Raw genomic sequence first — 72,089 nt, 5'->3', positions numbered from 1 at the left:
GGATCCCTGGGCTGAATTTGAGGGTACTCGCTCAGATAGTGTTTTGGCTCCTCAGATATGGGTTCAGATGCCAGTTGATCAGATTGACTTTGGGTTTCAGATGTTTGTGATCAGGGTTCAAGCCGAAGCTCCGACCCTGTGCCTTGAGATGCAAAGCCTGACCAGTCATGTTTGCATCATTTGCATCATAGCATGTTTATTTTCCAAAAAAAAATAATATAAAAATGCATGAAAAAACAGAAAAAGTTAACTCGCATACGCATATCCTTTATCAGGATCATTCATGACAAAATAATACCCATATCATGCATATCATGCACATAGCATCCTTGCATTACAGACATGCTTGGGAGAGACTTCTCACTTTGGGTTTTGACTGAGACAGGATTGTTGATCACCGTCCGCACCACGACCAGACTCAATCATCAGAAGAAGTATGGATCAGGTTCAGACTGAGTTGGCTGAGATGAGGGAGAACATGGCCCAGTTCATAACGATGATGCAAGGAGTTGCGCAAGGACAAGAAGAACTCCGAGCTCTGGTTCAGAGACAAGAAGCTGCACTTCCTCCACCCAATTCACCTCTGCCAGAGGGAGGCCCGACCAATGATAATCCTACTGCTGCTGTGCCCGTCAACAACTATGCTGTGGGTGAAGAGTTGAGGGGTATTCGAATCAATGGTCAACCGATTGCTCCAGACGCTGCTAATGCCAGGGTAGTCCGTGCTCCGGCCCGTAATCAAGCTCCGATTGTTGACAGACAAGAGGACATGTTTACTCTCCTCAGTGAGGACGATGACGTGGTGAAAACCGAAGAGAGGGATAGAAAGTGGATGATCTTGCTGAGAAAATCCGAGTCATGGAATGTCAGAACTCCCTTAGGTTTGATGTGACCGACATGGGTCTGGTGGAAGGGTTGAAGATCCCGTACAAGTTCAAGGCACCCTCATTCGAAAAGTACAACGGTACCTCCTGTCCTCGCACCCATGTGCAAGCTTACTTCAGGAAGATATCTGCTTACACTGATGACGAAAAGATGTGGATGTACTTTTTCCAAGATAGTCTATCTGGGGCATCTTTGGACTGGTACATGGAGTTGAAGAGAGAATCAGTCAGAAGCTGGAAAGATTTGGGTGAAGCCTTTCTGAGGCAGTACAAGCACAACATGGACATGGCGCCGAGCCGAACCCAATTGCAGAGCTTGTATCAGAAAGATAAGGAAAGCTTCAAAGAGTATGCCCAGAGGTGGCGTGAGCTAGCCGCAAGAGTGCAACCTCCGATGCTGGAGAGAGAGCTGACTGACATGTTCATTGGAACCCTGCAAGGTGTGTTCATGGACCGCTTGGGAAGTTGCCCGTTCAGCAGCTTTTCTGATGTTGTTGTCTGTGGAGAAAGAACTGAGAGTCTTATCAAAGCAGGAAGGATACAAGACCCTGGCTCTTCAGGTTATTCGAGTGCTAAGAAGCCATCCTCTAGGGCACCCAAAAGGGGAGAGGGTGAAACAAATGTTGTGCACCGTCGGAGAAGTATGAATAGAGGACAGTATCGGCAAGTTGCTGCTGTGACTATTCCAGTAACTCAAACTCAACAACAGCCGAGAAGACCAACTCAGCAGTATCAGACTCCACAACGTCATCCTCAACAGCAGGCTTACCAGCCTCCCATTGATAATCAAGCTGGTACAAGTAATGAGAGGAAGAAGATCATTTTTGATCCAATCCCCATGTCCTACGCCGAACTGTATCCCTCTCTGTTAGAGCGGAACTTGATTACTCCCAGAGACCCGCCGCCCATACCCGTCAACCCTCGGTGGTGGTATAGGCCTGAACAGCATTGTGTGTATCATTCGGGTGCTCCTGGTCATGATGTGGATAGTTGTTTCCAGCTGAAGATGAAGGTTCAAGACCTTGTGAGGTCAGGTATTCTGATCTTGGAGGATTTAGGTCCCCGTGTTAATCAAGCCTAAAGATAACAAGTCCTGGGCTGGCGCCGACTTTTTCTTCAGAAGGGTTGTTCAGAAAACAGAAGCTGCTGATGCAAGAGATACTGACAGTTGTCATCCCTGGAGGGATCTATCACAATTGGGTCACTGTGGGCTTTCCTACAGTTGTTCATAAGTCAGAGCAATAATCACTTTGTTTAAAAACCCTTCTCCCATGCCAAAAGGAGAAGTGATGACATTGTTGGCAACATTTTGTGCAATGATATTTTCATTCAAATAAATTCATGATTGAACATTTGTTTTTCCATTTGTTTTCCCTTTTCGCTTTTTGCATGAAATTGGTGATCACAAAAAACCCTAAAAACAAGAATAAAAGCAATCTTTTCATCTGCATAACGATTGTCTTGTTTGATTTTCAAAGTGCTTTTTATACTCAAAATCTTTATGCAGGTTGTTTCTCAAACCCATTGAACATAATGATCGGACGTCATCTCCCAATTTTGAATTCCCTGTATTCGAAGCGGAAGAAGATGATGTTGAAGGGATTCCTGACGAGATTTCCCGACTTCTTGAGCAAGAAAAGAAGATCACTCAACTGCATCTCGAGAATCAGCAGAACAGCCAACTGGGGCATTAAAAAAATCAAAAAAAAAAAAGGAAAGAAAAAAAAGAAAGGAAAAAAAAGAAAGAGGAGGGTGCAAAATCAAAAGAAATCAAAAGAAATCAAATCAAAAGAAAGAAAAAGAAAGAAAGAAACAAAAGAAAAATAGCACCCTCAAAGTCCCAAGTTGACTGATGCTGAATTCAATCGAAAGGAAGAGATCAACTGCCATGTGTCATGGTCAGTTACATCAGCAGAGAGTGATGAAAGCATTCGACAAGAAGGTCAAGTCTCGAGTTCTGAGAAAAGGACCGTGTGCTCAAGAAAGTTTTGTCTTTCGTGCCCGATTCAAGGGGCAAGTGGACTCCAAGCTGTGAATGTCCATATGTGGTCAAGAAAGCCTTTTCAGGAGGTGCTCTGACATTTATAACAATGGATGGAGAAGTTCACTCGCCCTGTGAATCCTGGTGCAGTCAAGAAATACTTCGCCTAAGAAAAAAAAAGGAAAAAAAGCAAAACAGCTCGCTGAGTCGAACACCCCAAAGGGCGACTTAGGCAAAAAGGAGCGTCTCGATGGATCGAAAACCCGAAAGGGCAATCCAGGCAAAAGTTAGAGACATTGAAAAAAGAATTTGCATCCCGCTAGATTGATCACCTCACACTGGGGCAATCTAGGCAAAAATTAGGGATTTGGCAAGTAACTGCATCTTGACAAGACTGTGCTCTATATCTGTCATCCGTCAGGGATTCTCGATTCATCATCGACTGAAGCTCCGAATACATCGAAAATTCGGAATGGTAGAGGAAAGGTCATTATGTTCAATGTAGCCCTCTCCAATATATATCACCGATTTCAAACTTGTACAGATCTATGGAGTCTCGCCCTTTGCAGACTACCATTCCATCACATCAATTTGAGCTTTTATCCAATTATTTGCACTCTTATTTGTTTCGACTCAACAAATGTTTTGCATGTTTTTTTAATTGATAAAGTATCATTGTTTTCAAAATAAACAAATTTTTCAAAAAAAAATTGTTCTTAAACAAAGTGAACATTCACGATGATGGAAGGATACTTAGGAGATCCGCAGTGCTCTCCCGAGGGTGGTATGATTACCAACAGGTAAGACATTTGTTCGTATCTCGAGCATAACTGTATCTTTTCCTGTCGAACCTCTTTTGGTTTCTCCTCAGCCAGGTTGCTCAGTGCAGTGCTGGTTGAAGTTGTTTATCTTCATGTTCCCGGCAGTACAACATTCTTCCTCCAAGTCCCTGTTAGCACCTATGGTGGGGCATCCCCAGTAGAGTGCTGTTTGAGCCCTATTGTGGGGCATCCCTAGCAAGTTTGCTGTTTCGGACATTATTGTGGGGCAGTTCCCCAAGCAGAGTGTTTACTGAAGACTTCAACTTTCGTCTCTCCAGCAGAGCAGTCTTCTCCTCTCCCCAGCATGGGTGCTCTTCTTTGAAGATCCAGTATTTGGTGGATTGACATCCCAGTACTCCATCTTGTCCCTCAGATAGATTCCTCAACGGAGTTGTTGGCATGATGAGCTTTCTCTATGCCTACGCATCCTCATCAGAGATCTGGTTTCTTATTGGTATCTCTAGCACAAGTTGTTGTGGCGCGTCCACCTGTATGTTGAATTATGTTCTCCGGTTATGACTGACGATCCCTCCGGAAGCCTCTTGTGGCTCTTCCTCCCCTGCAGGATGATGACTTTGGTTTTCTCTCCGGATGGTTGATTCCTGGACCTATGTGATGAGCATGTCCGTTTGTCAACATTCATCATACATTTTAGGTATAAAGCATACATGCATAATCATAACATTCAGGTACTAATGTTGCAGCTGTTGCAGTGTATCCGTTGATGTTTGCCTTCTGCTATTTGGTGATACAGATCTCTCCAGTAGATTTTTCCTTAAACAGATATGGCTGTGTCTGATCTCTCCATGTAGAGCCAACCCCTTAAGCAGAAAGTGTCTATCCTTTCTTGCCATTTCCCCACTGAGATACATCCTCGTGGATGACGGTTGTTTCCGTTCCCTCCCTACACGGGATGGGTTTTCCCTATTGAGTTATTTCCTCATTAGGATGAGTCTTGTTTCAGTCTGCCTTTTTGGATCAATCCTAAATTGGCTTTCTGTTGTCTCCTATGCTTCCCTGGGGCATAAATGAATAGTCGCTCACTAACCGACACTCATTCATCTTATCCTCAGTGGAATTTGTTGGCCTCTACCTACGAACCGGTAGCTGTAAGTCCTTTCTTTACGGTTTTCTACCTACTAGCTGGTAGTTGTAAAATCCCACTTCATCCCCTAACAGAGGTAACCTTTGTGGTTCATTCTGATTATTGGCGGATTTTTCGGTCTTCTACCCACTACCCGGTAGTTGTAAATCCTTTTTTCTCACTCTGTCTCTCAGTAGATTCGTTTGTTGGCTTCTACCTACAAACCGGTAGCTGTAAGTCCTACCTTTGTGGTTTTCTGCCTACTAGATGGTAGTTGTAAAATCCCACTTTCATCCCCTTGTTGGAGTTAACCCTTTGTGCTCATCCTATCGATGACTGGTTACTTTTCCGTGGTTTTCTGCCTACTAACCGGTAGATGTAATCCCCTCTTTGCAGTTATCAGTATCCGGTTTGCGGTATTGATACTCTTTCCCCTTTGGATACTTGCTTTGATCAAGCAGTATTGTCCCCATTGGGTCTCCCCCTTCTTTTGGGATATTTGCTCCGAATTAGCAACTTTATCCTCTTTTGATTGGTCATCTTTTGCATACCTAGTCCTGGTACCCTGATGCCTTTCTTTTCGGTCGTTTATCCATCTAACAACCTACAACCCGGTTATGGATAATCTTCCATGCGAGGTTATTATCTACGTTCTGACGGCTATAGATAATATATCTCATGCACTCTTTGGTCAATCTTTCGATTGTTATCTCCAGCAGAGTAAGATTCGTATTCCTTGTGGAATCGAATGTTCATCCTTTAACAAGTTTGCCTTCGCTCTCTTCAGGATGATGTCGGTCGATTATTCATTTAACAACCTACAACCCGGTTATGGATAATCTTCCATGCGAGTTTATTATCTACGTTTTGACGGCTATAGATAATATATCTCATGCACTCTTTGGTCAATCTTTCGATTGTTATCTCCAGCAGAGTAAGATTCGTATTCCTTGTGGAATCGAATGTTCATCCTTTAACAAGTTTGCCTTCCCTCTCTTCAGGATGATGTCGGTCGATTATTCATTTAACAACCTACAACCCGGTTATGGATAATCTTCCATGCGAGGTTATTATCTACGTTCTGACGGCTATAGATAATATATCTCATGCACTCTTTGGTCAATCTTTCGATTGTTATCTCCAGCAGAGTAAGATTCGTATTCCTTGTGGAATCGAATGTTCATCCTTTAACAAGTTTGCCTTCGCTCTCTTCAGGATGATGTCGGTCGATTATTCATTTAACAACCTACAACCCGGTTATGGATAATCTTCCATGCGAGTTTATTATCTACGTTTTTACGGCTATAGATAATATATCTCATGCACTCTTTGGTCAATCTTTCGATTGTTATCTCCAGCAGAGTAAGATTCGTATTCCTTGTGGAATCGAATGTTCATCCTTTAACAAGTTTGCCTTCGCTCTCTTCAGGATGATGTCGGTCGATTATTCATTTAACAACCTACAACCCGGTTATGGATAATCTTCCATGCGAGTTTATTATCTACGTTCTGACGGCTATAGATAATATATCTCATGCACTCTTTGGTCAATCTTTTGATTGTTATCTCCAGCAGAGTAAGATTCGTATTCCTTGTGGAATCGAATGTTCATCCTTTAACAAGTTTGCCTTCGCTCTCTTCAGGATGATGTCGGTCGATTATTCATTTAACAACCTACAACCCGGTTATGGATAATCTTCCATGCGAGTTTATTATCTACGTTCTGACGGCTATAGATAATATATCTCATGCACTCTTTGGTCAATCTTTCGATTGTTATCTCCAGCAGAGTAAGATTCGTATTCCTTGTGGAATCGAATGTTCATCCTTTAACAAGTTTGCCTTCGCTCTCTTCAGGATGATGTCGGTCGATTATTCATTTAACAACCTACAACTCGGTTATGGATAATCTTCCATGCGAGTTTATTATCTACGTTCTGACGGCTATAGATAATATATCTCATGCACTCTTTGGTCAATCTTTCGATTGTTATCTCCAGCAGAGTAAGATTCGTATTCCTTGTGGAATCGAATGTTCATCCTTTAACAAGTTTGCCTTCGCTCTCTTCAGGATGATGTCGGTCGATTATTCATTTAACAACCTACAACCCGGTTATGGATAATCTTCCATGCGAGGTTATTATCTATGTTTTGACGGCTATAGATAATATATCTCATGCACTCTTTGGTCAATCTTTCGATTGTTATCTCCAGCAGAGTAAGATTCGTATTCCTTGTGGAATCGAATGTTCATCCTTTAACAAGTTTGCCTTCGCTCTCTTCAGGATGATGTCGGTCGATTATTCATTTAACAACCTACAACCCGGTTATGGATAATCTTTCATGCGAGTTTATTATCTACATTTTGACGGCTATAGATAATATATCTCATGCACTCTTTGGTCAATCTTTCGATTGTTATCTCCAGCAGAGTAAGATTCGTATTCCTTGTGGAATCGAATGTTCATCCTTTAACAAGTTTGCCTTCGCTCTCTTCAGGATGATGTCGGTCGATTATTCATTTAACAACCTACAACCCGGTTATGGATAATCTTCCATGCGAGTTTATTATCTACGTTCTGACGGCTATAGATAATATATCTCATGCACTCTTTGGTCAATCTTTCGATTGTTATCTCCAGCAGAGTAAGATTCGTATTCCTTGTGGAATCGAATGTTCATCCTTTAACAAGTTTGCCTTCGCTCTCTTCAGGATGATGTCGGTCGATTATTCATTTAACAACCTACAACCCGGTTATGGATAATCTTCCATGCGAGTTTATTATCTACGTTCTAACGGCTATAGATAATATATCTCATGCACTCTTTGGTCAATCTTTCGATTGTTATCTCCAGCAGAGTAAGATTCGTATTCCTTGTGGAATCGAATGGTCATCCTTTAACAAGTTTGCCTTCGCTCTCTTCAGGATGATGTCGGTCGATTATTCATTTAACAACCTACAACCCGGTTATGGATAATCTTTCATGCGAGTTTATTATCTACGTTTTGACGGCAATAGATAATATGTCTCATGCGCTCTTGGGTCGAAGTCGTCATCCCCAGTCGAGTAGGATTCGTATTCCTGGTGGAATCGAATGTCCATCCTTTAACAAGACTGCTTTTCTAGCCCTCTTCAGGATGTTGAGTGTTTTGGAACACAAACCAATTCACGCTTTGGCACTCAGGCCAATTTTTCCGGTATTCAGACCGAAGAAGTTTCCGACGATCAGGTCGATGTACTTATGTTTTTTCCGGTATTCAGACCGAAGAAGTTTCCGACGATCAGGTCGATGTACTTATGTTTTTTCCGGTATTCAGACCGAAGTGGCGTTCAGGCCAATTTCCGATGTTTCAGATCAACATCAAATCTCTCATATTCCGATGCTCAGTATTCAGACTGACGAGCGGCGCTCAAGCCATGGTTATCCCTGTGTTACCATTTATTTTGGTATCCAGGTCGACGTTTTTTGTTTCGGTATTCAGGCCGATCTTCTTTTCTCCATTCCAGACGGATTTTTCTTTGCCAATCCTGACAGGCATTGTTTTTATTTTCCCAGCAGAGTGCAAATTTCTACGGTTCTTAGTATTCAATCCCTGTTTACCCTGAAAGTCTGACAGCCGTTGCTATCATCCGTTCGGGTTCCCAGCTGATTGAATAGGGGCAGCTGTAGCACCTCAAATTTGCACCTATCATTGTACATACATTCTCATATTAGGTCATAACATTAACATGGTCCACTGCATAACATTGCATTGTCCCTTTTGCCCAAGTGCAAGCCATTCAGAAGAATTAGGTCAAACTGGTCAGGAGATCAGTCAGTCAATCAAGCAAGCACAATTTCCATTGAGCCAAGGCCATAGGGTTGGTCCAACATGTTCACATGACTTGGGGATCCATTTGAAGTGTTTTGGTCAAGGATTGGATGTTCAGAAGTCATCAGTCAACGCACAGTCTACCAGAAACCCTAAAAAGTCAACCTTGGTCAACTGGGCCTGATTTTATGGTTTTGATGGTGGGATTTGGTTTGAGAGAGCTTATTCATGTCCAAATAGGCCTCATATATCATGTCAAACACCATCATGGAAGAATTTGAAGCCAGACAAGAAATTTCCAAAAATAGAAACTTGACCTGTAACTGAAACTTGCCAAAAATGGAAACTTCTTAATCCCAAACTTACATCATGATACAAGCTTCAAATGAATTTTTGCCCAACATGAAAGTTGAAGATCTTGTTCTCCCATTTCCAAAAAGTCCAAGAACACTCAATTCCCATGTATGGTTGGCAAGTTATGATCAATTCATTTCCAGAAATTTTTGAACTTCAAAAGGCCATATCTCTCAAACCATTTGGCCAATTTGGGTGGGGTTTTTTGCAACAAGTTACATTTGACCTCCTCTTTCCAAAAATGTAACCATCATGCACCAAAACATTACAAATCAAAATGGCCTTTTTGCACTTACATGATTTATTTTCAAGTGAGGGTGAAAAGTGAATTTTCCAAATAACCATTTTTAATCCATTTTGCCATTTGAATAAGGTCTGAAATGATATTTGAGACTTGTTACAAGCCCATTTCGTGCAGACCTACACCCCATTACCAACTTGGTTGAAAATTAGCAAAAACACAAAAATTACAAATTGCCAATTACCAAGTTAATGAATCATGCTTAGCACCTAAAACAGAAGTACATAAGCTCATTTCTCTGCCAAATGAAGCCCTAGCAGCCGCACTCAAGACATGTTTTCTCACTTTCTCTCAATTTCATTTTCTTCCATTTGTGAAAACTCTGTCAACAAACCTCAAGAACTCGACCTGGCCCTTGCTTGTTACATCATCTACTCACCATTTTGAGCACCTTTCAAGCTTGAAAAACCAACTGTAACAAACATTCCATGACTGTTTCATCCGAGCTCCCTCACATGGCAGATTTGGTTTGCATCCATTCCATGCTTTCCTGAGCCAAACTCTCTTCATCATTCATCATTGGAAGCTTGTTGGAGCAACTGTTTCGAGCTAAAACATCCAAACAACAACTGTTTCTCCAATTTCTTCAAAATCAAGTAAGAACTCGACCTCCTTATTTCTATAAATCGTGCTATGCATTAGGTAGGTCTCCTTGCCCTGGTCACAATGAACTTTGAATGGTTGAAAATGGTTGAGTAGTTTAGGAGAAATCTAAGTTTCAAGTTTGATGATGCATGTGTTTTTGCTCGATTTGTGTTACTCAGCTTGATTCATTGAAAATGAGTGATGGATTTGTGTTGTACAATGCTTGCTGGTCATGTTGGTATATTTAATTCCAATTTCTGGGCATTTTGATTTTTCACGAATTTGGGAAGAGATGAAGATGTCTACTGTAGCTGCGAAACCCTAAATGTCCATTTTCCAGATTTTTTCACGTGTTTGCATGCTCTGTTTACTGTTCTATTGGCATGAGCCAATCAGAACATTTCATTTTTGCTTCGCCAAAACGCAGCGTCTGATTAAGTGGTTCACTTATTTACAACAATGCCATTCCGTTCCAATTATTTTAATAAATCATGTTTAATTCATTTTTCTTTTTAATATTTATTTCATTTGATGCTCCAACTTGTAAAAATCATAAGTTCATCATGCTTGATCCAATTTTAATGGGATTTTTTGCATTTGATTCATCATGATCTCTACTTATTTGTCATAATTTTTCCTGATTTTTTTGATGAGTGGATTTTATTTGGTATTAGGGTTTTGAACATGTGACAATATTTTGTACCTTTTACCAAATCCTTTGTGAAATAATGACACTTTATCCTATGGCTTTGAATTTTTTTTGTGCTTAAACTAGACACATTCATGGTGATTTTGGTTTAGAGTTTGTGAATTTATCTTATCTGGATTGTGAGTTATGATTTTTTGAATTAGGGTGTGACAATTTGTGTCACACCATTGATGTGCAACTTCATGATTTTTGATACCATGCTTCTTGAACTCCAATTGATGTGAATGTTTGCATGATTTCACTTGAGTATGTCTAGTTTACATGTGATTTTTTGTGGATTTGTTTATGGCATTTTCCAATTGATTGAGATTTTTCTCCCCTGTTTGGTCTTATGTTGACTTTTTGTGACACTTGTTCCCATTTGTTTTGTGAAATGCTCATACTTTATTAGATGGACATGAAATGTGATATGTGATTACTAGACATCTTAAGCTTTGCCATGGTTTTAGTCCCATTCATTTCTCATATGCTATCACTGATTTATGATTTTTTCAAGTTGATGTATGTTTGGTTGACTTCTTTGAGCATGTTCAAAATTGCCTTGCCTTTCTGATTTTCATTGACTGCCTTCTACTTGTCCAAATGAGATGAAATTTGACATGCTTACCATGCTGTGGGGTGTGATTGATCATGATTTATTTGATGATTTTTGGAAATGTTTGAGATTGCTTTTGAGTTAAGTCTTTCTGTTGACTTCTATAAGCTTCTAAATGCCATGCTTTGACCTAACTTGTTCATGAAATGATGATGATGATTGATATGAATGTGAAACCAATTGGTTTTGTTTCTTGATTGTTTGAACATGATTTTGGATGCTTGCTACTTGCTGTTTTAATTTTTTCATTCTCTTTTGACCCTAGGCTTGTCCTAGTGGTCCTGTTACTCACATTTGAGTTCATGTTTTCAGGTTGACCAACAATTATCCAATGAGACCAATACAAATTGGTTTTGTTTGCTTGTTTATCATGACTAATACATTTGATTTTGTAGGTGCTTGGCTCACATGCCTTGAGTCTTGTGCCTTGCACAATCACTTGCTTGAGTTGACTGTTGACTTCTGTTTCCTTTTGCTTTAATTTTGACTTGTATACTAATGTTGTCTGACTGGTTTCATGTACCTTTAGTTGCTTATAGTTCTTTGTGAACTTTGCTTTGCTTTGCTTAAATAGCAATTTGCATTGAGGTATAATTTCTTCACTTCATGTAGTCTGGAAGACCTGGCCTGTTACTTGGCCAGGCACCTGTCTGAAGTCCTCCTTAAGAGGCAATGTTTGTGACTGTTTACAATTTGTCCTTGTATAGAGTTAAAGACCTCCTAAGTGAAGAGGCAATTGGCAGAACCCAAGGGATATGCAATCTATCCCCTGCTATTCTGTGTGTCATCTGCTTTGCTCACACCACCGTGTTGATGCATTGCAGATACAAACCCAAGATCTTGTACAATTGTACAGTTGAGTCAGTATCAAATGTGTAGAAGGGTTCCTACCTTCTGAACCCACACATTCTTGTCTTAAGCTCTCCCAGGCCAGGGATAAGAGCTGTGAAGTCTTATCTTCACTCACTTTTCATCTGCTTCACCTTAGCCCCTCAATGGCAAGGTTAAGAGCTAACACTACCCAGTTCCAGTGGTTTGTTTGTTGAGGTTGATATGACCCCTCGACTAAAACCTAGCCTTGATGTTTGAGCCCCTTGTTGGTGTGTTTATTTCATGCTGTATGTGCTTGTGTGGTGTGATTGTATCCCCTAGGTTTGTTAGACTCCGTGTAGTCTCGTTTGCATGTCAATTAAGGTAGCACGGTTCCTTCGTATAGGACTTCCTTTCTTGCTTGAGCTTTCCTAAAACACAAACAAACATTATCCCCTCTTAAGGATACGTTAACTCCTTCTACTACAGGTGAGTAAGTCTCCAAAGGTCGAGCATCAGGTAGATTGCGTAGTGACGTTGTCCACTTAAGAAACACAAACCAACGGGAATAGTCTAGCCGAACTACGGCAACTCTGATTCTCATGTCCAGATGAGATACGTAGGCACGAGATGCGATGTCTTGTCGAGTTTGACTAACAACTAACACTAATTTTTTTCTCTCGCCCTCGTTGCGATTGAGACCTCCCCTTTCTCTTGCCCTAGTTGCAATCGAGACCCTTCTTGCTTCCTGTGCAAGTTAGGTTTGGTGTGGCTTGCTTCCTGTGCAAGTCATGTTTAGGATAGGCTGGCTCCCTGTGTCAGTTAGCTAGAAACCTTAACTTAGGGATGATTTTTGCATGACAACATCTAGGCTCGAGTCGTAGTCTCCCTAGTGTTGTGTCTCCCTCTGTTATCTGGTTAGGCTATTCCTTTTTCCCTGCGTAGGGGAACTACGTCGCCCTGATCCTCATACCAGATGAGGTACGTAGGCAGGAGATGAGCTGATCTCTCCGGGCGCCCTTTTTTCTTTTTCAACCTTTTTGTCTTCAACCCCTCTGTGTGTGTTGTTGTGTGCTTGGAAGCTGATGTAAGTCCATCGAGTGGCATTCGGGTTCCAGTGTGGGTGTGTTTTGGTTCGGATGCTGATGTAAGTCCAGTGATTGGCATTCGGGCTCCATGTTTGCCTTTGTTTGTCTTGTTTTGACTGTGTGTGTGTCAGCCGAGCTACGAATGCTCTGATTCTCCTTCGTCCAAGAAGATACGTATGCATAGGATGCGATATCCTAGCGAGCATGTGTCGTTTCCCCAGTCCGAACTACTTCGACTCTGATGTCTATGCCTGATAGACTAAGTAGGCCCAGGATGCGGTATCCTGCCGAGTCAGTCTTGTTTGTTTTCTTGTGTCTCTTTCAGCCAGTGTGTGTGTGTGTTTGAGCAGTGTTGTAGCAACCATTTTCCTTCCTTTAGTGCGTGGATCCCGTCGAGTACGACGGATGCGTAGGGGTGCTAATACCTTCCCTTCACATAACCGACTCCCGATCCCATTCTCTTTGGTCGCGAGACCATGTCTTTCCCAGGTTTACTTCGAGCGTTTCCTTTCCCTCTTTTGGGATAAATAACGCACGGTGGCGGCTCTGTTGTTCTTGTTTTCCCGCCGGTTTTTCGCGTAATGCGACAATTATCAACATGCTTCTTATAAGCATTTCTTTCTGCCTTAGGTGCAGAACTAGGAGGTTCCTCTTCAGGAACAGGTTTCTCCAAGACATACAGCTTTCTATCATGTTTGAGGACAATCCTCAGATTTCGGTGTCAATCCAAAAAAATTGTCCCAGACAATTTTTCCTTGTCAAGGATTGATCGCAAAATGTTGTTAGAGGTGTTTGTTGTCATGGTAATCTACATGAAAATAATGAAAATATAAGTATCAATAACATATTTAATTAGGCCTTTAATTAAATATTCTCCCACTATTTTACTCAAAACAAATGACCCTCATCATTTGATTCGGAAAATCCCGTTGGAAGATTTTCTAGTGGGTCGAGATCCACATTTCACTTTGTTTTAAGTCCGCGTAGGAGGATTACACAAAACTAGGTTATTTAGGTAGGAACTCCTTCCAATTGTATCTAATACAACTCTTGAATATTTTAGTTGGGTGAATAACTCCTTATTCCAATCCATCACATGGATCATTTCCAACTCTTGCTTCTAAACATATATAATCTTATTATAATTTGTTTAGTTAAGTTTGACCCATTGTTTTAGCAATTCGATAGTACAATTATCCCATCGCACCTTACTAATATAGAACATGCACCTCGCGTAGGCGAAACCTACATTATCCGATACTAGTCTTGATGAGTGCTAAAACTTGGAAAGCATAAACTTAATATTTAATTTGAGGGAATTTACAATTATTCTGATCTCACTGGCTTATTTATCATATAAATCGTCTCTCACATGCACCAACATACATAATGAAACAGTTATGGCCCCTAGCGCAATTGTTCTGCCAAGCCAATGAGAGAACCTAAGCAAACCTAATAACGGTCTAAGCTTCTCCAAGCAAGATCTTCAAGGTTGTCCTCCTTTGATATTGAATTCTTCTCTTTCTTCATAACATTACATTACATAAAAGAAACTCGTTTTACATACGAGGGAGTGAGATGACAAAAGAAGTTACATTAAGAGATTAAAAGAGAGGCACGACACGCAGGTCGTATTTTAAAAACCCAAAACAAAATAAAGGAAAACTAAGGCCATAATTGATCACCATAAGACAATAATAATAAACACATTATTATTATTAATTTTAATTCTTTTAATTAATTAAAACCGAATTAAATTTCGGCGACCGATCACACTACACAGAGTTAGCCGGGGGTCCGCTGCCCGGTCAGTGGGATGGGGGGTTCCGCTGCCCGGGCAGTGCCCCTGGCCGAAATTTTTAATGAACAATTCATTTGAAATTAACGTCGTTTTTCGCATCAATACTTGATACTTTAAAGCACATCTCTTGCGCAGTCATAACCCTAATCGCATAACTCTTTGACAACACAACCTTTGTGCCGTCATTAACCCTAATGCATCAATTTTAGACCTTCAAACACATCTCGATTGTTGATTCAGTATAATTGATCAATAAGTCATTGCTTCACCATACTAATGTTGGATCAAGAAGAAAACGACCATTGATCGCTCAAAGGAAAACAACCATTGATCGCTCAAAGGAAAACAACCATTAAGTGTTTGAATGAACGAAACAGAAACAATATATCATATATACCGTATTTTGCATCAGGATTACTTATATCATATATATAACTTGATCGATCTCAATTGCATAACCTATGGACGATCGATGTATCGCTACTTCACCATACTAATGTCGGATTCTGAAGCATAGTCAACATCAATCATCCAAATCGTACACACATGATGCCAACTTTAATTACTCATTTATTCTTTGATTAATTCTATCTTTTAGTCCTATGAATACAGAAAATACAGAAAATAAACAACTATCTGATGCATGGTTTCGTAAGTGGCTCTGATACCACTGAAGGAGAAGAGCGATCCAAAACGTTGCAACATTTAAATTTCTCCTTTAATGATCCTTACGAATGGGCATGATCAGTGATAGAATCGTTACCTCTTGTGGCGATTGTAACCTTTGATGCAGATCTACAGAGCGATCACGAACGTTGGACGATGACAACGCCTCTACTCAGTCCACACGAACGGATTCCTTCAATCTCAGTGCTAGCTGCTACGAATGAAGGCTTTGAGTGAGAGAGAGAAAGAGAGAGAGAGAGAGAGAGAAACGAAATTGCAACTGCACAAATGCTTCTACTCAAGGGTTCTATTTATAGAACCACTTGTGTGGGCTGCAAGCTAAAAAGTCCACTCAAGTGTATGTGGCCCATATCTTATAATATGCCAAAATCACTTAAGCGCGTGGTACCTTACCATATTTCGTATTCTACTTAAGTACGCCGTACCTTACGATGTTCTACAATTCACTTAAGTGCACCGTACATTACGATATTCCTTAGTTACTCTATCTCTCATCAATCCGTCCTTTTGTGTGTGACCTTGTAGGTTTTCGCGGCATTGGCAATTTTATTAAATCACGTATTTAGCATAATAAACAGCGAGTGGTATCTAGCAATACATCACTGCTACCCAAGACACGAAAATGTCATGTGATATGACAAATCCTTTTGTGATAATACTTGTGTATATAATTACCCTTTTGCCCTTATGTCTATATTGAACACAAGGCATAAACCGTGTCATCCTTGTCTAGTTCAATATTGGGCCCATAGACATTTATCCTGTTACACAGGATGGGAAAATTCCATCTAGGTCACTCATGTCCCTTAGCACGCTTCGTGGAGTACCCATCAACAATAAGCCACTCGACTCTACATCTAGGGTCCATAGTGGTTTCAGGTTGAAGGGTGCTATACACCATTATCACCATGAGAATACCTTATGACACTTTGCATAACATTCTATATAGTATTCTCATAGCGGGTCAATCCAGTATAAATATTACTCTTAATATTCATACCTATGTTTAAGACTTGATAACTCCTTATCCATGATCCATGAGATGTGATCATTAGTCTATATACATAATAGTCTTAATTATTTAATGTTATCCCACTTCACAATAAAGCTCGACTACGTATACTTTAAGAATAATGTCCTTATGTTTAATGTGATCTCATGATTAAGTCACACTTGATACATTAAACGGACTAGCCATTCTAGGTACTTTATTAGACAAACATAATAAAGAAAAAGCCTTTTATTATTAATAAATAATTCGATACAAGTACCAAAAGTATTGGCCTCTAGGGCTTACACCAACAGTATTACCAAGAGAACAGTTGATTCCAGTAATATCCTTCTGCTAAACTACCTTTTCCATATTACTCTTGGGGCATTACATCAAGAAGAAGAGGCGTCCGAGCATAAATGTGTTCGAAGATTAAGAACATCGAACAAACTACAACCTCAAGTCTCCCGACGAGTCTAGTAGTTTCCACCAGAGCCAAAGCTCAGGCGAGGTGGTTTGTAAGTAACATCCTCCAAGTACCATCACTCTCCCCGGAGTAGTCGACCGTAAAATCTTCATGGTCAGATGTTGAAATCACTTTAGATGGGGTAAGTATTTTTGTATTGTCTCCACATGGATTGGTGCAATATCAATGTCGTTCCACAATTAATTTTGTTGTAAGGATAGGTTTAAAAGGGTTTTCAATTGTGAAAAGAAACAAATGCTATAAAATGTAACAATGATAAATGATTCAAAAATTAATGGATAAAGAAACATGTTAGGATTAGATTTCATTAATCTAGTGTATGAACATCATTATCAATCACTATAATCATGTATCACTCTTCAATACCACTTATGTCTAACCGGTATTGTGGAATTTACCGTATTGTTTAATCGATGATCTCTCAACCGATTAAGCAATAAAATAACATTAATATTTGATACTTGTGAATATCAAACCCAAATCTATGTCCAGACTTTGGTTTTTTATAGATGATGATTTTAGGTCAAGGTTTGAAAGATATTTCTCAATAATAGTTCAAACCATAAAAGAAATCGTGTAAACAAAGATACATCTATATTGAGTCATAACTAGTTCATATAACAAGGATCAAAAGAAATACATACGAGTATGGTTAATTACATCTAATCCGACTCAAAGGATTTAGCTGCACATTATCATGGTAGCTTGATTTACAAGAAAAGAGAGGAGATGAATGAGCATCAATAATGATTTCTCGAGTATTGATGCGTATCCAGCTTCGATTCTATGATTTTAAAGTTTCTATGAGTTTTTGGTGTATTTGGTTCCCAAAGTTGGTGTCTAGCTCTAAAAAGATGAAGTGATGGGGCTTGCGCTAAGCCCCATCAGATCGCGCTTAGCGCGGCTAGAAGACAAAAAATATCAAATCTTCTTAATTGGCGCTTAACGCCACTAGACTGCGCTTAGCACGGTAGCTCCTATCCAGAAAGATTGGGTTGCGTTATGACCTCACCTAGCCCCACCTGCAGGCATGCCTTTAATCCAAAATTACATATTGAAGTCATTCTTTGGCCTTTTAACTTTAAGAGCTCCTCCAATGTAACAAAACTACAAAAGAAATTGCAAAAATTGATTAAACTTAATAAAATTTACATGATGAATTATACCACTATATTTACACAAAAGTTGAGAGATTGACTTTCAAATCCAATGAAATAATTTAATAAGTGCCACTAATTTATACAAATAATCAACATAATTTGGCCCTTATCAACTCTCCCCAACTTAGAACGTTGTTTGTCCTCAAACAAGAGTCTTATCGGCCTAAAGAAACAAGCAACTTCCAAATTCAAAAGATTAAATAAGCTTTAATAAAAAAAATAAAAATGCATGGTTCAAATTTCTCAAGGGCAGAAGCAAAATGATGCTTACCACTATAATATACGACACCATGATCATGAAACCAATTCTAAGCACAAATATCATGTCAAGAATTCTAAGACAACACATGTTCAATCATGAATCACACCTAACACACATCTTTACCAATAGACAAAGAACAAAATTGAGGGACTTGACTCACACCCAACAATCTTGCTAACATCTTGATCAACTTATGCGTTCATCCAGCAAAGCATATTGAAAGCATAAAAGCACAAATCACAAAGGACTTTTAAGGGTTATAACGAGGCTTGGTTAACAAAGAAAGGTCATATCTAAAGGTCTTTGAACAAAGTTTCCAAACTCTAGAAGATCATTCATTTTTCAAATTCTTTACAATTTACAACTTCATTTACCACTTCTCTTTGTTTACATGATACACCCTTGATCACAATTGCTAGAACAATTTATTTGTCACTTTTACTTTCAAACTATTTCACTTCTTTTTCACATTTCTCTTTCTTTTTCAAAAAAGAAAATTCTTTTCAAATTTATCTTTCTTTTCAAATTCTTAGCAACCCGCCTTTTCTTTCTTTCTTCTCCCTAACTTGAATATAATCAACATTGTAAAAATTCTCCCTAATTATCTAAGGCAAGTGACAAAATTTCAACCATGATAGAAGGTTGATGGTTTAAGGGTTCCAAAAAAATAAAAATAAGAATCCATACAAAAAATCAATGATGAACTAATATTTATGTACAATTTTCACAGTTCAACACCGATATGGATCCTGACATTAAGGCTCAAAGGGTTGACGAATTCTCGCTCACTCACAAGGTAAGTTACTTTTGGTCAAGTGGTTGTGCTCAAAATAAAAAATTGCCTTGATCATTTTCACGATTTCATAACTTCAATATAAATGCAAGATTAAACATAAATCAACTAAGTTAAAACAGTAGATTGTTGGTCTCCTGTGCATATGATAAATAATGGAAGTTCCTCACTTTTAGGCTTTGATCTAAAGTGATTCAATCAAGAACATGTAGTGCAAAAGAATGTATGACATATTATTTATACAAATTACAAGTTTCATATTTATGCTATGGTTTATAAAGCAATAAACATGTGCCTTGCTTTTGTACCATTCTTTTCAAGATATTACCATTACCACTCATTTGCAAGTTGACATATTCAAACTTGGAATCATCACTAGTTGCTTCTTCAAGTGAAACAAGACAACTCTTTGGAACAAACTTAAAAGTATTTGCTAAAAACTAAAATAATTTGAATTTAAACTAACAACTTAATTAATTAAACCACAATCAATCAAAAGGTTTTGGCGACATGAAATGCCGCACCGAAATTCCAAACATCCATATCCTATAAAAGGATGGACCAAGATAAATTAAAATAAAATAAGTTCAACAATAATCTAACAGCTTAAGTTTGACAATAATAACATAAGTTTGAAACAAATCCAAGGATAAAACTGAAAACTAAAATAACATTAAAAAGGCCAAAAAGGCCATCCATCAATATCCATCAATCCTCGTCTTCTTCAATTTCTTTGATTTCCTCCTCTTCCTCAGTTTCCCCCTCCGAATAAAATGGCATGCCCTCAGGCCAATTAGCATGTTGCCTAAAAGCATCTCGAGAAGGAAGGATATGATCAACATGAGGTTCCCTAATCTGCAGTTGCAATTGATGCATAGAATCATGCATGAATATAAAAGCTCTCTAATTAGCCTCAAGCATATCCCAAGTATAAGCATAAGCCTCTCTCTCATCAAAAGGTTATTGTTGAGCAGGAGGTGTTGGAGTACTAAAAAAGTTGGCTGCCTTTGTCATACAATACCTCTCTATGTACCTGACATCAACAACACCATCAATGGTCTCATGGACCACGGCTGAAAGAGGAATACGAGCTCTTTGGCATAGCCCCATGATCAGCTTCGGGAAATCCAAAGTGCTATGAGTCTTGCTTTCCAATCTATGACCTCTTTCAGCGATCATCTTAATCTTAGCATTTATCCTAGAAACATCTATCTGTCTATCATCCAAAATATAGTATAATAGATCAGCAGTATCCAAAGGAATATATGAGGTGTTATTTCTTGGCCTTATGTTGTAAAGGACTAAAGTCATCAATACCTGAGCCTCATTTGTTAGATTCTTCCTAAGGAAGTTATTTGGAGCCTTTGTAACATTCACTCCATAGGACTTACCTGATCTTACAAGTGTATCCTTTACCAACTCAATGTTCTAATTACCTCTTGTAAGCTTTTTTCCATACTCACACATCATGCCATCTTCCAGAGTGAGAGGATTGTTGAGATAAGGATTGATAGAATCTATAATGAAAGAAACTGGCCTTCCTCTCACCATGGACATGAATGAGTAAGGATGGTCTTCAACTGGTATAACATTAGCATAAAACTCCCTCACTATCTTATAATTCAGTTGGGTTGGGGGAGTGCAAAGCTTTTGCCAATTTTTCTTCACAATGATTTCTAAACACTCCCTAAATTTTCCCTGCAGATTAATGTTGAAATTTCTTTCAGACCATATGTTTCGACTTGCTAGCTCTCTATACCTCTCTTGTTACTCTGGTCCTAGAAACTTATCCCGGTTAAAACTACCAGCTATGGGACTTGGCACAGATGAAAGGCATGCATCAAATGTCTTATTCTTCTTGGAGGAAAGGAGTTTTATATGACCCATTTAAAATTTGATTGCCTCCTAACAAGCGCTTATTTAACGTCAATTAGCTTGACGGTTGTCTAGTGACTTCAAGGATCGCTAAGTGGAACTTTTGTTGCTAGCCGATCAATTTCGCCACCAAGGTAGAGCTTAAATCTTTGACCATTAAAAGTCTAACTTTCTTTTGAAACTGGATCTTTCAACACAATTGCACCATAATAGTTCACTTCCTTGATTCGGAAAGGCCCAGACAATTTGGACTTCAATTTGCCTGGAAACAATTTTAATCTTGAATTCAACAATAACACCATATGTCCAGGTATAAAATCTTTGATGAGGATTTTATTGCCGTGTTACTTCTTTAACTTTTGTGTGTGGAATTTATGGGAGTCATAAGCTTGAAGTCTTAGTTCATCCATCTCATGTAACTGTAACTTCTTTTTTTTCTCCGGATAGCTTGTGATCAAAGCTCAAAAACTTCAATGCCCAAAATGCTTTGTGCTCTAACTCCACAGATGACATGTTTTCCCATAGACCATTTGGAAATGAGTAAGACCAATTAGGGCATTGAAATTTGTATGATACGCCCACAAAGCTTCATCAAGCTTGAGAGACTAATCTTTTCTTGAAGCAGAAACTGTTTTCTCCAAATTTTCTTGATTTCCCTGTTGGTAACCTCGACTTGCCCATTTGTTTGTGGATGGTATGGTGATGATACTTTTTGTTTTACATCATAGTGCTCAAGGGCTTTTGCTAATTGAGAATTTCAAAAATGAGAACCTCTATCACTAATTAAAACCCTTGGAGTACCAAAATGAGTGAAGATGTTTTTCTTTAGAAATTTTATCACTGTGTCGCCCTCTGCCTTTTGAGACACAATCGCTTCTACCCACTTGGAAACATAATCAATCACTACCAAGATGTATTCATTTGAACATGAAGTAGGAAATGGACCAACAAAATCAATGCCCCAACAATCAAAAACTTCAACTTTAAGCATGTTTTGTAACGACATTTCATTTTGTTTACTCATTCCTCATGTCCTTTGGAAACTATCACAATTTTGGGCATGTTCATGTGTATCTTTGAATAAGGAAGGCCAATAAAATCTCGAATGTAGAACTTTTGTTGTCTTCCTTTGACCATTGTAATTACGCCATAAGGCGAATTGTGACAATTCTATAGTATGCTTCTTGCTTTTCTTTGGTAGCACACCTCCTCAACAAATTATTTGCTCCAATTTTTAACAAATAACGCTCATCCCAAACATAAAACTTTGAATCATGAAGGGATTTCTTTTTCTGCTGCCAATTCAAATCCTCAGGTAACCAATTGGTGGCCATGTGATTAGCTAAATCTGTAAACCACAATCTTTCTTGTATCATGAGTAACTTTTTATCACGGAATCCCTCCACAACTTCTTTTTCCTTTTTGGTTATCTCATCATTCACCAACCTAGACAAGTGATCTGCTACCAAATTTTATGTGCCCTTTTTATCACGAATCTCAAGATCAAATTCTTGTAACAAAAGAATCCATCTAATGAGTCTTTGCTTTGAGTCAGGCTTGGTAAGCAGGTATTTTATGGCTGCATGATCAGTATAAATAATAACTTTTAAACCAGGGAGATAAAATCTAAATTTTTCCAATGCATACACTATAATAAGCAATTATTTTTTTGTGGTAGCATAATTAATTTGAGCCTCATTCAAAACCTTGCTCGCGTAACGTATATCATGAAATTTTTATCTTTCTCTGGCCAAGAACTGCACCTACCGAATAATTACTTGCATCACACATTAGTTCAAAATCAAGTTTCCAATCATAAACAATGATTATGGGTGCAATTATCAGTTTTTCTTTTAAGTCCTCAAAAGCAATTAAACAAGCATTATCGAAATCAAAAGACTTGTCTTTATTAAGCAAATTGCTCAATGATTTGGAAAATTTTTAGAAGTCTTTGATGAATTTAAGATAGAATCCTACATGTCCCAAAAAGCTTCTGATTCCTTTGACATTCAATGATGGTGAAAGTTTTTCAATCACGCCACATTTGCTTTATAAACTTCAATGCCTTTGGAAAAGATTTCATGGCCAAGTACTATGCCTCCAGTGACCATAAAATTACACATCTCCCAATTTAGAACCAAATTAGTTTCCACACACCACTTCAGAATGATGTCCAAAATTTTCAACCATAATTCAAAAGAAGGACCAAATACAGAGAAGTTATCCATGAAGACTTCAATGCATTTCTCAATTGGATTAGAAAAGATGGCTTGCATGCATCGTTGAAAAGTTGTCGGTGCATTACACAACCCAAAAGGCATCCTTCTATAAGCAAAAACACCAAAAGGACATGTAAAAGTCGTCTTCTCATGATCTTCTGAGTTGATGGTAATTTGACTGTATCCTGAATAACCAACCAAGAAAGAATAAAACTATTGACTTGACTATCTTTCAATCATTTGATCCATAAACGGTAAATGAAAATGTTCTTTTCTAGTGGCTTGATTAAACCTCCCGTAATCTAAGCACATTCTCCATCCCATAACAGCTCTTGTCGGAATCACCTCATTATTTTCATTGGTAATCACCGTTGTTCCTCCTTTCTTGGGTACCACTTGCACTGAACTCACCCAAGCACTATCTGAAATGGGATAAATCATGTCGACCTTCAATAATTTCACTACTTACTTCCTCACTATCTTTTTCATAGTAGAATTCAAACGATATTGTGGTTGAGCTATCGACTTGTAATCCTCTTGCATCATGATTTTATGCATACAATAGGCTATATTGATTCCTATTATGTTTCTAATTTCTCCTATCGAGCTACCCACATTAAACAAAGCGATGTTAGGAGGCAACCCACAATTTTTTTTCCATTTTATCTATTAGTTTAGTTATTTGCTAAATAAAAATAATATAGAGCCTGGTAAGAAAGTTTCAAAACATGTGAACGCACCAAAAAGCGCCAAAAAGGTAAATATATATATATATATATATATATATATATATATATATAAAATGCAATAATTGATGCTCATCAGCTAGGGCTGACACCCGCCAGCGAAAGAAATTATGCATATTAGACTTTTGGATGTTGATGGGTAGCCCGTCAGCCAGGATGACGCCTGTCATCACGTTTTGGGGCACATTTTTCAAGAAAAAACTGACCATTTTTTTTCTTTTTCTTCTCTCTCTCTCTCCACTTTTCAATTCCATACGATTCCCCACCACCACTTTTCAAACTTCTATCTTTTTCTTCTTCTTCCTCATTATTTCACTTAAAACTCAATCTTAAAAACTCCATAACTATCTCAATTTTCCACCAAAATTAAAAACGATAACCACATAACTCATTCCCCACGCTCTGCACAACGCACCCCATTGTCCAAATTCCATCCTTTCGCACTTCAATTTTTTTGGATTTTTTGCTTCCCATTCAAAGAAATTCGAATTTTCCATTCCCCAGCATGCCTCATAGACCCGAGACATAATCTTTATATGACAAGGTTGCTTTGCAAAAAAAAAATACAGGAGAGAGAAAGTTGATTGAGAATAGAAATGACACATGACTCACTTAAGTGATGTTTTAATCTCACTTATTTATTTTAATGTAATGGTTAAGATTCATTCTCATGTTCTCACATAAAAATACCATTCTCATAGGATATATATATATATATATATATATATATATTATATATATATATATATATATATATATATATATATATATATATATATATATATATATATATATATATATATATATATATATATATATATATATATATATATATATATATATATATATATATATATATATATATATATATATATATATATATATATATATATATATATATATATATATATATATATATATATATATATATATTAAAATTGGAGAGAATTTTTTTCTTATTATTTTTATTTTATTGTTTAATAAAAAAACTTATATATTTAATTGTTTATTTTGAATTAAAATAAATTATATTTTATTTAACTTTACATTTTAGTAGAAAGAGAATTTAATTTAATAAATATTAAAGGTATTTTAGTTTTATTATTATTTTTTCTTAAACTTTTTTATTTTATTTTAAAATGTTTATTTGATCTTTTAAATTGAATTTGAGAAATAAATTAAGTGTTAAGAATTTATATTTGGGCATACTTGTAATACTGACTTGAGGATTTAACCTCCCATATTTTCCTCATTCTCCCACATGAACACATAAGGGAGATGAGACAAACCTTCCTTCCTCTAAAATCATATCGTTGTTGCCACTCATTATTTCACCACTTTCCGACCACCACGACTCCCAACTGCAAAACGAGCAACATTTTTGTACGCCACATCATCTTGTCTCTCTGATAAACCGATTAGGCCATTATTTCAGTCCATCTTCTCTGACCACCCTATCTCTTGTTTTCGGCCGCCACTTTTTCCGTCACAGAGGTGAGTTTTCTAACCATTACATGTTTAGGCCATCTTCTCATTTATTTTCTTTCTCTGTGTTGAGCTCATCCATTTTACTTTCAATCAATGTTGAAATGGAGCTGTTGGAAACGGAACCACCGTGCATGTTTCCCTCAAGCCATTATGAGCTTCATCTCCTCAAAGGGTGAGTATTATTTTTCCCTAATCAATCAGTTTTACTCCTAATCTAAAAATCTCCGAATTTTGTTGAAAACCCTAAACTTTTCATTCCTCTTCAAAACAAAATTTGGCCACGTTTTGTAATGTCTTGATTTTCTATAATTTTAAGTTAAAAAAATATTTAACCTTCAAAATCTTGATTTCTCCTTTGTTAACTTGATCTAAGGTATTCAATACAAGGAGCTTCATGAAATGCATTTCGATAGACATGTTAATTTATTACGTGTAGCTTTATTATGGGTTGGATGTTCATTATTATTTATTTTAAGGATTAATACCTATTCTCCCCCTTCCATGTGGGCCAATTTCGAAAAATCCCCCTGTAAAAAAAAGTTTGATGAATTCCCCCATGGAGCACCTCAAATTTGCACCTATCATTGTACATACATTCTCATATTAGGTCATAGCATAACATGGTCCACTGCATAACATTGCATTGTCCCATTTACCTCAAGTGCAAGATCATCAAGAAATTAGGTCAAACTGGTCAGGAGATCAGTCAACCAAGCAAGCAAGTGTGTTTCTCAAGGAGCCAAGGCCCTAGGGTTGGTCCAACATGTTCACATGACTTGGGGATCCATTTGAAGTGATTAGGTCAAAGATTGGAGGCTCAGAGGTCATCAGTCAATGCACAATCAGTCAGAAACCCTAGAAAGTCAAACTTGGTCAACTGGGCTTGATTTTATGGTTTTGATGGTTGGATTTGGTTTGAGAGAGCTTATTCATGTCCAAATAGGCCTCATGTATCATGGCAAATAACATCATTGAAGAATTTGAAGCCAAACAGAAAATTTCCAAAAATAGAAACTGGACCTGTAATTTTAACTGCCAAAAATGGAAACTTCTTGAGCCTAAGCTTACATCATGATACAAGCTTCAAATGAATTTTTTCCCAACATGAAAGTTGAAGATCTTGTTCTCCTATTTCCAAAAAGTCCAAGAACTCTCAATTCCCATGTATGGTTGGCAAGATATGATCAATTCATTTTCAAAAATTCTTGAACTTCAAAAGGCCATATCTCTCAAAACATTTGGCCAAATTTGGTGAGGTTTTTTCCAACAAGTCATATTTAACCTCCTCTTTCCAAAAATGTAACTTTCATGCACCAAAACATTACCAATCAAAATGGCATTTTTGAACCTACATGGATTATTTTCAAGTGAGGTGAAAAATTGAACTTTCCAATTAACCATTTCCAAACACTTTTACCATTCAAATGTGATCTGAAATGATATTTATGACCTGTTGGAAGGCCCAATTCGTGGCCTTTGCTTATGCATCATCCCATATGGACAAAATTGGTCACTTAGCAAGATGCTCATTAAAACAAAAGCATGATTAGCATACATGGATTAGAGCTTAAACAGCACATATATACCATTTTTCTGAGCATTTGGTAGCCCTAGCAGCCACACAAACACAGAAAATTCACTCACTCTCTCAAATCCATTTTTCTCCCATTTTCAAAATCTGCAAAAACCCTCAAGAGAACACGAGCCATCCTTTGTTGTTTCATCATCCAAACATCATTGTGAGCACCTTGTAGCACTGTTTCTCCATCTGTAACCAGCCTTTGCCCAACTGTTCTTCAAAACATCATCCATGGCAGAACTGGTGTCGAGCAAGAACAAGCTTCATTGAGCCAAAGCATCTTCACCGTTCATCATTTGGAGCATAAGTCTACATCTGTTTGAGCTCATAACATCAAAACAACCACTGCTGCATTCCTTTCTTCAGAATCAAGTAAATTTTCGAATCCCTAATTTCTCAAAACCATGATATGTACTGTGTAGATCTTTTGTTCCTGAGTATTTTAAGCTTTGAATCACTTGATTTGGTTGGATATTTATGGAGTTATGCTGAAATGAAGTTTGATGATGATTTTCATTCTTGTTCGATTCATGAGTATTGTTGTGTTTTAATGAAAATTATTGTTGGATTCATGTTATTGGTTGTTTGCTGAGTCGTTTGATGTATTCAATTGAGAATTCTGGGAAAAAATTTTGGTGAGCTCGATTTGGGGAAGATGAGCATGCATACTGTACATAAACCCTAGCTTATCTTCATGCCTTGCCCAGAAAATCTGAACTGTTCACGTTGCATGACCACTGTTCCTTCATAATGACCAATGAGAACATTTCCCTGGCCGTGCTCTGTACGGTGCGTTTTGCTAAATGAATCCCCTATTTACCAAAATGCCATCCGGTCCTTATTAATTTGATTTAATTCATTTATTTTATCATTTTATTTCATTTGATTTGCTCAACTTGCAAAATTCATAGATCATTCATTTTAAGTCCAATTCTCATGGGAATTTTTGCATCATCTTCATCATGATCTCTACTTTTTTATCAAATTTTTTCCAGATTTTTATGATCATTGGATTTTAAATGGCATTAGGGTTTTGTTCATGTGCCCAATTTTTGTACATCTTGCCAAATCCTTTGTGAAATTGTGATGCATTATCCAATGGCCCTGAAATTGTTTGTGCTCAAACTAGACTCATTCATGTTTATTTTGATGTAAAGTTTGTGAATTTATCTTATCTGGATTGTGAGTTGTGAATTTTTGAAGTAGGGTGTGACAATTTGTGTCACACCATTGATGTGCAACTTGTTGATTTTTGATACCATGCTTATTGACCTCCAATTAATCTGATTTTTTTGCATGAACCTACTCTTGTATGTCTAGTTCACATGTGATTTTTCTTGAATTTATTTGTGCCATTTTCCATTTGTTTGAGATTTTCTCCCCTGTTTGACCAAAATGTTGACCTTATGTGATGCATGTGCCCATTTGTTTTGTGAAATGCTCATACTTTATTAGATGGACATGAAATTTTACATGAGATAACTAGACATCCTAAGCTTTGCCATGGTTTTAGTCTCATTCATTTATCATATGCCATCTCTGATTTATGAATTTTCCAAGTTGATGCATGTTTGGTTGACTTCTTTGAGCATGTTCAAAATTGTTTTGACTTTCTGATTTTCATTGACTGCCTTCCACTTGTCCAAATAAGATGAAATTGTATCATGTCCCCCGGGATGAAAATCAAATGGCTGATGCACTGGCTACTTTATCATCCATGATAAAAGTTCATTGGTGGAATCATGTACCACATGTTGCGGTGAATCGACTCGAGAGGCCTGCGTATGTGTTCGCAGCCGAGTCTGTTGCGATTGATGAAAAACCGTGGTATTATGACATCAAGAATTTCCTCAAAACTCAAGAATATCCTGAGGGTGCGTCGAAGAATGATAAGAAGACCCTGAGAAGGCTAGCTGGAAGCTTTTATCTGAATCAGGATGACGTGTTGTACAAGAGGAACTTTGACATGGTCTTGCTCAGATGCGTGGATAGACACGAAGCAGACATGTTAATGCAAGAAGTGCACGAGGGTTCGTTTGGTACCCACGCTGGTGGTCATGCAATGTCGAAGAAATTGTTGAGAGCCGGTTATTATTGGATGACTATGGAGTCCGATTGCTTCAAGTATGCTCGGAAATGCCATAAATGTCAAATTTATGCTGATAAGGTGCATGTACCACCAAGCCCGTTGAATGTCATGAACTAGCCTTGGCCGTTCGCCATGTGGGGCATTGACATGATTGGGAAGATTGAGCCTACTGCTTCTAACGGACATCGCTTCATCTTGGTTGCGATTGATTACTTCACCAAATGGGTAGAAGCAGCTTCCTATGCCAATGTCACCAAACAAGTGGTTGCCCGGTTCATCAAAAAAGAGATCATCTGTCGTTATGGAGTCCCTGAGAGAATCATCACTGATAATGGTTCGAATCTCAACAACAAGATGATGAAAGAGCTTTGCAAAGATTTCAAGATCGAACATCACAATTCTTCTCCTTACAGACCAAAGATGAATGGTGCTGTAGAGGCAGCTAACAAGAATATCAAGAAAATTGTGCAGAAGATGGTCGTTACGTACAAGGATTGGCATGAGATGCTACCTTTCGCTTTGCATGGGTACCGTACCTCAGTGCGTACGTCGACCGGGGCAACCCCCTACTCCCTTGTGTATGGCATGGAAGCAGTCCTGCCTGTTGAAGTGGAGATCCCTTCTCTGAGGGTATTATTGGATGTCAAGCTGGACGAAGCCGAGTGGATTCGTACAAGGTTTAATGAGTTAAGCCTTATCGAAGAGAGACGGTTAGCAGCTGTGTGCCATGGGCAGTTATACCAGAGAAGGATGAAGCGAGCCTTTGATCAGAAAGTGCGTCCTCGGACATTTCAAACTGGTGATCTAGTTTTGAAGAGGATCCTTCCTCCCGGTACAGATAACAGGGGCAAGTGGACCCCTAATTACGAAGGTCCATATGTTGTGAAGAAGGTCTTCTCCGGTGGAGCCTTGATGCTTACAACAATGGATGGTAAAGATTTTCCTTCCCCTGTTAACTCAGACGTAGTCAAAAAATACTTCGCATAAATTGACCCGCTGGACAAAAAGAATAAAAGAGTCCAGGCAAAAATGGGCATCCCGGCGAACCAAAAAACATAAAGAAAAGGTTCGGGCAAAAATTAGGGATAAAATGAAAAGAATTTGTACACCCGGTAAGTCGAAAACCCGCAAGGGCGGCTTAGGCAAAAATGGGTATCCCGGTGGATTGAAAACCCGAAAGGGCGATCCAGCCAAAAGAGGGATTAAAGCGAAGACTACAGTCTGAGTTATCTGTACTTCATCACGCTTCGTCAGCTGCCATCTCAAAGGATGTGATCGGTCCAGTCAGTCTTCTCAGAAAGCAAGGAGTTGGGAGGAACACTGATGATCTATGAGTTATAACAGAGTTGGGAAACAGTGGATGCCGTGTTCACATTGCCATTAGGATAGTGTATTTTCCTTTTGTGCGCAATTACCTCTTTCTAGGAATTGCTTCCCAATGTATTTGCCTTTTCAGGCACACTTTCAATCAATAAAAGTCGTTATTCAGATATATTGCTCTCTTGTTTTTACTTTTACTGTTTTGTTTGCAAAAACGTCCAAATTTTTGATAAACATTGCATCTAAAAACATGAAGGCTAAACAATGACGTGCAAAAGATTAAAACATTTGAAAATCATTTTGAATGTTGAGGACACTTGAGCGTATCTTGTCCATGTATTCCCTGGGGCATCTGTTGTTCCGCTTTACAGTTCGTCACCTGTGAGCATTTCTCCAGCAGTTCTTTCCCCAGACAAAGTCATTGTCCTAGTTGGTTGTTTAAGTCTTCCCCAGCGAAGCAGTTATCTCTCCAGCATAGTTCATCCTACCAGTGGATTGGACAGGTTTCAGTATCAGATCAGTGTGTGCATCCCCAGCTTGAGTCTATCCTACCTGTGGATTGCGTGGGTCGTCCCCGGCGGGGTAACAGATATTTCCCAAAGCAAAGTTTATCGTATCTGAGGTTTGTATGAGCCTTATCCCCAGAGAGTTGCTTGGTTTATCTTCCCCAACAGAGCAGTTATTTCCCCAAGCGGAGTTTATCCTACTTGTGGTTTGGTTGGGCCGTCCCCAGCAAAGTTGCCGGTTTTGTCAGTAGCAAGTTGCTTTATTACTCCCCAGCGAGTTGCCTTGTCTTCCCCTAGCGGAGTTGTATTGTTGGTTCCCCAGCAGTTGCTTTGTTTCCCCCAGCGGATTTGTATTGAAGATTTCTCAGCACAATCGTCCTGTGTATTCCCCAGCGGAGTTCTCATCATAATTGCATTGCATGTAGTAATCATTGCATCCTCAAAACTGCGTAGCATTTCCATTCCATATGGAGCATTACGCCATAGAAAAATTCAAACATATGCATTCATGTGTTCGAAACCCCATCAGACCGTATCCCCGGCAGAGGCGGATCATCTTTATTCAACATCAGCACAACACGTCTGCTACAGTTGCTTCGACAACATTCGGAATTGATTATCCCCACAGAGGTTTATTTCCTCATCCGTTGGTAAAAGGAAAGCCTGCTTCTCCCCAGTGAGACCCCCAGCAAGTGATCAGCCTTGCCTTGACATATCTAAGATGTCGTTCTTGTGATACCAGTAAGTGTCATGTCAACACCCACGTGTGTTTATTTTTGGTGTCGGTAAACACCATTGTTTCGGTGTCGGTAAACATCGAGTCTCACCCCAGTCATCGGTAAATGTCTGGTCATTTTTTGGTGTCGGTAAACACCATTGTTTCGGTGTCGGTAAACATCGAGTCTCACCCCAGTCATCGGTAAATGTCTGGTCATTTTTTGATGTCGGTAAACATCATCTTTCGGTGTCGGTAAACAGCGAGTTTCACCCAGTCATCGATAAATGTCTGGTCATTTTTTTGGTGTCGGTAAACGCCATTGCTTCGGTGTCGGTAAAACATCGAGTCTTTCCTTCAGTCATCGGTAAATGTCTGATAATCCCCCAACAAAAATCCCCAGTAGAGTCATCGGTAAATGTCCTACCTGGTTTCCAGTTGCAAATATTTGTTTGTCTCTCCCCAATAAATTTCTCATCCCCAGTCATCGGTAAATGTCTGGTCATTCTTTTTTGATGTCGGTAAACATCATCTTTCGATGTCGGTAAACATCGAGTCTCATCCCAGTCATCGGCAAATGTCTGGTTATGCTTTATTGCCTTGTTAATAAATCAAGACCCCCAGAAGTCGTCGGTAAACGTCTTGTCTGGTTCCATCACAAAGATTTTGTTCCTCCCCAAGCGGAGATGCCATCGGTAAATGGCCCAGTTTTTTTTTTTTTTTTTTTTTCGATATCGGTAAATATCGAATTCCCAGTTGCAGCAGCCATCGGTAAATGGTCTCGCTGAAGTTGATATCGGTAAATATCAAGTTCCCAGTTTTAACCATCGGTCAATGGTTTCGCTTTTCAGAAGTTTGTTTTCCCAGCGGCCATCGGTAAATGGTCTTGCTGAAGTTGATATCGGTAAATATCAAGTTCCCAGTTTTAACCATCGGTAAATGGTTTCGCTTTTCAGAAGTTGTTTTCCCAGCGGCCATCGGTAAATGGTCTTGCTGAAGTTGATATCGGTAAACATCAAGTTTTAACCATCGGTAAATGGTTTTATTTTTTCAGAAGTTGTTTTCCCAGCAGCCATCGGTAAATGGTCTTGCTGAAGTTGATATCGGTAAATATCAAGTTGTTAACCATCGGTAAATGGTTTCGCTTTTCTGAAGTTGTCATGCAGTTGTCATCGGTAAATGACGTGGTTCTTTTTGTATCATATCCGGTCGGCGCAAATTTCTACGGTTCTTTGGTATTCAATCCCTGTTTACCCTGAAAGTCTGACAGCCATTGCTATCATCCGTTCGGGTTCCCAGCTGATTGAATAGGGGCAGCTGTAGCACCTCAAATTTGCACCTATCATTGTACATACATTCTCATATTAGGTCATAGCATAACATGGTCCACTGCATAACATTGCATTGTCCCATTTACCTCAAGTGCAAGATCATCAAGAAATTAGGTCAAACTGGTCAGGAGATCAGTCAACCAAGCAAGCAAGTGTGTTTCTCAAGGAGCCAAGGCCCTAGGGTTGGTCCAACATGTTCACATGACTTGGGGATCCATTTGAAGTGATTAGGTCAAAGATTGGAGGCTCAGAGGTCATCAGTCAATGCACAATCAGTCAGAAACCCTAGAAAGTCAAACTTGGTCAACTGGGCTTGATTTTATGGTTTTGATGGTTGGATTTGGTTTGAGAGAGCTTATTCATGTCCAAATAGGCCTCATGTATCATGGCAAATAACATCATTGAAGAATTTGAAGCCAAACAGAAAATTTCCAAAAATAGAAACTGGACCTGTAATTTTAACTGCCAAAAATGGAAACTTCTTGAGCCTAAGCTTACATCATGATACAAGCTTCAAATGAATTTTTTCCCAACATGAAAGTTGAAGATCTTGTTCTCCTATTTCCAAAAAGTCCAAGAACTCTCAATTCCCATGTATGGTTGGCAAGATATGATCAATTCATTTTCAAAAATTCTTGAACTTCAAAAGGCCATATCTCTCAAAACATTTGGCCAAATTTGGTGAGGTTTTTTCCAACAAGTCATATTTAACCTCCTCTTTCCAAAAATGTAACTTTCATGCACCAAAACATTACCAATCAAAATGGCATTTTTGAACCTACATGGATTATTTTCAAGTGAGGTGAAAAATTGAACTTTCCAATTAACCATTTCCAAACACTTTTACCATTCAAATGTGATCTGAAATGATATTTATGACCTGTTGGAAGGCCCAATTCGTGGCCTTTGCTTATGCATCATCCCATATGGACAAAATTGGTCACTTAGCAAGATGCTCATTAAAACAAAAGCATGATTAGCATACATGGATTAGAGCTTAAACAGCACATATATACCATTTTTCTGAGCATTTGGTAGCCCTAGCAGCCACACAAACACAGAAAATTCACTCACTCTCTCAAATCCATTTTTCTCCCATTTTCAAAATCTGCAAAAACCCTCAAGAGAACACGAGCCATCCTTTGTTGTTTCATCATCCAAACATCATTGTGAGCTCCTTGTAGCACTGTTTCTCCATCTGTAACCAGCCTTTGCCCAACTGTTCTTCAAAACATCATCCATGGCAGAACTGGTGTCGAGCAAGAACAAGCTTCATTGAGCCAAAGCATCTTCACCGTTCATCATTTGGAGCATAAGTCTACATCTGTTTGAGCTCATAACATCAAAACAACCACTGCTGCATTCCTTTCTTCAGAATCAAGTAAATTTTCGAATCCCTAATTTCTCAAAACCATGATATGTACTGTGTAGATCTTTTGTTCTTGAGTATTTTAAGCTTTGAATCACTTGATTTGGTTGGATATTTATGGAGTTATGCTGAAATGAAGTTTGATGATGATTTTCATTCTTGTTCGATTCATGAGTATTGTTGTGTTTTAATGAAAATTATTGTTGGATTCATGTTATTGGTTGTTTGCTGAGTCGTTTGATGTATTCAATTGAGAATTCTGGGAAAATGTTTTGATGAGCTCGATTTGGGGAAGATGAGCATGCATACTGTACATAAACCCTAGCTTATCTTCATGCCTTGCCCAGAAAATCTGAACTGTTCACGTTGCATGACCACTGTTCCTTCATAATGACCAATGAGAACATTTCCCTGGCCGTGCTCTGTACGGTGCGTTTTGCTAAATGAATCCCCTATTTACCAAAATGCCATCCGGTCCTTATTAATTTGATTTAATTCATTTATTTTATCATTTTATTTCATTTGATTTGCTCAACTTGCAAAATTCATAGATCATTCATTTTAAGTCCAATTCTCATGGGAATTTTTGCATCATCTTCATCATGATCTCTACTTTTTTATCAAATTTTTTCCAGATTTTTATGATCATTGGATTTTAAATGGCATTAGGGTTTTGTTCATGTGCCCAATTTTTGTACATCTTGCCAAATCCTTTGTGAAATTTTGATGCATTATCCAATGGCCCTGAAATTTTTTGTGCTCAAACTAGACTCATTCATGTTTATTTTGATGTAAAGTTTGTGAATTTATCTTATCTGGATTGTGAGTTGTGAATTTTTGAAGTAGGGTGTGACAATTTGTGTCACACCATTGATGTGCAACTTGTTGATTTTTGATACCATGCTTATTGACCTCCAATTAATCTGATTTTTTGCATGAACCTACTCTTGTATGTCTAGTTCACATGTGATTTTTCTTGAATTTATTTGTGCCATTTTCCATTTGTTTGAGATTTTCTCCCCTGTTTGACCAAAATGTTGACCTTATGTGATGCATGTGCCCATTTGTTTTGTGAAATGCTCATACTTTATTAGATGGACATGAAATTTTACATGAGATAACTAGACATCCTAAGCTTTGCCATGGTTTTAGTCTCATTCATTTATCATATGCCATCTCTGATTTATGAATTTTCCAAGTTGATGCATGTTTGGTTGACTTCTTTGAGCATGTTCAAAATTGTTTTGACTTTCTGATTTTCATTGACTGCCTTCCACTTGTCCAAATAAGATGAAATTTGACATGCTTACCATGCTATGTGTTAGGATTGATCATGATTTATTTGGTGATTTTTGGAAATGTTTGAGTTTGCTTTTGATGCAAGTCTTGCTGTTGACTTCTATGAGCTTTCATTTGCCATGCTTTGACTTCTTTTGTCTATGAATTGATGATGATGCATGATATGAACTTGAAACCAATTGGGTTTGCTTCTTAAATGTTTGAGTTTGATTTTGATTGGATATTACTTGCTGTTTTGACTTTCTCATTTATTTTTGACCCTAGGCTTGTCCTAGTGGTCCTGTGGCTTATGATTGAGTTCATGTTTTCAGGTTGAGGAGCAATTGCCTCAAAGAGACTTTTACAAGTTGTTTGAGTTTATTTGTTTATAATGAGATAACTTAGTTGTTTTGTAGGTGGCTTGGCTCATATGCCTTAAGCATTGTGCTTTGCACATTTGTTAATTGTGTTGACTGTTGATTCCTACTTCCTTTTGTTTAAACTTTTGAATTGTGTACTGATCTGTTTGACTATTTCAGGTACCATTAGTTGCTTAGTTCTTTGAACTTGCTTTGCTTTGCTTTAATAGCAACTTGCTTTGAGGTATAATCCCTTAATCTTCATGTAGTCTGGAAGACCTGGCCTGTTACTTGGCCAGGCAACTGTCTGAAGTCCTCCTTAAGAGGCAATGTTTGTGTATGTTTACAATTTGTCCCTGTACATAGTCAAAGACCTCCTAAGTGAAGAGGCAATTGGCAGAACCCAAGGGATATGCAACCTATCCCCTGCTATTCTGTGTGTCATCTGCTTTGCTCACACCACTGTGTTGATGCATTGCAGATACAAACCCAAGATCTTGTACAATCGTACAGTTGAGTCAGTTTTAAATGTGTAGAAGGGTTCCCCCTTTCTGAACCCACACATTCTTGTCTTAAGCTCTCCTAGGCCAGGGATAAGAGCTGTGAAGTCTCATCTTCACCCACCTTTCATCTGCTTCACCTTAGCCCCTCAATGGCAAGGTTAAGAGCAACACTACCCAGTTCCAGTGGTTTGTTTGTTGAGGTTGATATGACCCCTCGACTAAAACCTAGCCTTGATGTTTGAGCCCCTTGTTGGTGTGTTTATTTTATGCTGTATATGCTTGTGTGGTGTGATTGTATCCCCTAGGTTTGCTAGATGTAGCACCTCAAATTTGCACCTATCATTGTACATACATTTTCATATTAGGTCATAGCATATCATGGTCCATTGCATAGCATTGCATTGTCCCAGCTGCCTCAAGTGCAAGCAAGACAAGAAATTAGGTCAAACTGATCAGGAGATCAGTCAACCAAGCAAGCAAGCACAATTCTCAAGGAGCCAAGGCCCTAGGGTTGGTCCAACATGTTCACATGACTTGGGGATCCATTTGAAGTGGTTAGGTCAAAGATTGGATGCTCAGAGGTCACCAGTCCATGCCCAGTCAGTCAGAAACCCTAGAAAGTCAAAGTTGGTCAACTGTGGCTGATTTTATGGTTTTGATGGATGGATTTGGTTTGAGAGAGCTTATTCATGTCCCAATAGGCCTCATATATCATGGCAATCAACATCATTGAAGAATTTGAAGCCAAACAGAAAATTTCCAAAAATAGAAACTGGACCTGTAATTTTAACTGCCAAAAATGGAAACTTCTTGATCTTAAACTTACGTCATGATACAAGCTTCAAATGAATTTTTACCCAACATGAAAGTTGAAGATCTTGTTCTCCCATTTCCAAAAAGTCCAAGAACTCTCAATTCCCATGTATGGTTGTCAAGATATGATCAATTCATTTTCACAAAATCTTGAACTTCAAAAGGCCATATCTCTCAAACCATTTGGCCAATTTTGGTGGGGTTTTTTCCTACAAGTCCCATTTGTTCCCCTCTTTCCAAAAATGCATTCATCATTCATCAAAACTTCACCATGCAAAATGCCTTTTTTGGACTTTCCTTAATTAAATTCAAGTATGTTGAAAAATTGACTTTTTGATTTAGGCATTTTTACTCACTTTGGCCAATTGGGATTTGTTTAAGATGATATTTGAGACATGTTCAAGGCCCAAACTCGGCCAGAATACACACCCCGTGTGCATATGCTGGAAAATTAGCAAAAGAGCAAATTCACTTCATTTAAGATAAACATGATTAGCATTGGTTCAGCCAAGTTAAAACAGAGATATATAAACACTTTTTCTGCAAAAATTGAACCCTAGCAGCCACAGAAAGAAGGGTTTTCTCTCACTCTCTCAAAACTTCATCTTTGGTCATTTTCGAAATCTGGCAAAAACCTCAAGAGATTTGGACCTTGCCATTGTTGCTTCACCATCCAAACACCATTGTGAGCTGGTTTCAACCTTCAAACACCATCTGTAACCATTATTTTCGCGACTGTTTTGTCTAGGTATCATCAATGGCAAAGTGTGGTTGAAGTCATTTCCAGTTGTTTCAAGCCAAGCTTTCTTCATCATCCATCATTTGGAGGTCCATAAGGCATCTGTTTCAGGCTTGCATCACCAAACTCCAGCTGTTTCACTCTTTTCTTCAAATACAAGTAAGTTTTCGATCTCCTTTATTTCCAAAATCATGAGGTGATTAGGATAGGTCTTTTGATGCTGATTCCATTGAACTTTGTAGCACTTGAAATGGTTGCTTGTGTTAAGAGAAATTTTACTTTAAAGTTCTATGTTCAAATTTGTTTTTGTTGATTACTCTTTTGTGAGCTCGGATTAATGATAATGGTTGCTGGATTTGTGTTATGCATACTTTGCTGATTCGATTGGTGTAGTTAATTGCTGTTTCTGGGCATGTTTGTTTTTCACGATTGATTGTGGTTGATGAAGCTTCACTGTTGCACAAACCCTAACACTGTTCAAAACCCTAAAAATTTCCCAGAACAATTGAAATGCGTTTGGTTGCTGTCCCGTGTTCTGCATGAGGAATTTCACTGTGCTATTGCCATGTTCCTATTGTTGCTTGACACATCATCGGGTGCTACGCACCGTTTCATTTATTTGTGCCCAGAATTACTGAAATGCCATTGTGCTCAATTAATTGATTATTTCATGTTTAATTGTTCAATGTTTATTTCAATTGATACCTCATCTTACAAAAATCATAACTCATGCATTTCCAATCCAAATTTCATGAAATTTTTTGCATCATGTCCTGTTTGATCTCTATTATTTTATCATGATTTTTGTTGATTTTTTGGATGGCTGGATTTTTAATGGTATTAGGGTTTTGCTCATGTATGCATATTTTGTACATCTTGCCAATTCAATTGTGAAATGATGAGGATATATCCAATGACCCTGAACTTTTTTGTGCTTAATCTACACTCATTCATGTTTATTTTGATGTAAGGATCATGAATTTATCTAATGTGGTTTGAGAGTTGTGAATTTTTGAAATAGGGTGTGACAACTTGTGTCACACCATGGATGTGCAATTTGCTGATTTTTGTATCCATGTTTCCTGACCTCCAATTGATCTAAAATTTTGCATGAACCTTCTCTTATGTGTCTAGTTTGTATGTGATTTTTTGTGGAATTAATGATGCCATTTCCTATTTGTTTGAGATTTTTCTCCCCTGTCTAGTCAAATGTTGACTTTGTGTGATACATGTTTCCATTCTATTTGGGAAATTCTCATACTTTATTGGATGATCATGAAATTTTACATGTGCATACTAGACATCTTAAGCTTTGCCATGGTGTTGATCCCATTCATTTCTCATCTGTTGTCATTGAGTTATGATTTTTTGAAGTTGATACATGTTTGTTTGACTTCTTTGTGCATACTTGAAATTGTTTTGACTTTCTGATTTTAATTGACCATCTTCCCATGATCCAATTGAGCTGAAATTTTATATGCATGTCATATTATGGATTTTGATTGAGCATGAATTATTTGGTGATTTTTGGAATTGATTATGTTTGGTTTTGAGCTAAGTCTTGCTGTTGACTTCATTGAGCATGTTCAAATTTGCTTTGACTTTATGATTTTCATTGACTGCCTTCCACTTGTCCAAATGTGATGAAATTTTACATGCTTACCATGCTAGGTGTTAGGATTGATCATGATTTATTTGGTGATTTTTGAAAATGTTTGAGTTGACTTTTGATGCAAGTCATTCTGTTGACGTCTTTGAGCTCTCCCTTGCCATGCTTTGACTTCTTCTGCCTATGAATTGATGATGATGCATGATATGAACATGAAACCAATTGGGATTGCTCCTTATATGTTTGAACTTGGTTTTGATTGGGCATTGCTTGCTGTTTTGACTTTTTCATTCTCTTTTGACCCTAGGCTTGCCCTAGTGGTCCTGGTACTCACTTTTGAGTTTATGTTTTCAGGTTGAACACCAAATGACCAATGAGATCAATTTCTTTTTGATTAAGCTTGATTGTTTATCATGAGCTAACCTTTGTTTTGTAGGTGGCTTGACTCATATGGTTTGAGTCTTGTGCTTTGCACATTGGTCCCTCTGTGTTGACTGTTGTTTCCCAATTCCTTTTGCCTTAACTGTTGAACTGTGTACTGATTAGTTTGACTATTTCAGGTACCATTAGTTGCTTAAGTTCTTTGAACTTGCTTTGCTTTGCTATTTAGCAACTTGCTTGAGGTATAACTCCTTTTTCTTCATGTAGTCTGGAAGACCTGTCCTGTTACTTGGCCAGGCAACTGTCTGAAGTCCTCCTTAAGAGGCAATGTTTGTGTATGTTTAATTTGTCCTTGTACATAGTCAAAGACCTCCTAAGTGAAGAGGCAATTGGCAGAACCAAGGGATAAGCAACCTATTCCCTGCTATTCTGTGTGTCTTCTGCTTTGCTCACACCACTGTGTTGATGCATTGCAGATACAAACCCAAGATCTTGTACAACTGTACAGTTGAGTCAGTTTCAAATGTGTAGAAGGGTTCCCACCTTCTGAACCCACACATTCTTGTCTTAAGCTCTCCCAGGCCAAGGATAAGAGCAATGAGGCATACCCCTCATCTCCTTTCATCTGCTTCACCTTAGCCCCTCAATGGCAAGGTTAAGAGCAACATTCACCCCATTCCAGAGGTTTGTTTGTTGAGGTTGATATGACCCCTCGACTAAAACCTAACCCATGTTTGAGCCCCCTTGTTGGTGTGTTTACTTTATGCTGTATGTGTTTGTGTGTGCTTATGTGGTGTGATCATATCCCCTAGGTTTGTTAGACTCCGCGTAGTCTCGTTTGCATGTCAATTAAGGTAGCACGGTTCCTTCGTATAGGACTTCCTTTCTTGCTTGAGCTCTATAAAAACACAAACAAACATCATCCCCTCTTAAGGATACGTTAACTCCTTCTACTACAGATGAGTAAGTCTCCCAAGGTCGAGCATCAGGTAGATTGTGCAGTGACGTTGTCCACTTAAAAAACACAAACCAACAGTAATAGTTTAGCCGAACTACGGCAACTCTGATTCTCATGTCCAGATGAGATACGTAGGCATGAGATGCGATGTCTTGTCGAGTTTGACTAATAACTAACACTAATTCTTTTCTCTCGCCCTCGTTGCGATTGAGACCTCCCCTTTCTCTTGCCCTAGTTGCAATCGAGACCCTTCTTGCTTCCTGTGCAAGTTAGGTGTGTGTGTGGCTTGCTTCCTGTGCAAGTCATGCTTAGGATAGGTTGGCCCTTGTGCCATTTAGCTAGAAACCATAACTTAGGGTTGATTTTGCATGAAAACATCTAGGCTCGAGTCGTAGTCTCCCTAGAGTTGTGTCTCCCTCTGTTATCTGGTTAGGCTAGATCCTTGTCCCTGCGTAGGGGAACTACATCGCCCTGATCTTCATACCAGATGAAGTATGTAGGCAGGAGATTGAGCTGATCTCTCCGGGCGCTCTTTTTTCTTTTTGTGTGTGTCGTTTGACAGTTGCTAGGCTCGAGTGCTTGACTCCTTAGCAATTCGTTGTCTGTTTGTTTGAGTGTGTGCTTGACAGTTATAGGCTCGAGTCCCCGACTCCCTATTAACTTGTTGTGTTGTTGTGTGCTTGGAAGCTGATGTAAGTCCATCGAATGGCATTCGGGTTCCAGTGTGGGTGTGTTTTGGTTCGGATGCTGATGTAAGTCCAGTGATTGGCATTCAGGCTCCACGTTTGCCTTTGCCAGTGTTTGTTTGTGTGCGTGTCAGCCGAGCTACGAATGCTCTGATTCTTCTTCGTCCAAGAAGATACGTATGCATAGGATGCGATATCCTAGCGAGCATGTGTCGTTTCCCCAGTCCGAACTACTTCGACTCTGATGTCTATGCCTGATAGACTAAGTAGGCCCAGGATGCGACATCCTGCCGAGTCAGTTTCAGTCTGTTTTCTTGTGTCTCTTTCAGCCAGTGTGTGTGTGTGTTTGAGCAGTGTTTAGCAACCATTTTCCTTTCTATTGTGCGTGGATTCCGTCGAGTACGACAGATGCGTAGGGGTGCTAATACCTTCCCTTCACATAACCGACTCCCGAACCCATTCTCTTTGGTCGCGAGACCATGTCTTTTCCTAGGTTTACTTCGAGCGTTTCCTTTCCCTCTTTTGGGATAAATAACGCACGGTGGCGGCTCTGTTGTTCTTCGTTTCCCGCCGGTTTTTTTGCGTAATGCGACACTAGACTCCGCGTAGTCTCGTTTGCATGTCAATTAAGGTAGCACGGTTCCTTCGTATAGGACTTCCTTTCTTGCTTGAGCTTTCCTAAAACACAAACAAACATTATCCCCTCTTAAGGATACGTTAACTCCTTCTACTACAGGTGAGTAAGTCTCCAAAGGTCGAGCATCAGGTAGATTGCGTAGTGACGTTGTCCACTTAAGAAACACAAACCAACGGGAATAGTCTAGCCGAACTACGGCAACTCTGATTCTCATGTCCAGATGAGATACGTAGGCACGAGATGCGATGTCTTGTCGAGTTTGACTAACAACTAACACTAATTCTTTTCTCTCGCCCTCGTTGCGATTGAGACCTCCCCTTTCTCTTGCCCTAGTTGCAATCGAGACCCTTGCTTCCTGTGCAAGTTAGGTTAGGTGTGGCTTGCTTCCTGTGCAAGTCATGATTAGGATAGGCTTGCCTCCTGTGCAAGTTAGCTAGAAACCTTAACTTAGGGTCGACTTTGCATGACAACATCTAGGCTCGAGTCGTAGTCTCCCTAGTGTTGTGTCTCCCTCTGTTATCTGGTTAGGCTAGTCCTTTTTTCCCTGCGTAGGGGAACTACGTCGCCCTGATCCTCATACCAGATGAGGTACGTAGGCAGGAGATGAGCTGATCTCTCCGGGCGCCCTTTTTCTTTTTCACCCCTTTTGTCTTCAACCCCTCTGTGTGTGTTGTTGTGTGCTTGGAAGCTGATGTAAGTCCATCGAGTGGCATTTGGGTTCCAGTGTGGGTTTGTTTTGGTTCGGATGCTGATGTAAGTCCAGTGATTGGCATTCGGGCTCCATGTTTGCCTTTGCCTGTGTTTGTTTGTGTGCGTGTCAGCCGAGCTACGAATGCTCTGATTCTCCTTCGTCCAAGGAGATACGTATGCATAGGATGCGATATCCTAGCGAGCATGTGTCGTTTCCCCAGTCCGAACTACTTCGACTCTGATGTCTATGCCTGATAGACTAAGTAGGCCCAGGATACGATATCCTGCCGAGTCAGTTTCAGTCTTGTTTTCTTGTGTCTCTTTCAGCCAGTGTGTGTGTGTGTTTGAGCAGTGTTTAGCAACCATTTTCCTTCCTTTTGTGCGTGGATCCCGTCGAGTACGACGGATGCGTAGGGGTGCTAATACCTTCCCTTCGCATAACCGACTCCCGATCCCATTCTCTTTGGTCGCGAGACCATGTTCTTTCCAGGTTTACTCTGAGCGTTTCCTTTCCCTCTTTTGGGATAAATAACGCACGGTGGTGGCTCTGTTGTTTTCGTTTCCCGCCGGTTTTTCGCGTAACGCGACACCCCAACATTTGAAGATTTTCTCACTTTTGACCTTCATCAGGCTAATTCACCAAAAAAGCTGACATGGCACTGTTTTGTTTTTGTTTTTTCATTTAATCTAACTTCCATATTTGTATTATGGTGTGGAAGATGACACGAACGCTCTGATATTAAAACAAAAGATTTAGAGCTGGGAGAGAGGGATTCATTGAAATTGAAAACCCTAATGTACTTTCTTCTTTGTCGTTCCCTTTTTCAGTTGTGTTTCTTGCAGTCGTCTTCGACATATTCTTCGTCGTTCCCTTCTTCTTCTTTGTTCCTTTCTTCTTCACTCTTCCCTTCTCAGGCTTCCTATTAGTTCAACAGAAATGAAAATCTCAGAATGTTTTAACTCTAGCATGTCTTCTATCGGTAGAATCACTCCCAAATATGGACATAATCTCTCTATGAAGATGTTTGTTTCAAAGTCGAATGCAAATCCTGGAAGTGCAAGTATTGGAGTAGAGAAGATGGTTGTGACTTATTCCATTATGATGATGAATTGTTTGGTGAAAGACAAACAACACTAACTGAAGAATAAATCATAGAACTGATGAGGAAAATGGGGAAAGAGTTTGGGAAAGAGATTGGTATTGAGCTGTGTTCAAGATAGATGGAAGATTTAAAGAAAAATGTTGACCGCATAAGGAAAAAGATGAACTTTGCAATAGTTGTAGTTATTTGTTTATGGGTTTTTCTTCTTTTAGGTTTAGGATCAGGTTGTCGCACCTCGAAAAATGCGATCCCTCGCGATGGACACGGAAAAAATTATGTTCGAACAGAGTCGCCACCGAACTTTATTTATCCCAATGAAGGAATAGGAAAATATCGATAAAACCTATAAAAAAACAGAATGATGGTCGTCGCAACCATATTCGGGTTCGGGAATCGATTACGCAAGGGGAAGGTATCAACACCCCTCACGTCCGTTGTACTCAACGGGAATCTTTTAGTCCAATTTTCTATTTGAATGTTAGTTGAATGTTATTTGCTTTCTTCGAGTGATTAAAAATAGATAATAAACATGGATGAAGACCTCAGAAGGAGAAATGGGTTTTTTATTAGTGTGCTCGCCAAGATCTCGCAATCTCGTGCCTACGTATCCTTATGGTGCAATAAGGAAATCAGAGCATTCGTAGTTCGGGGAACTACGGTTGGTTGGTGTTTTTTAATGAACGACTGTGTAGATCGTGTTTTAAAGGCTAAATATTGACTTGTCTACTCTCGGTGGAGGCGCTAGCACTAGTTTGTTGTGCGCATTAGAAACGATTAACAATGTTCTTTTTTAATAGAGTTCTGGTCACGCGGGGGGTGACAAGTTGAATTAATACGTTTGATGTTTTGTTTGATTGGTTATGATTGCACGGGGGCGAGGACAGATTGATTTGATGTGTTAAGGTATGTTTTTGTCGGATGACGATTACTCGGATAGTCGAGTAAGACAACTCGTATCCTAATAGCCAAGGAGAGGTATCGAAGACTCTAGACCATCTCCCTTTTCATCCTTTAATTGTAAAAGGATTTGATAATGTTAAGATATTTTAAATGGATTACGAATACTCGGATAGTCGAGTAAGACAACTTGTATCCTAATAGTCGGGAAAGGGAATAGAAGACTCTAGACCACTTTCTTTTTCATCTAATTGATTATGAAAATAAGTTTGCATATGGTTGGTGTGGTTTAGATAAACGACAAATATTCGAATGACGGAGTAAGAGAACTCATATCCGAACATTTGAGGAGAGGAATCGAAGACTCAAGACCATCTCCCTTTTCGTGTAATTTATTGTAAAAATAATTTGATTAAGTTATAAGTTTGCGGAAGAATGACAATTGTTTGACTAACCGAGTAAGAGAACTCGTATTCAAACAATTGAGAGAGGAGTTGAAAACTCAAAACCATCTCCCTTTTCATTTCATTATTTTGAAAATAATTTGATTTAATCTTGGTTTAAGGTTTGTAAAGGAATGACGAGTGTCTAACTGACCGAGTAAGAAAACTTGTATTCAAACAATCGAGGGAAGGAGTTAAAGGCTTAAAACCATCACCCTTTTCATTTCCAAATGGAATGGTATTTAATTGTGATTTAGGTATTGTAATTTAATAAAAATACTCGACGTTGGATCGAGGTTTGAATTTGTGTTTGCGGATTAATTAGAGTATTTTGGTGAATCAATCATCTAATCGATTATTTAATAACCGAATATGTCTCATTGTAAGAAAGCCCAAGAGTAAACTATGTGAGGTTGATGCGATACTTTAAAAATAATCGACTTACAAGGGTGTGGAAAATGAGCTTGATGTTAAATCAAGAATTGTGTGATTTCTTCTAAAATGGTTTAGCCATGGTTTTGGATCGATGATGAAATTGAATGAGATTTAATTTGTTTAAAATGGAATATGATGGTGGAGTAAGTTGGTATATTTTTAATTAACAAAATTAATTTATTAAAACTTGATTAAATTGTCTAATTAAGGTAATTAAAAGTAATTATCCAAACTATTTGATTAAAAATTAATATAACCAAATAATTAAGTTAATAAAAATTGATTAATAAAATTAATCTAATTTAATTAGAATTTTAATTAAGTTATTCAATAGGTGACAATATTGAATTCAACATAATCGAATTTGAATCATGTGCTCAAGAACCGGTTTGTACATAGCGACAACGGGATTGGAGTGTCATATGTAAAGATCGAAACACAATGAAAATATACAATTGATGTATTGAAATTTTGGTGGCATATCATCATAAAATGGCCGAATTCGCATATTAAGATCCAATTTAAAATGCAACAAAAAACAAGCAGCTAAACATGAATTTATTTATGATATTTACCTAGTTACATCCATAAAACCCCACACAAAGGCAACACATCCGAATCGCGGATACTACACCTACTCGAAACAGTAATTGACATAACTTCTAAGGCTATTTACCCATTCATTAAACCCAATTCCAACTATAGTGGTACAAAGAATCAGCACCCTAGTGTAGCACCTCAAATTTGCACCTATCATTGTACATACATTTTCATATTAGGTCATAGCATATCATGGTCCATTGCATAGCATTGCATTGCCCCTTTTGCCTCAAGTGCAAGCAAATCAAGAAATTAGGTCAAACTGATCAGGAGATCAGTCAGTCAAGCAAGCAAGCACAATTCTCAAGGAGCCAAGGCCCAAGGGTTTGTCCAACATGTTCACATGACTTGGGGATCCATTTGAAGTGTTTTGGTCAAGGATTGGATGTTCAGAAGTCATCAGTCAATGCACAGTCAGTCAGAAACCCTAAAAGTCAACTGTTGGTCAACTGTCCATTTAATCAGTGATTTGATGTTGGAAATTGGTTTGAGAGGTCTCATTCATGTCCAAATAGTCCTCATATATCATGTCAAACACCATCATGGAAGAATTTGAAGCCAGATCAGAAATTTCCAAAAATGGAAACTGGACCTGTAACTGAAACTTACCAAAAATGGAAAGTCTTGATCCTCAAACTTACATCATGATATGAGCTTCAAATGAATTTTTGCCCAACATGAAAGTTGAAGATCTTGTTCTCCCATTTCCAAAAAGTCCAAGAACTCTCAATTCCCATGTGTGGTTGGCAAGTTATGATCGAATCGATTTCAGAAATTCTTGAACTTCAAAAGGCCATATCTCTCAAACCATTTGGCCAATTTGGGTGGGGTTTTTTCCTACAAACCACATTTGATCCCCTCTTTCCAAAAATGTAACTTTCATGTACCAAAACTTCACCAATCAAAATGGCATTTTTGAACCTACTTGAATTAATTTTAAGTAAGGGTGAAAAGTGACTTTTTGAAATAATCATTTCCAACCATTTCTACCATTCAAATATGGTCTGAAAATGCATTTGAGACATGTTGCCAAGTCCTTTTTATGCAGTACACATAGCCCATGCTAGCTTGCTTGAATTTTGGGAAGAAAGTACAATTTTCACCAAACCTATCCCACATATCCATGGACCATGCCTTGTACCACAAAACAGCAGACTTAAGCACCATTTTCTGTCATATTGAAACCTCAGAAGCAGCCATCAAACACATGGCAACATAGAAATCACTCATTCTAAAAACCTCATTTTTCACACTTTTGCAAAATCTGTCCAAAAACTTCAAAAGAACTGAGCTTAGCCATGGATTGTTTCACCAACATAGCAGTATTAGACATCATTTTCTGTCAAATGTAAACCCTATTAGCAGCAAAAACCAACAGAAATCATTCATTCTAAAAAGCTTCATTTTTGGCATTTTCCAAAACCAGTCAAAAAACCTCCAAAGAACCAAACCCTGCTTTGCCTAAAACAATATCTACTCATCATTTGGAGTTGGTTGCAACCTTCAAATACCATCTGTATCAGCATCTAGCAGCACTGTTTTTTGCAAAGCACCATCAATGGCAGAGCTTGTTTGCAACCTCACCAAGCCATTTCAAGCCAAACATCAATCATCATCCATCATTGGAAGGCTTATGGAGCATCTGTTTTAGGCCAACAACATCAAAAGACCATTGTATCACAACTGTCCATCAATTTTGGTAAAATTTCGACCTCTTCATTTTGTTTAATCAATACATGCTTTTAAAAGATCTCTTGATGCTGAGCTCAACAGTGGTTGTGGTTTTAAAAATGGTGTTGTATTTTGAAAGAAATGTTGAAATGAATATTGATGATTCAAACTTGTTTTGCTTATTTCTTCTTGCTTAGCTCGATTTAATGAAAATAGAGTTTGGAATGTTGATGAGTGTTGCTTGATGATTACCATGATGTGTTGGATTCCCATTTCTGGGATTTTTGTTCATCGTTGATGATGAACAGTGGCTGTAGTATGAGAAAACCCTAGCCTTGCCCAGAAATTGCACGCGTGGCTGGTGCTGTTTCGTTTCTGCGCCTGTTTTTACTGTTCCAATCCCAGGAGCCAATCATTTTATTTCGTTTCCCTGGCCCAAAACGCGGCCGTTTGGTTAAGTGGCAAGGGTATTTACAAAAATGCCACAGCGTGCCCCTTGGTCCCATTAGTCCATGTGTGTTTTCAATTTTTTATTTCATTTGATCACCAATCTTGTAAAATCCATAACTTGTTCATTTTTAATCCAAATTTAATGGGATTTTTTGTGTTGTGTTCATCATGATCTCTACTTTTTTATCATCATTTTTCCAGAATTTTGTGATCAATGGATTTTAATTTATATGAGGGTTTGTGACATGTATGCACATTTTGTACACTTTGCCAAAACATTTGTGAAATGGTGATACTTTATCCAATGGCTCCCAAATTTCTTGTGCTTAAACTAGATACACTCATGGTGATTTTGGTGTAGAGTTTGTGAATTTATCATTGCTGGTTTGTGAGATATGATTTTTTGAATTAGGGTGTGACAATTTGTGTCACACCATTGATGTCCAACTTCATGATTTTCATTACCATGCTTCTTGGCCTCCAATTGATCTGATTTTTTGCATGAACCTACTCTTGTATGTCTAGTTTACATGTGAATTTTCTTGGAATTATTTGTGGCATTTATTAATTGTTTGAGATTTTCTCCCCTGTCTAGTCAAATGTTGACTTTGTGTGACACATGTTCCCATTTCATTTGTGAAATTCTCATACTTTATTAGATGGACATGAAATTTTACATGAGATAACTAGACATCCTCATCTTTGCCATGGTTTTAGTCCCATTCATTTATCATACACCATCTCTGATTTATGATTTTTCTAAGTTGATGCATGTTTGGTTGACTTCTTTGAGCATGTTCAAAATTGCTTTGATTTTCTGATTTTCATTGACTGCCTTCCACTTGTCCAAATGAGATGAAATTTGACATGCTTACCATGCTGTGGGTTGTGTTTGATCATGATTTATTTGATGATTTTTGGAATTGTTTATGATTGGTTTTGATTCAAGTCTTGCTGTTGACTTCTATGAGCTTCTGTTTGCCATACTTTGACCTAATTTGTTCATGAAATGATGATAATGACTGATATGAATGTGGATCCAATTGGTTGTGTTTCTTAATTGTTTGAACATGATTTTGGATGCTTGCCCTTTGCTGTTTTGACTTTTTCATTCATTTTTGACCCTAGGCTTGTACTAGTGGTCCTGTTACTCACCTTTGAGCTTATGTTTTCAGGTTGACCAACAAATGACCAATGAGACCAATTCTTTTTGATTGAGCTTGCTTGAATATCATTGTCTAACTTGATTGTTTTGTAGGTGGCTTGGCTCACATGCCTTAAGCCTTGTGCCTTGCACATTCATTTGCTTCTGATTAACTGTTAATGTCTGTTTCCTTCTGCTTTGTTTTGAAGTTGCATACTAACATCTGCTTGACTGTTTCAGGTGCTTTTAGTTGCTTAGTTCCTTGTGAACTTTTGCTTTGCTTTGCTTGTATAAGCAATTTGCATTGAGGTATAACTTCCTAACTTCATGTAGTCTGGAAGACCTGGTCTGTTACTTGGCCAGGCAACTGTCTGAAGTCCTCCTTAAGAGGCAATGTTTGTGGATGTTTAATTTTGTCCTTGCATAGAGTCAAAGTCCTCCTAAGTGAAGAGGCAATTGGCAGAACCCAAGGGATATGCAACCTATCCCCTGCTATTCAGTGTGTCATCTGCTTTGCTCACACCACTGTGTTGATGCATTGCAGATACAAACCCAAGATCTTGTACAATTGTACAGTTGAGTCAGTTTTAAGTGTGTAGAAGGGTTCCCACATTCTGAACCCACACATTCTTGTCTTGAGCTCTCCCAGGCCAGGGATAAGAGCTGTGAAGTCTCATCTTCACTCACCTTTCATCTGCTTCACCTTAGCCACTCAATGGCAAGGTTAAGAGCACATTCACCCAGTTCCAGAGGTTTGTTTGTTGAGGTTGATATGACCCCTCGACTAAAACCTAACCCTTGTTTGAGCCACTTGCTTGTGTATAGTGTGTGCTATCTGTGTTGGTAGGATTGTTTGACTTGCTTCCTGTGCAAGTTAGGATTGTTTGACTTGCTTCCTGTGCAAGTTAGGTTTAGTTTAGACTTGCTTCCTGTGCAAGTAGGTTTTGCTTGGCTTGCTTCCTGTGCGAGTTAAGTGTGTGTGTGGCTTGCTTCCTGTGCAAGTCATGATTAGGATAGTCTGGCTCCCTGTTCCAGTTAGCTAGAAACCTTAACTTAGGGTTGATTTTGCATGACAATATCTAGGCTCGAGTCGTAGTCTCCCTAGTGTTGTGTCTCCCTCTGTTATCTGGTTAGGCTAGTCCTTTATCCCTCTGTAGGGGAACTACATCGCCCTGATCTTCATACCAGATGAAGTATGTAGGCAGGAGATTGAGCTGATCTCTCCGGGCGCCTGTGTCTTTGTTTTGTCTTGTTGTGTGCTTGGAAGCTGATGTAAGTCCATCGAGTGGCATTTGGGTTCCAGTGTGCGTGTGTTTGGTTCGGATGCTGATGTAAGTCCAGTGATTGGCATTCAGGCTCCATGTTTGCCTTCTTGTGTGTGTTTTGGTTCGGATGCTGATGTAAGTCCAGTGATTGGCATTCAGGCTCCACGTTTGCCTTTGCCTGTGTTTGTTTGTGTGCGTGTCAGCCGAGCTACGAATGCTCTGATTCTTCTCTCGTCCGAGAAGATACGTATGCATAGGATACGATATCCTAGCGAGCATGTGTCGTCCCCCAGTCCGAACTACTTCGACTCTGATGTCTATGCCTGATAGACTAAATAGGCCCAGGATGCAACATCCTGCCGAGTCAGTCTTGTCTGTTTTCTTGTGTCTCTTTCAGCCAGTGTGTGTGAGTTTGAGCAGTGTTTAGCAACCATTTATCCTTCCTTTTGTGCGTGGATCCCGTAGAGTACTACAGATGCGTAGGGGTGCTAATACCTTCCCTTCGCATAACCGACTCCCGAACCCATCCTCTTTGGTCGCGAGACCATGTTCTTTCCTAGGTTTACTCTGAGCGTTTCCTTTCCCTCTTTTGGGATAAATAACGCACGGTGGCGGCTCTGTTGTTTCTTCTTTTCCCGCCGGTTTTTCGCGTAATGCGACAGCTGGCGACTCTGCTGGGGAGACTAGAGAAGTTGACCTCTTGCTGGTCCATCTTCCCTAAGCGAGTCTCTCCTAGCGCTCTCTAGGATAGGGTTTTGGTTGCTGTTTGCTGTTATTTATTGCATTCATTGTATATATGTGCACTTACTGTTTGCATTTATTATTTGCATTAATGTTTGCATTTCATTCATTATTCATCTGGCTGGTTGTCTGTTTCTCTCTGTTGGGGTGGGAGTTACATGAGGTAAAAGGCCCAATACCCAGGCCATGAGTGAAATCTAGGATACTTAGGAATAGAGTGATTCATGGGAAGCGGGTGGTATTGCGCCACTTAGCGGAACATTGATATCACGAGCAGTTCAGACCCTGGTGGGACATTATCGTTACATGCTTCGGGTGTGTATATGATGATGTTCTGCGAAAGGTTATTTATGCTGCGTTTCTGTCGACCTTACCCTGGCCTAGATGACACCCGTGAGTGGGGAGGGAATGATCATTATTACAGGTACAGTTGGTGACTTGTTGGTGACTTGTTGGTGACTTGTGATCCTGTTGGTGACTATTGGTTCAGAATTTTGGGGTCTCAGATGACTTTGGGTTTCAGATGAATTTGTGGTTCCGAGTTCAAGCCGAAGTTTTGATCCCGTGTTCTGAGAGACACAGCCAACCAGTCGTGTCTGCATCATTTGCATCATAGCATATTTATTTTTCAAAAGAAACGCAAATAAAGAAAAAATATAAAAAAAGAAAAAGGAAAAAAAAGGGGGAAAGAAAAAAACTAATCCCTGCATGCATATCATTTCTCAGGTACATTCCAGAGCTTGTTCAGTGATAGAGATGGCAACAGTCCCAGAGTTGAAGCGGAAGACTTGTTCCTACAGCTTTCACCGTGAACCTTTGACGTCTCTGATTGAGTTGAGCAGCCTTATGACCAGTGGCAACCAGAAGGGGTTTGTTGACCAGTATGGAGATATTCTGACACTGTTGAAGATGGTAGTCGATCCGGTACCGTTGCAGACTCTTCTACAGTTCTACGACCCAGAGCTCCATTGTTTCACCTTTCAAGATTATCAGTTGGCGCCTACTCTTGAGGAGTACTCCATTCTGCTGAGTGTCCCGGTCCGATATCAGGTTCCTTTCTTGGATGTGCCCAAGGAGGTTGATTTCAGAATTGTCGCCAAAGCTCTCCATTTGGGTATCAAGGAAGTCAGTGATAGTTGGAAGTCCAGTGGGGATGTTGTAGGATTGCCTTTGAAGTTTCTGTTGAGGGTAGCTAGAGAAGAAGCGGAGAAGGGAAGTTGGGAAGCCTTTCATGCTCAGTTGGCCGTCATGATCTATGGGATCGTCCTGTTTCCGAGTATGCCCAATTTTGTTGACTATGCTGCAGTCAGTATTTTCATTGGAGGAAATCCAGTTCCTACTCTATTAGCTGACACTTACTATGCTGTTCACAGTAGGCATGGTAAGGGTGGGGCTATCAGGTGTTGTCTCCCGCTTTTGCTCAGATGGTTCTTGTCTCTTCTGCCAATCAGTGGACCTTTTGTGGATGCTCAGAGCACGCATAAGTGGACTCAGAGGGTTATGTCTCTTACTTCCTATGATATCAGGTGGCAATCTTACCGGATGGATGTGCATAACGTCATTATGAGCTGTGGAGGATTCCGTAATGTGCCACTCGTAGGGACTAGGGGTTGCATCAATTACAACCCGGTTCTTTCTCTTCGCCAGTTGGGGTTTGTGATGAAGGGAAGACCACTTGAGGCTGAGGTAGCAGAAAGTGTGTATTTTGAGAAGCAGAGTGACCCAGATAGATTGGAGCAGATAGGGAGAGCTTGGAAGTCTATTGGTGTGAAGGATGGATCTGTCTTAGGGAAGAAGTTTGCCGTTGCTATGCCCGATTACACTGATTGGGTCAAGGAGAGAGTAGAAACTTTGTTGTTACCCTACGATAGGATGGAGCCGTTGCAGGAGCAACCACCTTTGATCCTTGCTGAGAGTGTGCCTGCGGAGCACTACAAGCAAGCCTTGATGGAGAATCGCCGTTTGAGAGAGAAGGAGCAAGATACCCAGATGGAGTTGTACAAAGCCAAAGCTGATAGGTTGAATTTGGCTCATCAACTTAGAGGAGTGCGAGAAGAAGATGCTAGCAGACTGAGAAGCAAGAAGAGATCCTACGAGGAGGTGGAGAGCATGTTAGATGCAGAACACCGGGAGTGCTTGAGGCTGCAGAGAGCTGAGGCCAGCTATCAGAAGAAGATCAGAGACTTGGAGAAGCAACTCAGAGATAAAGACATCCAGTTGAAGAAGGAAGTGGACTTGAGACAGGCATCAGAGAACCACCTTGGAGGAGAAGTGGTAGAGCTTAGACGACAACTGAAGGAGAAGATCACTCTTTTGCCAGAATGCTCGGAATGTGACCTGTTGATAGACCAGTGTCAGTACTTGAAGACTCTCATTCCGGGAGGCCGTTTGTCTTAACTTGTATCTTTGATATGTATGTTGAGAATCACCTCCAGGCTTGTTGGATGGGATTCATTGTTGTACTCCGATTGTTGGATTTTCTTTGTCGACTTTGTTGTATGATCCTGTTACTCATATAGATGAGGTTGTTGGTTTCACCTTGTACTCATCACTCTTGTGTATGTTGTTTCTGTGCTTCTATGTTGTTCTTGCTACAGGTTGCCATCTTTTGAGGATGACTCAGGCTCTTTGAATGCCTGAGGAATGAACATATCATGTGCATCATACGCATCATTAGCACCATACTCATATCATTTTGCATAACAGGTGTTCTTGGTCGTGACTTCTCACTCTTGGTTCCTGTTCAGGCAGGATAGCTGATCAACGTCCACACCGCTACTCAACAAGACTGAATCAACAGAGAAGTATGGATCAATTTCAAGCAGAGTTGGCTGAGATGAAGGCTAGCATGGCCCAGTTTATGAATATGATGCAAGGGGTTGCGCAAGGTCAAGAAGAACTCCGAGCCATGGTTCAGAGACAAGAGGCTGCAAATCCACCGGTCAACCATGCTCCGCCAGAGGGAGGCCCGGTCAATGATAACAATGTTGCTGCTGCTGTACCCATCAACAACTATGCTGTAGGTGATGAGTTGGGGGGTATTCGAATCAACGGTCAACCTATTGTTCCAGATGCCGCTAATGCCAGAGCAGTCCGTGCCCCGGCCCGTAATCCTGCTACGATTGTTGACAGACAAGAGGATATGTTCTCTCTGCTCAGTGAAGACGAAGACGTTCTGGGAAGGGTTGGTGAGAGAGACCGCAAAGTTGAGGCTCTTGCTGAGAAGATCCGTGCTATGGAGTGTCAAAACTCCCTTGGTTTTGATGTTACTAACATGGGATCGGTTGAAGGTTTGAGAATCCCTCACAAGTTCAAAGCACCGTCCTTCGATAAATACAACGGTACTTCTTGCCCTCGCACTCATGTGCAGGCTTATTATCGAAAAATCTCTGCGTATACCGATGATGAAAAGATGTGGATGTATTTTTTCCAAGATAGTCTATCTGGGGCTTCTTTGGACTGGTACATGGAATTGAAGAGAGATTCGATCCGATGCTGGAGGGATCTGGGTGAGGCCTTCTTGAGGCAATACAAACACAACATGGACATGGCACCGAGCCGGACTCAGCTGCAGAGTCTTTGTCAGAAATCCAATGAAAGCTTCAAGGAGTACGCTCAGAGGTGGCGTGAACTGGCTGCTAGAGTTCAACCCCCTATGCTGGAGAGGGAGTTGACAGATATGTTTATCGGTACTCTTCAAGGTGTGTTTATGGACCGGATGGGGAGCTGCCCATTCGGTAGTTTTTCTGATGTTGTCATTTGTGGAGAAAGGACTGAGAGCTTGATTAAAACTGGGAAGATCCAAGACGCTGGTTCCTCTTCTTCTAAGAAGCCGTTTACTGGGGCACCTCGTCGAAGAGAGGGTGAAACTAATGCTGTTCAATACCGCAGAGATCAGAACAGAAGTCAACGCTGTCAGGTTGCTGCAGTGACCATTCCGGCACCTCAACCTCGTCAACAACAACAACAAAGAGTTCAACAACCGCAACAACAACAACAGCAGCAACGTCCGTATCAGCCCAGACAAAAGATGCCTGATCGACGTTTTGATTCGCTACCCATGTCGTACGCCGAACTGCTGCCTGAACTACTCAGGTTGGGGATGGTTGAGCTACGTACAATGGCTCCGCCTACAGTATTGCCTCCTGGGTACGACGCCAACGTCCGTTGTGACTTTCACTCTGGGGCACCAGGGCATCATACTGAGAAGTGTCGGGCTCTCCAGCACAAGGTCCAAGATTTGATCGATGCCAAAGCAATCAACTTCGCTCCAGTACCTAACGTCGTAAACAACCCTATGCCTCAGCATGGTGGGCATAGAGATAACAATATTGAGGGGAAAGAAGCTGAAGATCTGGTTGTTAATGTTGATGATGTTCAGACTTCTCTGTTAGTTGTGAAGGGCCGTCTGCTGAATGGGGTGTCTACTCGGGCTGTGATGAGGATTGTTTGGGCTGTGCAGAATCTGAGAATGGTTGCGATCAGTTAAGGACCGGTATCCAGGGTATGATGGATGAGGGTTGTTTGCAATTCAGTAGGGCTGTAAAAGATCGTGGAACAGTGTCAACTATCACCATTTACTTTAAACCGTCTGAAGGACGTGGACAAAGGGTCGTTAGTGCACCTGCAACGAATGGTACCCCAGTTACCATTTCCGTGCCTGTAACCATCAGTGCTCCAACTACTATCGCCGCGTCTGGAAGAAGGGCTGTTGAGAATAATAGAGCCGTGCCGTGGAAGTATGATAATGCTCACCGCAGTTACAGAAGGGTTGAAAGTCAGACGAGACCAGTGAATCAAACTCCAGTGACAATTGGTTTACCGAATAGAGTTCCTGCAACTGTTGGTCCGGCTGTGGATAATGTAAGGGGTCCAGGAGGTTTTACCAGAAGCGGTCGTCTGTTCGCACCGCAGCCTTTGAGGGACAATAATGCTGAGGCTCTCGCCAAAGCAAAGGGTAAGCAAGCTGTGGTTGAGGAAGAGCCTGTCCAGAAGGAAGCGCCCGAGGGGTCATTTGAGAAGGACGTGGAGGAGTTTATGAAAATAATCAAGAAGAGTGACTACAAGATTGTAGATCAGTTGAATCAAACTCCGTCCAAGATTTCTATACTTTCACTGTTGTTGTGCTCTGAGGCACACCGTAATGCCTTGCTGAAGATGTTGAATCTGGCTTACGTGCCTCAGGAGATTTCTGTCAATCAACTGGAGGGTGTGATGGCCAATGTGAGCACCAGGCATGGCGTAGGATTCACCAACCTGGACTTAACGCCTGAAGGGCGAAACCATAACAAAGCCTTGCACATCACCATGGAGTGCAAGGGGGCAGTGTTGTCTCACGTATTGGTAGACACCGGGTCGTCGCTGAATGTGCTGCCTAAGCAGATTTTGAAGAAGATTGATGTGGAAGGGTCTGTGCTTACTCCCAGTGACCTGATCGTTCGTGCTTTCGACGGATTCAAACGTTCTGTGTGTGGGGAAGTTACCTTGCCTGTGAAGATAGGTCCTGAGGTATTCGATATCATCTTCTATGTTATGGACATCCAGCCCGCCTATAGTTGTTTATTGGGGCGTCCATGGATTCATGCAGCAGGGGCAGTCTCGTCGACTCTCCATCAAAAGCTCAAGTATGTCTGGAACGGTCAGATTGTGACTGTGTGCGGTGAAGAAGAGATTCTGGTGAGTCATCTATCCTCGTTCAAATATGTTGAGGTGGATGGCGAGATCCACGAAACCTTGTGTCAGGCGTTTGAGACTGTGGCTCTTGAGAAAGTGGCGTACGCCGAGCAGAGGAAGCCAGGTGCTTCAATTACTTCTTACAAGCAGGCTAAGGAGGTTGTTGATTCTGGCAAAGCTGAAGGCTGGGGCAAGATGGTGGATTTGCCTGTTAAAGAAGACAAATTTGGCGTTGGTTATGAGCCTCTCCGAGCAGGGCAGAATGGTCAAGCGGGTCCGAGTACCTTTACCAGCGTTGGGCTGATGAATCATGGCGACGTCTCCGCAACCGGTAGTGAAGACTGTGACAGTGATTGTGATTTGGACAACTGGGTTCGCCCGTGTGCACCAGGGGGGTCTATCAACAACTGGACGGCTGAAGAAGTGGTTCAAGTTACTCTTCTGACAGAGTAATTTTCTGTTGTTTTGTCATTTTGCATGAAAATCCTACGATCTGCCCAAGGCGTAGTGATTCATTGTAGGGCCTCATCATGTTTTAATGATTATCATTAATGAAGGACATTTTTTGAAATCAAACTTTGTGATCCCTGTCTTTCTATTTTTTGTTTTCATCCTTTTTCAAAAACAATAAAAATGGCAATGGGTTTTTGTTTTTTGTGACTTTATTGAACTCTTTTTTCTAAAACGAAGCATTAAACATGCAGAAGCGATCTTATGGCATTCACTATGAACAGTTCTGTTATGGCTCAGTATGATTTCGACAATCCCATCTACCAAGCTGAAGAGGAGAGTGAGGAAGACTGTGAACTCCCTGCGGAATTGGTCAGATTGCTGAAGCAGGAGGAAAGGGTCATCCAACCTCATCAGGAGGAGTTGGAGGTTGTTAATTTGGGTACTGAGGACGCCAAAAGAGAAATCAAGATTGGGGCTGCTTTAGAGGACTCTGTCAAGAGGAGGCTGATTGAGATGCTGAGAGAATATGTGGAGATATTCGCCTGGTCATATCAAGATATGCCTGGGTTGGATACAGACATTGTGGTGCATCGATTACCTCTTAGAGAAGGATGTCCTTCGGTCAAGCAGAAGCTTCGTAGAACGAGTCCTGACATGGCAACTAAGATCAAGGAAGAGGTTCAGAAGCAGTGGGAGGCAGGTTTTTTGGCTGTTACGAGTTATCCCCCATGGGTGGCCAACATCGTTCCTGTGCCGAAGAAGGATGGCAAAGTCAGAATGTGTGTCGATTACCGGGATTTGAATAGAGCGAGTCCGAAAGATGATTTCCCATTACCTCACATTGATGTATTGGTTGATAATACGGCTCAATCCTCGGTATTCTCTTTCATGGACGGTTTCTCAGGCTATAATCAGATCAAGATGGCGCCAGAGGACATGGAAAAGACGACATTCATTACACCTTGGGGCACATTCTGCTATAAGGTGATGCCATTTGGACTAAAGAATGCTGGTGCTACCTATCAGAGGGCAATGACGACTCTTTTTCATGACATGATGCACAAAGAAATTGAAGTGTACGTAGATGATATGATTGCGAAGTCGCAGACAGAAGAGGAGCACCTGGTTAATTTGCAGAAGCTGTTTGACCGGTTGAGAAAGTTCCAGCTGAGGTTGAATCCGAACAAGTGTACGTTTGGGGTGAGATCAGGGAAACTTTTAGGCTTCATTGTCAGTGAGAAAGGGATTGAGGTTGATCCAGCAAAAGTCAAAGCTATTCAAGAGATGCCTGAACCAAAAACGGAGAAGCAAGTCCGTGGGTTTTTAGGGAGGTTGAACTACATTGCAAGGTTCATATCTCACCTAACTGCCACATGTGAACCAATTTTCAAACTGCTCAGAAAGAATCAGGCGATCAAGTGGAATGATGACTGTCAGAAAGCTTTTGACAAGATAAAGGAGTATTTACAGAAACCTCCAATCCTTATACCTCCAGTTCCAGGGAGACCTCTGATAATGTACCTGTCAGTGACTGAGAACTCGATGGGGTGCGTATTGGGACAGCATGACGAGTCTGGTCGAAAAGAGCATGCCATATACTACCTTAGCAAAAAGTTTACCGACTGTGAAACAAGATATTCACTGCTCGAGAAAACTTGTTGTGCTTTGGCCTGGGCTGCTCGCCGACTGAGGCAGTATATGTTGAACCATACTACCTTATTGATTTCTAAGATGGATCCAGTGAAGTACATCTTTGAGAAGCCGGCTCTCACCGGACGCGTTGCTCGTTGGCAGATGATTCTAACAGAATATGATATTCAGTACACGTCACAAAAGGCCATCAAAGGTAGTATTCTGTCAGATTACCTCGCCGAGCAACCGATTGAAGATTATCAGCCTATGATGTTTGAATTCCCTGATGAAGACATCATGTATCTTAAGATGAAAGATTGCGAAGAGCCTCTTGTCGAGGAAGGACCGGATCCTGATGACAAGTGGACACTGATGTTTGATGGGGCTGTGAATATGAATGGTAATGGTGTTGGGGCAGTGTTGATCAATCCTAAAGGTGCTCATATACCTTTTTCTGCCAGATTGACGTTTGATGTCACCAACAACGAAGCTGAGTATGAGGCTTGTATCATGGGGATAGAAGAAGCCATTGATCTGAGGATCAAAACTCTTGATATATTTGGAGATTCCGCTCTAGTGATCAATCAAGTCAATGGAGATTGGAATACGAATCAGCCACATTTGATTCCGTATAGAGATTACACCAGAAGAATACTAACGTTCTTCAAGAAGGTGAAGTTGTATCATGTTCCCCGGGATGAGAATCAAATGGCTGATGCCTTGGCTACTTTGTCATCTATGATCAAAGTTCATTGGTGGAATCATGTGCCACATGTTGCGGTGAATCGACTTGAGAGGCCTGCGTATGTGTTTGCAGCCGAGTCTGTTGTGATTGATGAGAAGCCGTGGTATTATGACATCAAGAATTTCCTCAAGACTCAGGAGTATCCTGAAGGTGCGTCGAAGAATGACAAGAAAACCCTGAGAAGGCTAGCTGGAAGCTTTTATCTGAATCAGGATGATGTGCTGTATAAGAGAAACTTTGACATGGTCTTGCTCAGATGCGTGGACAGACCCGAGGCAGACATGTTAATGCAGGAAGTTCATGAAGGTTCCTTCGGTACTCATGCCGGCGGACATGCAATGGCTAAGAAATTGTTGAGAGCGGGTTATTACTGGATGACCATGGAATCCGATTGTTTCAAGTATGCTCGGAAGTGCCATAAGTGTCAAATCTATGCTGATAAGGTGCATGTGCCACCAAGCCCTCTGAATGTCATGAATTCGCCTTGGCCGTTTGCCATGTGGGGCATTGATATGATTGGGAAGATTGAGCCCACTGCTTCGAATGGACATCGCTTCATCTTGGTTGCGATTGACTATTTCACCAAATGGGTGGAAGCAGCTTCCTATGCTAACGTTACCAAACAAGTGGTTACCCGGTTCATCAAGAAAGAAATCATCTGTCGTTATGGAGTCCCTGAGAGAATCATCACTGACAATGGTTCGAATCTCAATAACAAGATGATGAAAGAGCTGTGTAAAGATTTCAAGATTGAACATCACAATTCTTCTCCTTACAGACCGAAGATGAATGGTGCTGTAGAAGCGGCAAACAAGAATATCAAGAAGATTGTGCAGAAGATGGTCGTTACGTACAAGAATTGGCATGAGATGATGCCTTTCGCTTTGCATGGGTACCGTACTTCAGTACGTACGTCGACCGGGGCAACCCCTTACTCCCTTGTGTATGGTATGGAAGCTGTCCTACCTGTTGAAGTGGAGATTCCTTCTCTGAGAGTTTTATTGGATGTCAAGTTGGACGAAGCCGAGTGGATTCGAACAAGGTTTAATGAGTTGAGCCTTATCGAGGAGAGACGGCTAGCAGCCGTATGTCATGGACAGTTGTATCAGCGAAGGATGAAGCGAGCCTTTGATCAGAAAGTGCGTCCTCGAAGCTATCAGATCGGTGATCTAGTTTTGAAGAGGATCCTCCCTCCCGGTGCAGATAACAGGGGCAAGTGGACTCCTAATTATGAAGGTCCGTATGTTGTGAAGAAGGTCTTCTCCGGTGGAGCCTTGATGCTTACAACTATGGATGGTGAAGATTTTCCGTCTCCTGTTAACTCAGATGTAGTCAAAAAATACTTCGCATAAATTGACTCGCTGGACAAAAAAAAAAAAAAAAGAGTCCAGGCAAAAAAGGGGCATCCCGGCGAACCAAAAAACAGAAAGAAAAGGTTCGGGCAAAAATTAGGGATAAAATGAAAAGAATTTGTACACCCGGTAAGTCGAAAACCCGCAAGGGCGGCTTAGGCAAAAATGGGTATCCCGGTGGATTGAAAACCCGAAAGGGCGATCCAGGCAAAAGAGGGATTAAAGCGAAGACTACAGTCTGAGTTGTCTGTACTTCATCAAGCTTTGTCGTCTGCCATCTCGAAAGATGTGATCAGTCCAGTCATTCTTCTCAGAAAGCAAGAAGTTGGGAGGAAAACTGATGATCTGTGAGTTATAACAGAATTGGGAAATAGTGGATGCCGTGTTCACGTTGCCATTAGGATAGACTTTTCCTTTTGTGCGCAATTGCCTCTTTCTAGGAATTGCTTCCCAATGTATTTGCCTCTTCAGGCACATTTTCAATCAATAAAAGTCGTTATTCAGATAAATGGCCCTTTTGTTTTTATTTTTACTGTTTTGTTTGCAAAATGTCCGAATTTTTGATAAGCATTGCATATAAGAACATGGAGGCTACACAATAGCTTGCAGGATGACAAAACATTTGAAAATCATTTTGAATGTTGAGGACACTTGAGCGTATCTTGTCCATGTATCCCCTGGGGGCATTTTGTTGTGTTGTTTTTCAGATTGGCATCTGTGAGGACGTTTCCTCAGCAGATATTTTCCCCAAGCAAGTTTGGAAGCTATCAGAGCTATGTTCCCCTGCGGAGACGTCTGTGGATAGTGCCTTCTATTCCCCAACAGATCTAAGGATGGCCTATCCCCAGCAGACCTGTATTTGGCGATTTCCTCCCCGAGTGAGGCAGGTTTATTGAAATTTATCTCCAGCATTTATCCTATCTGTGGACTGAAGGATATCCCCAGCGGAGTTTACCGTTCCCCAAGCAGAGTTCCCCGCAGAGTATTTCCCCAAGAGGAGTTTCCCCACAGAGTCAGAGTATCTGATCATTTCGGCTCCCTAGCCAGGGTTCATTTGCATTTTGCATGTAGTAATCATTGCATCCTCAAAAATCGCGTAGCATTTCCATTCATAAATGGAGCATTACGCCATAGAAAAAATCAAACATATGCATTCATATGTTCGAAACCCCATCAAACCGTATCCCCTGCAGAGACGGATTTTTATTCAACCTGTACAACGCATTGGCTACAGTTGCTCCAGTCAACATTTGGTGTTTATAATCCCCACAGAGGTTTATTTCCTCACCTGTTGGTGACAGAAAGTTTGTTTCTCCCCAGTGAGACCCCCTGCAAGTGTTCAGCCTTGCCCGGTCATCTTGTGGATGTCAGTATCCCGTCAGCACCCGTGTGTGTTGTTTCCTTGGTAAACACCATCTTTCGGTGATTCCCAGTCATGCGTAAGTGTCTGGTCTTCTTTGATGTCTGTAAACATCATCTTTCGATGTTCGTAGCGTCGTCCCTCCCCTAGTGAAGTTTCCTCCTCTCCGTTGGTGTCGATAAACGTCGAGTTTTTCCTAGTCATCCGATGATGTCTAGTTGTGCCATTCCCCATGTGGACTTACCTCTCCGTTGGTTTCGATAAACGACGAGTTTTTCCCATTCGTCCGTTGACGTCTGGTTGTGTTTCTCTTATTCTCATTCATCTGTAAATGTCTGGTCGATCTTTTTGGTGTCTGTAAACATCATCTTTCGATGTCTGTAAACGTCGAGTTTTCCCATTCATCAGTAAATGTCTGGTCGATCTTTTTGGTGTCCGTAAACATCATCTTTCGATGTCTGTAAACGTCGAGTATTCCCATTCATCAGTAAATGTCTGGTCGATCTTTTTGGTGTCTATAAACATCATCTTTCGATGTCTGTAAACGTCGAGTTTTCCCATTCATCAGTAAATGTCTGGTCGATCTTTTTGGTGTCCGTAAACATCATCTTTCGATGTCTGTAAACGTCGAGTATTCCCATTCATCTGTAAATGTCTGGTCGATCTTTTTGGTGTCTATAAACATCATCTTCCGATGTCTGTAAACGTCGAGTTTTCTCCCATTCATCCGTTGATGTCTGGCCGAGTCCTCCCAGTCATTCATTAATGTCTGGTTACCTCTCCGTTGGTTTCGATAAACGTCGAGTTTTTCCCATTTCGTCCGTTGACGTATGGTTGTATCCCTTCCAGTTATTCGATAACGTCTGGTTACCTCTCCGTTGGTTTCGATAAACGTCGAGTTTTTCCTAGTTGTCCGTTGGCATCTAGTTGTGATTTCTTTTCCCATTCATCGTCGTTGCGATGTCTGGATGTGGCCGTACCCTTTGAAAACAAAAAAACAAAAAAAATATACCCAGTAATAAATATCAAATCCCAGTGGACGTTTCCATTGGTGGATCCCTGTATTGTGCAAATTTCTACGGTTCTTGGTATTCAATCCCTGTTTACCCTGAAAGTCTGACAGCCGTTGCTCTCATCCATTCGGGTTCCCAGCTGATTGAATAGGGGCAGCTGTAGCACCTCAAATTTGCACCTATCATTGTACATACATTTTCATATTAGGTCATAGCATATCATGGTCCATTGCATAGCATTGCATTGCCCCTTTTGCCTCAAGTGCAAGCAAATCAAGAAATTAGGTCAAACTGATCAGGAGATCAGTCAGTCAAGCAAGCAAGCACAATTCTCAAGGAGCCAAGGCCCAAGGGTTTGTCCAACATGTTCACATGACTTGGGGATCCATTTGAAGTGTTTTGGTCAAGGATTGGATGTTCAGAAGTCATCAGTCAATGCACAGTCAGTCAGAAACCCTAAAAGTCAATTGTTGGTCAACTGTCCATTTAATCAGTGATTTGATGTTGGAAATTGGTTTGAGAGGTCTCATTCATGTCCAAATAGTCCTCATATATCATGTCAAACACCATCATGGAAGAATTTGAAGCCAGATCAGAAATTTCCAAAAATGGAAACTGGACCTGTAACTGAAACTTACCAAAAATGGAAAGTCTTGATCCTCAAACTTACATCATGATATGAGCTTCAAATGAATTTTTGCCCAACATGAAAGTTGAAGATCTTGTTCTCCCATTTCCAAAAAGTCCAAGAACTCTCAATTCCCATGTGTGGTTGGCAAGTTATGATCGAATCGATTTCAGAAATTCTTGAACTTCAAAAGGCCATATCTCTCAAACCATTTGGCCAATTTGGGTGGGGTTTTTTCCTACAAACCACATTTGATACCCTCTTTCCAAAAATGTAACTTTCATGTACCAAAACTTCACCAATCAAAATGGCATTTTTGAACCTACTTGAATTAATTTTAAGTAAGGGTGAAAAGTGACTTTTTGAAATAATCATTTCCAACCATTTCTACCATTCAAATATGGTCTGAAAATGCATTTGAGACATGTTGCCAAGTCCTTTTTATGCAGTACACATAGCCCATGCTAGCTTGCTTGAATTTTGGGAAGAAAGTACAATTTTCACCAAACCTATCCCACATATCCATGGACCATGCCTTGTACCACAAAACAGCAGACTTAAGCACCATTTTCTGTCATATTGAAACCTCAGAAGCAGCCATCAAACACATGGCAACACAGAAATCACTCATTCTAAAAACCTCATTTTTCACACTTTTGCAAAATCTGTCCAAAAACTTCAAAAGAACTGAGCTTAGCCATGGATTATTTCACCAACATAGCAGTATTAGACATCATTTTCTGTCAAATGTAAACCCTATTAGCAGCAAAAACCAACAGAAATCATTCATTCTAAAAAGCTTCATTTTTGGCATTTTCCAAAACCAGTCAAAAAACCTCCAAAGAACCAAACCCTGCTTTGCCTAAAATAATATCTACTCATCATTTGGAGTTGGTTGCAACCTTCAAATACCATCTGTATCAGCATCTAGCAGCACTGTTTTTTGCAAAGCACCATCAATGGCAGAGCTTGTTTGCAACCTCACCAAGCCATTTCAAGCCAAACATCAATCATCATCCATCATTGGAAGGCTTATGGAGCATCTGTTTTAGGCCAACAACATCAAAAGACCATTGTATCACAACTGTCCATCAATTTTGGTAAAATTTCGACCTCTTCATTTTGTTTAATCAATACATGCTTTTAAAAGATCTCTTGATGCTGAGCTCAACAGTGGTTGTGGTTTTAAAAATGGTGTTGTATTTTGAAAGAAATGTTGAAATGAATATTGATGATTCAAACTTGTTTTGCTTATTTCTTCTTGCTTAGCTCGATTTAATGAAAATAGAGTTTGGAATGTTGATGAGTGTTGCTTGATGATTACCATGATGTGTTGGATTCCCATTTCTGGGATTTTTGTTCATCGTTGATGATGAACAGTGGCTGTAGTATGAGAAAACCCTAGCCTTGCCCAGAAATTGCACGCGTGGCTGGTGCTGTTTCGTTTCTGCGCCTGTTTTTACTGTTCCAATCCCAGGAGCCAATCATTTTATTTCGTTTCCCTGGCCCAAAACGCGGCCGTTTGGTTAAGTGGCAAGGGTATTTACAAAAATGCCACAGCGTGCCCCTTGGTCCCATTAGTCCATGTGTGTTTTCAATTTTTTATTTCATTTGATCACCAATCTTGTAAAATCCATAACTTGTTCATTTTTAATCCAAATTTAATGGGATTTTTTGTGTTGTGTTCATCATGATCTCTACTTTTTTATCATCATTTTTCCAGAATTTTGTGATCAATGGATTTTAATTTATATGAGGGTTTGTGACATGTATGCACATTTTGTACACTTTGCCAAAACATTTGTGAAATAGTGATACATTATCCAATGGCTCCCAAATTTCTTGTGCTTAAACTAGACACACTCATGGTGATTTTGGTGTAGAGTTTGTGAATTTATCATTGCTGGTTTGTGAGATATGATTTTTTGAATTAGGGTGTGACAATTTGTGTCACACCATTGATGTCCAACTTCATGATTTTCATTACCATGCTTCTTGGCCTCCAATTGTTCTGATTTTTTGCATGAACCTACTCTTGTATGTCTAGTTTACATGTGAATTTTCTTGGAATTATTTGTGGCATTTCCTAATTGTTTGAGATTTTCTCCCCTGTCTAGTCAAATGTTGACTTTGTGTGACACATGTTCCCATTTCATTTGTGAAATTCTCATACTTTATTAGATGGACATGAAATTTTACATGAGATAACTAGACATCCTCATATTTTCCATGGTTTTAGTCCCATTCATTTATCATACACCATCTCTGATTTATGATTTTTCTAAGTTGATGCATGTTTGGTTGACTTCTTTGAGCATGTTCAAAATTGCTTTGATTTTCTGATTTTCATTGACTGCCTTCCACTTGTCCAAATGAGATGAAATTTGACATGCTTACCATGATGTGGGTTGTGTTTGATCATGATTTATTTGATGATTTTTGGAATTGTTTATGATTGGTTTTGATTCAAGTCTTGCTGTTGACTTCTATGAGCTTCTGTTTGCCATACTTTGACCTAATTTGTTCATGAAATGATGATAATGACTGATATGAATGTGGATCCAATTGGTTGTGTTTCTTAATTGTTTGAACATGATTTGGATGCTTGCCCTTTGCTGTTTTGACTTTTTCATTCATTTTTGACCCTAGGCTTGTACTAGTGGTCCTGTTACTCACCTTTGAGCTTATGTTTTCAGGTTGACCAACAAATGACCAATGAGACCAATTCTTTTTGATTGAGCTTGCTTGAATATCATTGTCTAACTTGATTGTTTTGTAGGTGGCTTGGCTCACATGCCTTAAGCCTTGTGCCTTGCACATTCATTTGCTTCTGATTAACTGTTAATGTCTGTTTCCTTCTGCTTTGTTTTGAAGTTGCATACTAACATCTGCTTGACTGTTTCAGGTGCTTTTAGTTGCTTAGTTCCTTGTGAACTTTTGCTTTGCTTTGCTTGTATAAGCAATTTGCATTGAGGTATAACTTCCTAACTTCATGTAGTCTGGAAGACCTGGTCTGTTACTTGGCCAGGCAACTGTCTGAAGTCCTCCTTAAGAGGCAATGTTTGTGGATGTTTAATTTTGTCCTTGCATAGAGTCAAAGTCCTCCTAAGTGAAGAGGCAATTGGCAGAACCCAAGGGATATGCAACCTATCCCCTGCTATTCAGTGTGTCATCTGCTTTGCTCACACCACTGTGTTGATGCATTGCAGATACAAACCCAAGATCTTGTACAATTGTACAGTTGAGTCAGTTTTAAGTGTGTAGAAGGGTTCCCACATTCTGAACCCACACATTCTTGTCTTGAGCTCTCCCAGGCCAGGGATAAGAGCTGTGAAGTCTCATCTTCACTCACCTTTCATCTGCTTCACCTTAGCCACTCAATGGCAAGGTTAAGAGCACATTCACCCAGTTCCAGAGGTTTGTTTGTTGAGGTTGATATGACCCCTCGACTAAAACCTAACCCTTGTTTGAGCCACTTGCTTGTGTATAGTGTGTGCTATCTGTGTTGGTAGGATTGTTTGACTTGCTTCCTGTGCAAGTTAGGATTGTTTGACTTGCTTCCTGTGCAAGTTAGGTTTAGTTTAGACTTGCTTCCTGTGCAAGTAGGTTTTGCTTGGCTTGCTTCCTGTGCGAGTTAAGTGTGTGTGTGGCTTGCTTCCTGTGCAAGTCATGATTAGGATAGTCTGGCTCCCTGTGCCAGTTAGCTAGAAACCTTAACTTAGGGTTGATTTTGCATGACAATATCTAGGCTCGAGTCGTAGTCTCCCTAGTGTTGTGTCTCCCTCTGTTATCTGGTTAGGCTAGTCCTTTATCCCTCTGTAGGGGAACTACATCGCCCTGATCTTCATACCAGATGAAGTATGTAGGCAGGAGATTGAGCTGATCTCTCCGGGCGCCTGTGTCTTTGTTTTGTCTTGTTGTGTGCTTGGAAGCTGATGTAAGTCCATCGAGTGGCATTTGGGTTCCAGTGTGCGTGTGTTTGGTTCGGATGCTGATGTAAGTCCAGTGATTGGCATTCAGGCTCCATGTTTGCCTTCTTGTGTGTGTTTTGGTTCGGATGCTGATGTAAGTCCAGTGATTGGCATTCAGGCTCCACGTTTGCCTTTGCCTGTGTTTGTTTGTGTGCGTGTCAGCCGAGCTACGAATGCTCTGATTCTTCTCTCGTCCGAGAAGATACGTATGCATAGGATGCGATATCCTAGCGAGCATGTGTCGTCCCCCAGTCCGAACTACTTCGACTCTGATGTCTATGCCTGATAGACTAAATAGGCCCAGGATGCAACATCCTGCCGAGTCAGTCTTGTCTGTTTTCTTGTGTCTCTTTCAGCCAGTGTGTGTGAGTTTGAGCAGTGTTTAGCAACCATTTATCCTTCCTTTTGTGCGTGGATCCCGTAGAGTACTACAGATGCGTAGGGGTGCTAATACCTTCCCTTCGCATAACCGACTCCCGAACCCATCCTCTTTGGTCGCGAGACCATGTTCTTTCCTAGGTTTACTCTGAGCGTTTCCTTTCCCTCTTTTGGGATAAATAACGCACGGTGGCGGCTCTGTTGTTTCTTCTTTTCCCGCCGGTTTTTCGCGTAATGCGACACCTAGTGATAATAATAATAATAAACAATAACCATAAAAAACATATAAGATAAACTTCTAATCAAAGAATAAAACAAAATGAATGAGAAAAAGATAACGCAACCAGTTGCAGAAAAAACATGTGCATAACCTAATGACTACAATAAAAAAAATGGAGCCTATCTGAAAATCCATTTGCGTTTCTAATTAAGTAGCAAAACGAGTCGTCACACTGATTTCAATTCCTATTCACTTTCATTTTAGCCCAGGAAGGTTAATCTCCAGCAAAATTATCACAAAACAAACAAAACTCAACAAATCTTTTCACATCTTCCACCGTAAAACAATATGAACATAAAAATTTTCTTAAACAAATGGCTCCAAAATAAATACCAAATGAAGAGGGAGTTGATTCTTCGTATGCCAATGAAAACCGTTCTCAAGGGATCCTTCACATGTACAATAGCTTCTCGAGATATCCGACATCAAACTTTAATGACCACATGTGTTAATAACGAATCCATCAACAACCATGAGCTCTGCACTCGTTATCGTTGATGCAGGTGGTTGATTGAGTGACGACAGAGAGTCTTGGCGGAAGAAGCAATGGTTGAAGGTGAAGATGAAGGGAGAATGCGGTCGGCGTGTGGTGAAATGGATTTCACGGTGGAAAGAGAAAGGAGGCACAGAGGTGCGTTTTAGGGAAGAAAACAATCGATGGTTCTCGCGGCGGATTTGACGGCGGTGGAAGGTGGATGATGGAAGTTGTGACCTCGCCGGTGTGTTTATGGAGAAGGGAGGTTGTGCGCATGGAGGAGGTGGTTTCCGATGGTGAGGCGTGAATGCGCGCCGGTGAGGGAAGTACAGTGAGGGGTTGCTATTCTTTTTCTTTTTTCGTTCCAGTGGAGTGAGTTCTAGTGTGATAGGAGGGAGATTGGAGGTAGCCTCGTTATCTTTTTTTCTTTTTGTTTTTTTCGTCTCTTTTACTGTAGCAATAGTAGAGAGAGCGTTTTTTCTCTTTCCTTTTTTTTTCTCACAGCCTTTTTAGAGGAAGACTCTATTATTGATATCCTCCTTTTTTAACGTGGCCCTTGGCTTTTCAAGACGTGGCCAACTGTCTTCTTTTTGAAATGGCCACCAAAAATGGGTCTCTCTTGTCCTTCATCCATTTCCCATTTTACCGTTGGAGAGAACAAAAATCGGACACGTGGTCCTTGTGTGAGGGAAGATCAAGATCCTTTATTATTTTTTTGATTTCCTTTACTTAAATAATTGCTATTTTTGTTTAGTTTTTATTGGATAATAGGATGTACATGGATCGCTAATATGGGCCTCTGATTAATCCCGATTTAATGGTCGAGATCAAATACAAAAAACAAAAATTGTAACCAACTTTAAAAATGCCTAAAATGCCCCCTCTTAGATAATTTAATTGATTTAAATAGTTTAAATCAATTAAATTAAATAAAATTGACAACTCTCTAAATAATCATAATAGCATTAAAATGAAGACATGAAAAAATCCATTTATTTAATCTGAATATTTTGGCAAAAAAATAAAATTAAAACGACTGAAAGTGAATAGGAGTCGGGCGAAAATTTGCTCGAAATAAATAAATCGGACGCACTAAAATGATCAGCACAAAATATACTTATTGAAAAAAATGCGGCGTTTCTTTTAATTTTGAAATAAATTTTCATCGGTTAAAAGGTTCAGACGGGTTAAAATACAGCTGTATAAGTCGCCGAAAAATACGACGAGCATACCAGGTTAAACTACGCGAATCGTAGATTAACAATACCGACGTCTGCAAGTTTGATTTCGAAATTTTTTATCCGCTGATTTTGTCTGTACTTTGAGGAATGATTTAACCAATTTTATCTGTATTTTCAATAATTTATTCTGACTGATATTTTAGGTATTATTTATGATGAAATGCATGTCATACTGTGCATATGATGCAAATTAAAAATGAAATCAAATTTACGAAAATTTAAAAATGCCTGGAAAAAATTGGGGTATGACACATGTAACAAAATTTTATGTAACTTTGTAGTAAGATATTATATGTGATATATTTTGATGTAACTATTTCCGAAGGTATTATTTGTAACTTATTTTGAATGAATGAAATGCTGTCATATGTTAGCATAATTGGTGTAGTATAAATTGTTCATTTCTATTATGACATTGGTGCATAATTGGAACATTTAGGATAATTGAGTAATTGGTGCATCCTTGGGCACATTTGTTATGACATAAAATTGAAACATGTTTTTCAACACATTTGTGTACAAAATTGTAACCCATTTTTTAACACAATTATGCACAAAATTGGAACCTATTTTTCAACACAAATGAGCATAAAATAGAATAACAGTAGATGAACATAAATGTTCACCAAATCATATAATAGTAGAATATATTGTGCATAACATAGAAGTTACAAAATCATTATATTTGATCCAAAATGTGCACCTAGTGTGTATTACAAAGATGTTCCCAAAAGTAGAACATATTGTGTGTAACATAGAAGTTACAAAATAGATGTTTCTTAGATAAGCATTGCTAAGTCATTCTCCTAATAAGTTACAAAATACCTAATAATAGGCATTACTAAGTCATTCTCCTTGAAGTTTCCTCCCATGGCCTCATTTTCTTCATAGAAGGGTCCTCATCAACTACCAATGATGCAGCTGAAGTTTAACCAGACCCAATATTATTTTTAGACCTCCAAATAGATTTCAACCTATCACTACTCCTCTTAGGTGCCTCTGTATTATTCACATCAATTTTCTTCTTCTTCTTTTTCTTAAA

General features: G+C 39.7%; 1 long non-coding RNA gene across 1 annotated transcript in view; it reads right to left on the bottom strand.

Annotated features, from left to right (window-relative positions):
- Positions 1–71,682: 71,682 nt before the first annotated feature.
- The window catches only part of LOC127107815 (uncharacterized), a 5,522-nt gene continuing 5,115 nt past the window's right edge, over positions 71,683–72,089 (bottom strand). Inside the window, exon 2 of the long non-coding RNA XR_007795826.1 lies at positions 71,683–72,089. This exon is cut by the window's right edge and continues 4,070 nt beyond it. This is a non-coding gene — a long non-coding RNA (uncharacterized LOC127107815).

This window comes from Lathyrus oleraceus, chromosome 7 (genome assembly GCF_024323335.1).
Source record: "Lathyrus oleraceus cultivar Zhongwan6 chromosome 7, CAAS_Psat_ZW6_1.0, whole genome shotgun sequence".
Classification (NCBI taxonomy): Eukaryota; Viridiplantae; Streptophyta; class Magnoliopsida; order Fabales; family Fabaceae; genus Lathyrus; species Lathyrus oleraceus.
This window is presented reverse-complemented; position numbering and strand designations above follow the sequence as displayed.